The sequence below is a fragment of the Ornithorhynchus anatinus genome, chromosome 18, assembly GCF_004115215.2.
Source record: "Ornithorhynchus anatinus isolate Pmale09 chromosome 18, mOrnAna1.pri.v4, whole genome shotgun sequence".
Lineage (NCBI taxonomy): Eukaryota > Metazoa > Chordata > Mammalia > Monotremata > Ornithorhynchidae > Ornithorhynchus > Ornithorhynchus anatinus.
Genome location: NC_041745.1, coordinates 40,986,064 through 41,056,281, shown reverse-complemented (window position 1 = coordinate 41,056,281; position 70,218 = coordinate 40,986,064). Strand labels below are relative to the sequence as shown.

Sequence of the window (70,218 nt, the reverse complement as noted above, 5' to 3'; positions counted from 1 at the left end):
TCATGCAAGCTTCTTCATGCAAGCTGTTGCAAGCCTGCAGTTGGGAACTCTCCTTGGTTGCATGGCAGGCCTCTTAATGATCACAGGGCACGGTCTGCGGACGGGGCAGGGGCCAATTTTTCATAATAATAATAATAATGGTGGTATTTGTTAAGTGCTTACTATGTGGAGAGCACTGTTCTAAACGCTGGGGAAGATACAGGGTCATCAGGTCGTCCCACGTGAGGGTCGTCCTCATCCCCTATTTTACAGATGAGGCAACTGAGGCACAGAGAAGTGTGAAGTGACTTGCCCACAGTCACACAGCTGACGAGTGGCAGAGCCGGGAGTCGAACCCATGACCTCTGACTCCGAAGCCCGGGCTCTTTCCACTGAGCCACGCTGCTTCCCCTGCTGCCTGTGAGGGTGAAGATGAAAAGACGGGGGGAGAGGGGTCGCAAGCCAGATGAGATAAGCAGCGTGGCTCAGTGGAAAGAGCCGTTGCTTTGGAGTCAGAAAGACCTGGGTTCTAATCCCGGCTCCGTCACTTATCAGATGTGTGACTTTTGGCAAGTCACTTCACTTCTATGGGCCTCTGTCACCTCATCTGTAAAATGGGGATGAAGACCGTGAGCCCCACGTGGGACAACCTGATCACCATGTATCCCTTCCAGTGCTTAGAACAGCGCTTTGCACATAGTAAGCGCTTAACAAATGCCCTCGTCATTATTATTATAAGCAGCTTTGCTTATTGGATAGAGCACGGGCCTGGGAGTGAGCGGTCGTGGGTTCTAATCCCAGATCCACCACTCGTCTGCTGTGGGAACTTGGACAAGTCACTTCTCTTCTCTGTGCCTCAGTTACCTCATCTGTAAAATGGGATTGAAACGGCGAGCCTCCCATGGGACAGGGGACTGTGTCCAACTCTATTAGCTTGTATCCACCCCAGCACTTAGTACAGTGGCTGGCGCATAGTAAGCAGTCAACAAATACCATCTCAAAAAACAAACGGGGACTGTGTCTGATTTGAGTCTCCCGATCTGTCTGTGTGCTAGGCGGAGTGCCTGGCACATAGTGAGTACTTGATAAACACCCGTTGGAAACCTGGAACGAGCTGTGGGAGCGAGGACATCGGCTTCATCCCCATAGCGGGAAGCACTGGCCTGTAGTTGCTCTCTGAAGAAGTGCCCGTGTCCAGCTGGAGATTCAGCAAGCGTTCAATAAATGTAATTGATTGATTGGTTGATTGTAGGCTGACAGTAAAAGCTTAACAAATATTAGAAGTAGTGGATGTATTCACTCGATAAATACCACTGATGATTTAGGATGATGAAAAGTAGGTGTTTTTGACCTCGACGATTTGGGTGAGCCAACTTACCTGGATCCCATTTCCCGAATAATGATTCCACCTGCCCCTTAGCCTCGCCCAAGGTGTAGACATCACCTAGACATTACTTGTCCGTTGCGTGACCTTAGGTAAGTCACTTAACTTCTCTGTGCCTCAGTTCATTCATTCAGTAGTATTTATTGAGCGTTTACTATGTGCAGAGCGTTGTACTAAGCGCTTGGAATGTTCCCTCATCTGTCAAATGGGGATGTGAGCCCTGTGTGGGACAGGGACTGTGTCCGACCCGATTGGCTTGTATTTACTCCAGCGCTTAGAACAGTGCCTGGCATATAGTAGGCGCTTAACAAAATACCATTGTTATTATTATTATTGTTGTTATTATTACCTAGAGGGGCTGCAGAAGAGGATTTCGACCTCCCCCTGGTGACCTGATGGGGGAACTGCAGGAGGCGGTTTAGACGCCTCTGAAGGGAGGATTTTCTGTCTTAGATGCCTCTGAAGGGAGGATTTTCTGTTTTAGATGCCTCTGAAGGGAGGATTTTCTGTCTTAGATGCCCCTGAAGGGAGGATTTGCATTCTTTTCCTCCGGAGGAGTGCTGGCGTTGGAGCAGGAGGCTACTACAGATGACTAGGGCCCGTATCCCTACATTTGCTGGTGCGGCCGAGGGGAACAGAGCAGGACCGCTCCTCCCAAGTCCCCTTTTCAGATTATCCCGTGGCTGTCAGTGGCACGGCCTAGTGGATTATAATAATAATACTAATGGCATTTGATAAGCGCTTCCTATGTGCCAAGCACCGCTCTAAGCGCTGGGGTAGATACAAGGTCATCAGATGAGGCAACTGAGGCTCAGAGAAGTGAAGTGACTTGCCCAAAGTCACCCAGCTGGCAGGTGGCGGAGCCGGGATTAGAACCCACGACCTCTGACTCCCAAGCCCGGGCTCTTGTCACTAAGCCGCGCTGCTTCTCGGGGACAGAGCACGGGCCCGGGATTCAGAGGACCTGGGTTCTAATTCCGATTCCTCCACTTGCCTGCTGGGTATGTCACTCTACTTCTCTATGCCTCGGGAACCTCGTTCATTCATTCTATTATATTTATTGAGCGCTTACTGTGTGCAGATCACTGTACTGAGAGCTCGGGAGAGGACAGTACGACAATATAATGGACACATTCCCTGCCCACAACGAGTTTACAGTCTAGAGGGCTCATCTGTAAAATGGGGATTAAGACTGTGGGCCTCACGTGGTACAGGGACTCTGTCCAAAGCGACTGAGAAGCAGCGAGGCCTAGAGGAAAGAACCCAGGCCTGGGAGTCAGAAGTCGTGCGTTCTATTCCCGGCTCTGCCACCCGTCTGCTGTGTGACCTTGGGCAAGTCACTTAACTTCTCTGTGCCTCAGTTACCTCATCTGTAAAAATGGGGATTAACTGTGAGCCCCACGTGGGACAACCCGATTCCCCCGTGTCTCCCCCAGCGCTTAGAACAGTGCTCTGCATAGAGTAAGCGCTTAACAAATACCAACATTATTATTAACTCAGTTAAAATGGGGATCAAGACTGTGAGCCCCACTTGGGACATGGACTGTGTCCAACCTGATTACCTTATATCTACCTCAGCGCTTAGAACAGTGCTTGACACATAGTAAGCGCTTACCAAATACCATCCTCGTCTTCATAATAATAACGTTGGGATCTGTTAAGCGCTTACTATGTGCCGAGCACTGTTCTAAGTGCTGGGGTAGACACAGGGGAATCAGGTTGCCCCACGTGGGGCTCACGGTCGTCATCCCCATTTTACAGGTGAGGGAACTGAGGCCCAGAGAAGTGAAGTGACTTGCCCACAGTCACACAGCTGACAAGTGGCAGAGCCGGGATTCGAACTCATGACCTCTGACTCCAAAGCCCGGACTCTTTCCACCGTGATGTGTGGCTCCTCCTCGCTGTAGGTTTTCAAAATACCCTCCTGCTCTTCTTAGAGGCTTCTGGGCCAGACAGGCCCGGGCCGGCCTGTCCATCCACTGAAGCGTCCCAACGGCTCTCTGCGAAAAGCCCGTGTCCACCCCTCCCCGTTTGGATGTCTGTAGGCTGTAAACCCGATGTGGGCAGGGAACGTCTCTACCGACTCTTGTGTTGTACTCTTCCAAGCGCTTAGTACAGTGCTCTGCCCCCAGTAAGCGCTCAAGAAATACCACTGGTGATGATGTCTGGTGCTCTCTCTCTGTGCCTCTTTCTTTCATACAAACACACACACACTCACACACACCCCGCCCGATTGATTCCTGGCATTCACTGTGGAAAAAGGACATTGCTGGACAGGGAGGAATGAGACAGGATTCTTGCTGGGAATAACTTGGGAACTGCCAGTTGGATGGTCCTGCTGGGAGTGGAAACAGCAGAGTTGTTTGTTTTTTTCCTCCTCCTCCTCCTTCCCTCCTCGTCAGTCAGTCGATCATATTTATTCAGCGCTTTCTCTGTGCAGAGCACTGTACTAAGGGCTTGGGAGAGTACAATACAATCATAAAACAGACGTAGTCCCTGCCCACAGTGAGCTTGCAGTCTATAGGGAGAGACCGACATTAATAGAACTAAATATATGACAGATCTATTCATAGATGCCGTGGGGCCGGGAGGGTGGGGATGAATAATGGGAGCAAGTCAGGGAGTTGAAGAAGATGAAGAGACGACGTGGGCAGGGAAGGCATCTTGGAGGAAATGTGTCTTCAGTAAGGCTTTAAAAGGGGGGAGAGAGTGATTGTCTGTCAGATATGAAGAGGGAGGACGTTCCAGGCCAGAGGCAGGACGCGGGTGAGAGGTCGGCGGTGAGATAGGCAAGATGGAGGCAGAGTGAGAAGGTTAGCATTAGAGGTGCAAAATGTGAGGGCCGGGTTGTCGTAGGAGAGCGGTGAGGTGAGGTAGGAGGGGGCAAGGCGATCGAGTATTTTAACGCCGATGGTGAGGAGTTTCCGTTCGATGAGGGGGTGGATGGGCAACCACTGGAGGTTCTTGAGGAGTGGGGAAACGTGGCCTGAACGTTTTTTGTAGAAATATGATGCAGGCAGCAGAGAGAAGTACGGACTGGAGTGGGGAGAGATGGGAGGCTGGGAGGTCAGCAAGGAGGGAAAGGGTAAGGGCTTGTAGCTGCCCCTCGTGGATCCAGGGAGCCGCCCCTTGATACCCCGCCACCCCAAGTTGGGCTGGGGATCCTCCCATGCAGCCTGGAGGGGCTCGGGGATGGGGGGTGTCCTGGGGTAGGCCCACTCCTAGGGGCCCGGTGAATGTAGGTCTCTGTGGACCGACCCGCTGCGGGACCCTGGGCAGTCCACTTCGCTGCCCTGTGCCTCAGTTCCCTCATCTGCAAAATGGGGATTCAATTCCCTTTCTCCCTCCTAGACGATGAGCCACGTGGGGGACCTGATGACCTTGTCTCCACCCCGGCGTTTAGTACAGTGCTTGGCCCATAGTAAGCGCTTGACAGATCCCACAGTTATTGCGAAGTGACTGGATCGAGGTCGCTCAGCAGGCAAGCGGCAGAGCTGGGATTAGAATTTAGGACTCTTGATCTCGTCGCCTTTCCACTAGGCCACGCTGCTTGAGGGGTAAGCCTAGCTGTTGGGATCCTAATTGTCTTGCAGGGTGGGATAGTGTCTGCTCTCTCCTTTGTACTCTGTAAAGCTCTGCGTGCTTAATCAATCAATTGTATTTATTTATTCCGCGCTTACTGCGTGCAAAGCATCGTACTGAGCGCTTGGGAAAGTACAATAGAACAATAAGCAGACACAATCGCTGCCCACAGCAAGCTTACCATGTAGAGGGGGAGACAGACATTAAGTGGAAATAAATAAATGACGGATATGGACATAAGGGCTGTGGGGCTGGGAGCGGGATGAGCGAAGCGAGCAAGGCAGAGAGACTCACTGAATCTCACTGATTGACCCACGTGATTCCATCCCGAAATGAGTTCTGAGGACCGTTTCTGATGCACTTTGAATGGTCTCTGCTCCGGTTATTTCCTCTCCATTTTGGGAAATTCAGCCTCAGCCCTAAAACTCTCTGCCCTCTTACTCTTGGAAAACGCCGTGTCTTTGGAAATCGTGTCCTCTGAAGAATTCAATTAACCAATTGAATCAGTCGATTAAATTGAAAGCAACGTGGCCTAGTGGAAAGAGCCTGGCCCTGGGACTCAGAGGACCTGGGTTCTGATCCTGGCTCCGCCACTTGTCTGCTGTGTGACTTTGGGCAGGTCGCTTCACTTCTCTGTGCTTCAGGGACCTCATCTGGTAAATGGGGATTAAAACTGTGAGCTCCATGTGGGACATGGACCGTGTCTAGCTAGATTATCTTGTGCCTACCCCAACGCGTAGTACAGTGTCTGCGACCCATAAGAAGTGCTTAACAAATACCACAAAAAATGGGGAGTGAAGGGTTACGTTATGTTTTCTGCTTTAAGCACGCTTCACTTAGCTATTTCTTCCTTTTTATTTATTTAGGTGACTTCAATGATGTCTTCTTCCAGCCCAAATAGCAACTGTGCCGGATTAATCACCTGAAGAATTTTTATTGATTTAGTTGAATTTCATGGTCAGCGGCATCCTCTTCAAGCACAAAGGATAAATTCATACATACATTCGGCCATCCAGAGAAGTGAAAGGATGCTTTGACTTTTCATTTTTTTCAGCAATGTGAACGGTTGACTCATTGCACCTCAAACTAGCCCCCAAAGGCTAAATATTTCAGTCCTGACTTCCAGTCATCTAAAACTCCTGCCCGGAAGTTCAGGTATGCGCCGAGAATGTCCCTTCGCACCCTCCCTCGCCCTCAATATCCACTAGACCACCACTCTCTCCACCCTCAAATCTTTATTAAGGTCACATCTTCTCCAAGAGGCCTTTCATTCATTCATTCAGTAGTATTTATTGAGCGTTTACGATGTGCAGAGCACTGTACTAAGCGCTAGGAATGTACAATTCGGCAACAGATGGAGACGATTCCTGCCCAATGACGGGCTCTTCCCGCTTAAGCCCTCTTTTCCCTGGCTCACTCTCCTTTCTGCATCGACTAAGCTCACTGTGGGCAGGGAATGTATCCGTTATACTGTTCTGTTGTCCTCTCCCAAGCATTTAGTACAGTGCCGTGCACACAGTAAGCGCTCAACCACTCTGACTAACTAGGCTCTTCGATCTGTGACCTTGGGACATTTGATATTGGCCCCACCCCAGCAACCCCATAGCATTATGTACATATTTTAAAATTATTTATTCATATCGACGTCTGTCTCCCCCTCTAAACTCCAAGCTCGCTGTGGGCAGGGAACGTGTCTGTTAATTCTGAGGTACTCTACCAAGCGTTCAATACAGCGCTCCGCACATGGTATGCTCTCAATTAATACCATCGATTGACTGATCGAGCGATTGAAAATGTCCTTCTCTTCTCACTCAGCGCGCGATGGCTCGCCCCAGAGACCATGTTTATTCGCTCGCACCGCGGGTGAAAAATCCTTCACCTCGCCCAGGGCAGACGGTGAAGTCCAGCCTTCCGCTTCTGGTTCTTCCCACCCTCCCGGGTTCTGGGGAGTTTATGGAAATGAAACGCAGCCTTGGGCTCAGGAGCCGGAATTCCAGACCTATCATGACAGGGCGTGTGTGCTTTTAGCTCGGAAAATTCCACCGCTCTTTCTGCCAGGGCCGCCTGCGGGCCCAAGTTTCCTAGTGAATGTGATTCTGCAGAGGGGAAGTAGGGCTCCCGTTTATCTGTCCCTGTCACTGAGGGGCATCCGTCAAAGCTTCCTGTGGGCAGACCCCCTCCATCTAAAGGTGGCGCGGGGACCGGGATGCCGCAAGACCCTGCTTGGACCCTCCGTCCCCGGCTCTCGGCAGGGCGGCTTAATAGAGAAGCAGGGTGGCTCAGTGGGTAGACCACCGGCCCGGGAGTCGGAGGGACCTGGGTTCTAATCCCGGCTCCGCCACACGTCTGCTGGGTGATCTGGGGCAAGTCACTTCACTTCTCTGGCCTCAGTTACCGCAACTGTAAAAATGGGGATTCAGAATGTGGACCCCGTGTGGGAGACGGGGACTGTGTCCAATCTGATTGACTTGTATCTGCTCCAGAGCTTAGAACGGTGCTTGACACGGAGTAAGGGCTTAACGGGAATCATAACAATAATTATTATTAATATTAATACCGGTCACACAGGCTTTGAGATAGAAGAGGGGAGGGGCGGCTGACTTGTGGTCACTGTTCCTCTGCCCCTATTTGTCCCCTCATTTTAAAATGGCAACTTCAGGGGACCTTTTTAATGGTATTTGTTAAGCGTTTACTGTGTGCCAGGCACTGTACTAAGCTCTGGGGTAGACACAAGGTTAGAAACTTGTACATAAGCTCGTTACGGGCAGGGAATGTGTCTGCTAATTCCGTTGTATCGTACTCTCCCTAACGCCTAGTACGGTGCTCTGCCCGTAGTAAGCGCTCAATAAATACCACTGATTGATTATTTCAAGCGTTGGGGTAGATTCCGGATAACGAGATCCTACAGAGGGCTTACAGGATTAGTAGGAGGGAGTACTTCATGCTTGCAGAGCCGTATGTTTTCTCCTTTTGCCTCTTTGTCTCCCTTTGCATATGAAGCATTTGCTTTACCAAGTATGAAGGGGACCCTGGAATGCTTAGCGCTTAGTACAGGGCTCTGTACACAGTAAGCGCACAATAAATACGATTGAATGAACGAGTGCTTAATTGCCTGGAATCAGACAGGGCTAATGTGGGAAGGCATACTGGAGCAGGCGGGTTTTCAGGAGAATTCCGGACTAAGGGAGAAACTGGACTAGCTAAGAGCAGGGATCGGGAGAGGCGGTCCCAGGCAGCGGCCCGGAGCTGGAAGGGCGGAATGCAGAAGGAGGGGTGGAGCCCCTCTCCAAGGGAAACTTATTTTCTCAGGTTGAGGCGGCGGGGGGCCTAAATGGGCCGGTATGTGACCCCAAAGCCCTGAGGCCTACACCCCGCCTTTGCCAAAATAACCTAGCCGATCCCAGCCAGTGTTCAGAGAGGGAGGAGGAGGAGGAGGAGGAGGAGGAGGAGGAGGCCTGGACCAGACCCAGCGCATTCCACAACATCCTTTGAAGCGGAAGCCAAGGGGACATTACCCATTTTCCCCGTCCGGGCCCACGTGGCTTCACAGCTCCACGGTCTGGTCTCCGAGGCGGTGCCGTTTTGGAGGCCTCAGCCGGGAGGCTGTTAGGGTGGGCGGGGGCCGCCTAAGGAAAGGCTCTGCAGTCCAGTCCTCCAGGAACCTGCAAGAAAAGCCGCCATGGACCCCTGCCCCCTTTGCCCCCTAAGCGTCCAGGAGGAAAGAGGCCAGGCCAGGAGGCGGCTGCCCGGAGGAGAGATGATCAGATTATGTGTCTCCGGGTTCCTTCCTGGATTCCTGAAACCGGTGGGTGTTAATGTACAAGACGGGAAATCCGGGCTCGTGCAGAGTAAATATGCACGACTGAGCTCCCCAAATCCCCTAGGGGAGATGGGGACACAGAGAGAGTGGATGGAGCCCGGGCTTGGGAGTCAGAAGGGCGTGGGTTCTAATCCCCGCTCCGCCACTCATCTGCTGTGTGGCCTTGGGCGAGTCACTCCGCTTCTCTGGGCCTCAGTTCCCTCATCGGGACAATGGGGATTGAGACTGTGAGCTCCACGTGAGACAGGGACTGTGTCCAACTTGATTTGCTCGTATCCACCTCAGTGCTTAGTGCAGGGCCTGGCATACAGTAAGCGCTTAACAGATACCATGATTATTATTAATATTATTAGAGAGAGGATTCGGCCTGGGGAGGTTCTGGGGAACAGATCGAGTCATACCCTTCTGGGGCTTAATCTCAGGGATGAGGGAAAGCGGGCGGGGATGATCCGCACTTTTCCCAACGGTCAGAACGTAATGATTTTTTCAGACAGAGGTGGTAGAATTGGGAACTGGGTTGTGTAGGAATCAATCAATCATATTCACTGAGCGCTTACTATGTACGTAGCACTGTATTAGGAGCTTGAGGGAGTACAGTACGACAGAGTTGCTAGTCATGTTCCCGGCCCCAAACGAGCTTACGGTCCGGAGGGGAGGTAGACTTTGGGCGAACCTCTTTTGAGAGTCGGCGGGGGAAGAAGGGAAGGGGAAAGCTGAGGAACGAGAGTGGAGAGAGAAGAGGATGGAAAAGGGAAGACGTCAAAGCAGTTCTTTGGGCCTGGTTATCTACCCTCCCTGACAATCACCTCCATCACTTCAGGTCACCCCTGCTATGTGATCTTGGGCAAAACCCTAAACTTCTCCGTGCCCCAGTCGAAAAGCAGAAACAGTGTGGCTTAGTGACAGGAGCAAGGGCTTGGGAGTCAGAGAATATGGGTTCTAATCCCCATTCTGCCTCTTGTCTGCCTTGTGACCTCGGGCAAGTCATTTCACTTCTCTGGGCCTCAGTTCCCTCCTCTGTAAAATGGGGATTAAGACTGCGAGCGCCACGTGGGACAACCTCATGACCTGTATCTACCCCAGTGGTTTAAGGGCACGTAGTAAGCCCTTAAACCAATACCGTAATTATTATTATTTATTAAATAATTCATCTCAGTCTTTCCCTACTTTACTGTAAGCTTCTTGAGGGCAGCGAATCTGTGTCTTGCTGCTGTTATGCTCTCCCAGGCGCTTAGTACCTGTCTCCACAGTCAGTAAAAAAGCACAGATGGATTTCTCCTGACCTGCATTTACGGCACGGACTGCTGACTCTTTAGCTTTGACTCAAATAATGGCCTTCAAAGGGCAAGAGGTCACTGTGTTTTCGATACGCAAGTAACATCTCTAGCAGGTTCCCCGCTCTCTAAGGCTGTGGGAGAGACGTGCCACGTAAAGTTACACAGAAGTGGAGTTAGCACTTAGGTGTAGTTTACCTATCTTCCGCACTTGTGTATCCATGTTCAATTATTTACTCAGCTATTTCATCCTGAAGTACTCCTCCGGTGCTCTCTGTTACATCCTTGTTATTCTTCCTGTTCCCGCTCTTTGCAAATCATCTCTATCTGCTTGCATCTTCTGTTAGATTGTGAGGACCTTGAGACTAGGAACTGGGCCTTTTGCTTCCGGGTGTATTCTCTGAAACGCTTAAGTAAAGGGATTGAATGTCCCTATGACTTTTGGTTAAAAACTGGGATTTGGGGGTTATCAGCCCCAGAATATGTTCTTCCCCTTCCCCTAGGGTCAATAGAGCAGGGGGAATGGGTCTGGTGGGAAAAATGGGGGTACAGTAGCCTGCCCTCTGGGGCATTGAGATTACGAATCCCCCCCATTATTTATTTTTTTGGTGGTATTTGCTAAAAGCTTTCTATATACCAGGCACTGTACTAAGCGCTGGAGAAGATACAAGCTAATCAGGTCCATGTCCCGCTCAATAAATACTATTGAATGAATGAATGTCCCACATGGGGCTCTCAGTCTTCATCCCCACTTTCCAGATGAGGTAACTGAGGCCCAGAGAAGTGCCTCATGTCACACAGCAGACAAGAGGCGGAGCTGGGATTAGAACCCGGGTCCTTCGGACTCCCGGACCCGTGCTCTATCCACTAGGCCACGCCGCTTCTTACAGTAGAACCGACACTTGCAGGAACTATACATTTTCCAGTCCAGTTGCGGCAGCCCAAGGATTTAAAGAGGAACGCAGCTGCCGAGAGGTGGAACAAGGCACGGCAGGAAAGCCCCCATTTTGGGACATCTGGATGCCTTTTTTTTCTTTAAAAAAATGTGATTTATTAAGTGTTTCCTGTGTACCAAGCACTCTTCCAAGGACTGGAATAAATGCGGTATTTGTTAAGCGCTTATTATGTGCCAGGCCCTGTACTAAGCGCTGGGGTGGATACAGGCAAGTTGGGTTGGGCTCAGTGCCTGTCCCTTGTGGAGCTCACAATCTCCATCCCCATTTTACAGATGAGGTAGCTGAGGCACAGAGGAGTGAAGTGACTTGCCCAAGGTCACACAGCAGACAAGTGGGGGAGCTGGAACTGTGACCTTCTGCCTTAACAGATACCATTACAGATGGATTACAGATACCGTCTCTTAAGGCGTATCTCCTCCAAGAAGCCTTCCCTGACTAAACCCTCCTCTCCTCTTCATTCATTTATTCAATAGTATTTATTGAGCGCTTACTATGTGCAGAGCACTGTACCAAGCGTTTGGAATGTACAAATCGGCAACAGATAGAGACAGTCCTTGCCCCTTGACGGGCTTACGGTCTATTCGGGGGAGATAGACAAGAAGAATGGCAATAAATAGAGTCAAGGGGAAGAACATCTCATTAAAACAATAGCAAATAAATAGAATCAGGGTGACGTACATCTCATTAAACAAAATAAATAGGGTGATGAAGATATATACAGTTGAGCAGACGAGTATTGAGCGCTACGTGCAGAGCACTGTACTAAGCGCTTGGAATGTACAATTCGGCAACAGATAGAGACAGTCGCTGCCCAGTGACGGGCTCACGGTCTAATCGGGGGAGTAATTAGGGCGTTCGTTAAGCGCTTAGTATGTGTTGAGCACTGTTCTAAGCACTGGGGTAGACACAGGGTAATCAGATTGTCTCACGTGGGGCTCACGTTTTCTCCCACTCCCTTCTGCGCCGCTCTTACTTGCCCCCCCTTATTCATTCTCCCTCTCATCCCCACAGCACATACGAATAGATCTGTAATTCGTTTATTTATTTATTCTATTCACGTCTGTCTCCCCCTCTAGACGGTGAGGTGGTGGGGGGAAGGATTGTGTCTGTTTGTTGTTCTTCTGTACTCTCCCAAGCCCTCAGTACAGTGCTTGGCACCCAGTAAGCGCTCAATAGATCCGATCGAACGGTCAGAGCTCCCGGGATCCCCTTCAGCTCCCGACACCCTTCGAAACGGCCTGGGACGAAGAAGACGGGTCTAGCGCTGACAGCTTGCCTCTTCGGGTTCCAGGCCAAAATGGCCCTCGGTGTTTTCCAGCCGCATTCTTAGCTTTGTTTGTTCTAGTCGGGGCAGTAACTCAGGCAGTTGCTTTGCCTAAATTCTTCCCCGGAGCTGGATGGGAAAGCTGGCTCTTCCCTCCCCGCTGCCCTCCCCAGCCTCCCTCCAGGAGGTTTTCATTCCTGTTGGTCTTGTTTTCTTGGCAGGATTCCCCGGGGACGAACATACCTACCGATTGATACTTTAGAGTAAAAGACAACCGTCCCCTGGGCCTCCGGGGACCCGCTTGGCAGAACGTGCCGATAATAAGGGAGTTTTGTGTAAGCCCTTTCTATGGGCCCAAGGTGCTCTGTTAAGCAGAGCAGTTGCGTGGCGTAGCGGAGAGACCACGGGCCTGGGCGTCAGAAGGTCATGGGTTCTAATCCTGACTCTGCCACATGTCTGCTGTGGGATCTTGGGCAAGTCGCTTCACTTCTCTGCGCCTCAGTTCCCTCATTTGTAAAATGGGGGTGGAGACTGTGAGCCCCAAGCGGGACAGGGACTGTGTACAACCGGATTTTGCTCGTACCCAACCAAGCAATCGTTCGTTCATTCATTCGATAGTATTTATTGAGCGCTTACTATGTGCAGAGCACTGCACTAAGCGCTTGGAATGGACAATTCGGCAACAGTCCCTGCCCATCGACGGGCTTACAGTCTAATCGGGGGAGACAGACGGCAAAGCAAACAAGCACTTAGTACGGTGCTTGGCACATGGTAAGCACTTAATAAATACCATGATTATTACTACTGTTAGGGAAGGCACGAGATAATTGAAGCAGGCACAATCCTGTCTCACAATCTAGGAGGTGGGAGAGGGCAGACATCCCCTCCCCAATTTACAGATGAGAAAACTGAGACCCAATAAAGGTTACATGCCTTGTCCAAATTCACCCAGCAGGCCATGGGCAGAGCCATGATTAGAACCCGAGTCAGGAAGACCTGGGTTCTAATCCCGGCTCCGCCACTTGTCTGCCGTGTGACCTTGGGCAAGTCGCTTCACTTCTCTGGGTCTCAGTTGCCTCATCTGTAAAATGGGGGTGAAGACGGTGAGCCCCATGTGGGACATGGACTCTGTCCAACCTGATTACCTTGACCTATTACCCCAGCGCTTAGGACAGTGCCTGGTACATAGTAAGCGCTTAACAAATACCTTTCTTTGTGTGGCTCAGTGGAAGGAGCCCGGGCTTGAGAGTCAGGGGTCATGGGTTCTAATCCCGGCTCCTCCCCTTGCCAGTTGTGTGACTTTGGGCAAGTCACTTCACCTCTCTGGGCCTCAGTCACCTCATCTGTAAAATGGGGATTAAGACTGTGAGCCCCACGTGGGTCAACCTGATTACCCTGGATCTACCCCAGTGCTTAGAACAGTGTCCTGCACATAGTAAGCCCTTAACAAATACCAACATTATTATTATTATTAATAATAATAAAGTGTTCGATAAAATGCTCTGCTCACAATAGGTTCTCAGTAAGGTGCTCTGAGGACAGTCGGCGTCCGGCACAGAGTTCCGCCCACCGTCGGCACTCTGTGCAATGTGAGGAAATTCAGCACAGTGTTGTGTAAAAAGAAGGCAGCCATTATAGTGCTCTGCATAAAATAGGTAATAATAATAATAATGTTGGTATTTGTTAAGCGCTTAGTATGTGCAGAGCACTTTTCTAAGCGCTGGGGGAGATACAGGGGAATCAGGTTGTCCCCCGTGGGGCTCACAGTTAATCCCCATTTTACAGATGAGGTAACCGAGGCACAGAGAAGTGAAGTGACTTGCCCACAGTCACACAGCTGACAAGCGGCAGAGCAGGTACCCAGTTCCTCTTCACACGGTAGTTGTCCGGGCGATACTGTTTTTACTGATACTGGAGAGGTCTAGACAGTCCCGAGGGTAAACTCAGTTCAAGAAACAAGAGATTTTCACTCTTTGGAAGTTCGGGAAGCAGTGTCGCCGAGTGGATAGAGCACGGGCCCGGGAGTCAGAAAGACCTGGGTTCTAATCTCAGCTCTGTCACTTGTCTGCTGTGTGAGACCCTGGGCAAGTCGCTTCACTTCTCTGTACCTCAGTTGCCTCATCTGTAAAATGGAGATTAAGACTGCGAGCCCCACGTGGGACAGGGATCGGGTCCTACGTGACTAGCTTACGTCTACCCCGGTGCCTTAATAGTGATAATAATAACTGTGGTATCTGTTAAGCGATATGTGCCAGGCACTGTACTAGGCGCCGGGGTGGATACAAAATCGACGTGTTGGACACGACCCCGTCTTACATGAGGATTCGCACTCTTAATCCGCATTTTACAGATGAGGAAACTGAGGCCCAGAGAAGGGAAGCGACTTGCCCAGGGTCCCCCGGTAGACAAGTGGCAGAGCCGGGCTTAGGACCCACGACCTTCTGAGTCCAGTGCTTGTCACATCGTAAGTGGTTAACAGATAGACTTCAGAAAAAAATCTAAACCCACTGTACATCCTGTGATGTCTCCTCAGAGAACGGAACAGAAAAACAAATGTCGCTCAAAAAGGCTGTGCCTGAGCCCCCAAAAAATATTTAAAAAATCCTCTAACGGAGGCCCAAATCATGTTTCATAAGTTTCGATCTCACGTTTCATAAGATCTTGAGCCACAGCTCACGTTGATAAAAGCGATCAGGCAGTCATGGGGCACTGCCCCAGACGGGCAGAGACAACCGACCACCACCCTCTGATCCTCCGCCTGGGCCGGGCGAGGGCTGAGGGCGGCCATCTGGTAGTTGCCCGAGGAGCTTGGACTCTCCTCAGAGCCCACCTCCGCTCCTTCCCCTCATTTCTCAGCTCCGACTTCACCTCACCATCGGCTTCAAAGCCGTCCATCCCCCCGGTCCCCTCCTTCCTCCCTTCTCTCCTTCTCCATCCCGGCCCGCGCGCTCCGCTCCTCCGCCGCCGCTCACCTCCTCACCGGGCCTCCGTCTCGCCCGTCTCGCTGCCGGCCCCCCGGCCCACCTCCTGCCTCTGACCCTGAAGGCCCTCCCTCCTCCAAACCTCCAAACTCTCACTCTTCCCCCCTTCCAAGCCCTGCCGTCTCCTCCGGGAGGCCTTCCCAGATTAAGCCCCGCTTTTCCTCGTCTCCCACTCCCTTTTGCATCGCCCTGACTCGCTCCCTTTGCTCTTCCCCTCCGGCCCAGCCCCACAGCACTTTTGTATATATCTGTCATTTAATTAGAAGCGGCGTGGCTCAGCGGAAAGAGCCCGGGTCTGGGAGTCAGAGGTCATGGGTTCGAACCCCGGATCCGCCACGTGTCAGCTGGGTGACGGTGGGCGAGTCGCTTCACTTCTCTGGGCCTCAGTGACCTCATCTGGAAAATGGGGATGAAGACCGTGAGCCTCCCGTGGGACGACCTGATGACCCTGTACCTACCCCGGCGCATAGAACAGTGCTCGCACAGAATAAGCGCTTAACAAATACCAACATTATTATTATTATTTGTATGGATGTCTGTCTCTCTCCCCCCTCTAGACTGCAAGCTTGTTGTGGGCAGGGATTGTCACTCTATTGTTGTACGGTACTTTCCCAAGCACTTAGTACCATACTCTGCACACACTCGGCTCAGTGGAAAGAGCCCGGGCTTGGGAGTCAGAGGTCATGGGTTCGAATCCCCGCTCTGCCACTTGGCAGCCGTGCGACTGTGGGCGAGTCATTTCACTTCTCTGGGCCTCAGTTCCCTCACCTGGAAAATGGGGATAAAGACTGCGAGCCCCACGTGGGACAACCTCATTACCCTTTATCGACCCCAGCGCTTAGAACAGTGCTCTGCACATAGTAAGCGCTTAACAGATACCGACATAACGTACTAAGTGCTTAAGAAATATGATTGAATGGAATGAAGGAAGGAAGGAATGAGTGAATGAATGAACACTTAGCCACCTGGACCAAGCAGGAAAGGTGGAGGTGGGTAGAGGCAGGAAGCGGGAAGGAGAAGGGCATCTACCTTTGGGTGGGCAATAGAGAAGCCCTAGATGCAGAGGAGCAGCCTGGCCTAGTGGATGAAGCACGTGACAGATAGTCAGAAGGACCTGGGTTCTAATCCTGGCCCTGCCACTTGTCTGCTGTGTGACCTTCATCTCTCTGTGCCTCGGTGACCTCGTCTGTCGAATGGGGATTGAGATTGTGATCCCCACGTGGGACGGGGACCGTGTCCAACTTGATCTGCTTGTATCCATTCATTCATTCATTCAGTTGTATTTATTGAGCGCCTACTGTGTGCAGAGCACTGTACTAAGCACTTGGAACGTGCAATTCGGCAATGGAGACACCCCTTGCCCACCATGGGCTTACAGTCTACGGGGGGGGAGACAGACATCAAAACAAGTAAGCAGGCATCAATATAAATTAACGGAATTATATATATAGGGATTGTTCTGTGATCTATCTCTTGCCGAACTGTACTCTCCAAGCGCTTAGTACAGTGCTCTGCACACAGTAAGAGCTCAATAAATACGCTTGAATGAAATTCACAAGTGCTGTGGGGGAGCAAGTGGAGGTGACACGGAGGGAAGGGGGAGCTGAGGAAAAGAGGGTTTAGTCTGGGAAGGCCTCTTGGGGGAGGAGGGCCTTCGGTAGGTGTTTGAAAGGGGGGAGAGTGAGTGCTTAGTACAGCGCCGGGCATATAGTAAATGCTTAACAAATACCCCAATTATTATTCATTTTTCTTACAATGCTCTGCCCACGTGAAGCGTTCAATAGAGATGATCGATCGATCGATGGATTGTTAGACCCGAGGCCCCCTGGACACCAGATCTGGCCCTTCGGAGGTGGGGGGAGGAGGGGCTACCGGTGGGACTCCTGAAGGCCCTGGACCACCTCCCCCCTCGCCCCCAGCCCTACCTGCCTCTCGTCTGCACTTGCCGAAACGAGGGAGGGAAACTGTAACCTGCAGACTGTCAGCCCGCTGTGGGCGGGGAACGCGTCTGTTTATTGTTGTGCCGTACTCTCCCAAGCGCTTAGTACAGTGATCTGCATACAGGGAGCGCTCAGTAAATACGATCGAACGAAACTGCCGTCTAGGAAGGGCCAAGGGGTGGTATCTAAGGGCACAGGGCGGAGGGCGTCTTCCGCCCACGTTTACATAAGCAGTGGAGAAGCAGCCTGGCTTAGTGGAAGGACCACTGGCTTGGGAGTCAGAGGTCATGGATTCTAATCCCGGCTCGGCCACTTCTTCTTTCAGTCGTATTTACCGAGCGCTGAGTGTGTGCAGAGCATCGTACTAAGCGCTTGGAAAGTACAAGTAGAGAAGCAGCGTGGCTCAGTGGAAAGAGCCCGGGCTTTGGCGTCGGAGCTCATGAGTTCCAATCCCGGCTCTGCCACCGGTCAGCTGGGTGACTGTGGGCGAGTCACTTCACTTCTCTGGGCCTCAGTTCCCTCGTCTGTAAAATGAGGGTGAAGACCGTGAGCCCCCCGTGGGTCGACCTGATTCCCCTGTGTCTACCCCGGCGCTTAGAATGGTGCTCTGCACATAGTAAGCCCTTAACAAATACCAACATTATTATTATTATTATTATTACAAGGGGGCAACAGATAGAGACCGTCCCTCCTCAACAACGGACTCACGGGCTAGAAGGGGGGAGACAGACAACGAGACGGGCATCAGTAGCATCAAACTAGGTATCAGCCTTGTGACTTTGGGCAAGTCACTTCCCTTCTCTGGGCCTCAGTGACCTCATCTGTGAAATGGGCATGAAGACCGTGAGCCCCGCGGGGGGACCACCTGATGACCTTGCATCCACCCCAGCGCTTGGGACATAGTAAGCGCTTAACAAGTACCGTTCTTCTTCTTATTTTTTTGCAAGGGGTTTCCAGGTCTGGAATTTCGGGTCTTCCCTCCTCTGTCCCCTTCCCAACACGGGGAGAATCCTGAAGGGATCAAGGAGTGGGGAGGTCTAAGGTCTTCCTTCCCCTTAGAGAAGAAGGGATGAGTTTCCATTCCCTTCGGTCCCGGGAACCGGGGCGTGCGGCGGCCGGGGAGGAGGAAGAGGAGGAAAGAGGGAGGAGAGAGAGGAGGGGAGGAGGAGGAGAGAGAGAAGGAGGGAGGGGAGGAAGGGAGGAGGAGGAAGAAGAGGGAGGAGGAAGAGGAGGGACGAGAGAAGGGGAGGGGGGGGAAGGGGGAGGAGGAAGAGGAGGGACGAGAGAAGGGGAGGAGGGAGGAAGGGGGAGGAGGAAGATGAGGGCGGAGAAAGAAGAAGGAGGAGAAAGAAGAGGGAGGAAGAAGAAGAAAGAGAGGAGGGGGAAGAGGGAGGGAGGGAGGAAGGAAGAGGGAGGAGGAAGAAGAGGAGGGGGAGGAAGGGGGGGGGGAGAGGAGAACCAGCGCGGCTCAGTGGAAAGAGCCCGGGCTTGGGAGTCGGAGGTCATGGGTTCGACTCCCGCCTCTGCCCCTCGTCAGCTGTGTGACTGTGGGCGAGTCACTTCACTTCTCTGGGCCTCAGTGACCTCCTCTGGAAAATGGGGATTAACTGGGAGCCTCACGTGGGACAATCCGATGACCCCGTTTCTCCCCCCAGCGCTTAGAACAGCGCTCTGCGCAGAGTAAGCGCTTAACGAATACCGGCATTATTGTTATTATTATTAAGGGGGAGGAGGAAGGAGAGGAGGAGGAGGAGGGATGGAAGGAGGAGGGGAAAGAAAGGGAGGAGGAAGGACTTCTCGGTGCCTCAGTTCCCTCATCTGTAAAATGGGGAGGAAGACCGTGAGCCCCACGTGGGACGACCTGATGACCCTGCGTCTCCCCCAGCGCTTAGAACAGTGCTCGGCACCGAGTAAGCGCTTAACAAATACCAACGTTATTATGATTATTAAGAGGGAGGAGAAAGAAGAGGGAGGGGGAGGAAGGGGGAGGAGGAAGGAGAGGAGGAGGGATGGAAGGAGGAGGGGAAAGAAGGGGGAGGAGGAAGAAGAGGAGAGGAGGGAGGAGGAGGAGAAGGGGGAGGAGACAGGAGAGGGAGGAAGCGGGAGGGAGAAGGAGCGAAGAGAGAGGGAGGGGGAGACGGGGAGGAGGAGGAGGGAGGAGGGTGGGGAGGAGGGAGGCGAGAGAGAGTGTGTGTGTGTGTGTGTGCGTGCGTGTTCCCAGGAGTGTGGCGGGCAGAGCGGCGGGGGCGGGATGAGAAAGGCCCGAGGGCCCGGGAGGAGCGCCACGGCTACTTTCCCAAGCGCTTAGTACAGTGCTCTGCACCCGGGAAAGGCTTCATGAAAACCATTGGGTGGATGGATGGATGGATGGATGGAGCATGGCTCAGTGGAAAGAGCCTGGGCTGGGGAGGCAGAGGTCGTGGGTTCTAATCCCGGCTCCACCACTTGCCAGCTGTGTGACTTTGGGCAAGTCACTTAACTTCTCTGGGCCTCAGTTACCTCATCTGTAAAATGGGGATGAAAACTGTGAGCCCCACATGGGACAACGTGATCACCCCGTATCCCCCAGCGCTTAGAACAGTGCTTTGCACATAGTAAGCGCTTAACAAATACCACCGTGGATGGATGGATGGATGGATGGATGGATGGATGGATGACATGGGAGGGGCCGGGGTTGGTCTGGGCGGAGCCTCCTCGGGGGGCGGGGCCTCTGCCGGGTAGGTCAGCGGTCGGATGGGGGCGTGGTCTCGGACCCAACGCTCCGCTCGAGGGCGTGGCCTCGTCTGGGGGCGTGGCCTCCGCTAGGCCGACGTCCTGTCCGGGAGGTGTGGCCTCCGATGGGGGCGGGGCCTGCGCCCAGGGGCGCGGTCTCTATTGGTTCAGTGCTCTGTTGGGGGCGGGGCCTGCGCCCGGGGGCGTGGCCTCGGTTAGGCCAGCGTTCTGATGGGGGCGTGGCCTCTGTCGCCTCAACGTTCTGTCCGGGAGGTGTGGCCTCTGCGGGGGGCGTGGCCTGCGTCCTAGGGGCGAGGCCCCTGTTGGGTCAGTCTTCTGATGGGGGCGTGGCCTAGGATGGGGGCGTGGTCTCTGTTAGGGCAACGTTCGGCCCGGGAGGTGGGGGTCTCTGCGGGGGGCGAGGCCTGCATGCTAGGGGCGAGGCCTCTGATTGGTCCTTCTCCCGATGGGGGCGTGGTTTCGGATGGGGCGTGGCCTCCGATCGGTCCGTCTGCTGCCGGGGGCGTGTCCTCGGTGGGGGGCGTGGCCCGCGTCCCAGGGGGAGGCCTCTGATGGGTCCGTCTTCCGAGGGGGGCGCGGCCTCTACAGGGGGCGTGGTCTGCGTCCTCGCGGCGTGGCCTCCGATCGGTCCGTCTTCTGATGGGGGCGTGGCCTTTGCGGGGGCGTGGCCCGCGTCCTCGCGGCGTGGCCTCTGATGGGTCCTTCTTCCGAGGGAGGCGTGGCCTCCGATCGGCCCGTCCGCTGCCGGGGGCGTGTCCTCGGCGGGGAGGGCGTGTCCGGCGTCCTCGGAGGCGGAGGCCGCTAAAGCGTCCCCCCTCCGCCTTCTCCCCTCCAGTCCGGGCCCTCCGCCCGCCGGCCGCGGCCGAGGGGACTCCGGGGCCCCCGGGGCGATGGGCTCCAAAGTGCTGCGGGCGGTGGTGCTGGGCCCGCCGGGCTCGGGCAAGGGCACGGTGTGCCAGCGGCTGGCCGCCAGCTTCGGCCTGCAGCACCTGGCCAGCGGCCGCTTCCTCCGCCAGCACCTCGGGGCCCGCACCGGTGAGGACCCCCTCCCCACCCCCGACCGCCCCCTCGCCTCTCCGGGACGGGGGGAGGGGACAGGGGGTCGCGGCCGGCCGTCTGTCCGTGTGTGTGTGTGTGTGTGTGTGTGAGATGCACGGACGTGCCGGGCCGCAGGCAGCCCGGCGGGCGGGGGGGGGAAGGGGGAAGCTCTAAGCCCCGCCCCCGCTGGGATGGGCTCCGATGGGATTCCCCCTCCCCCCCCCCCCCCCCAGGACTGGCCTTTGAGTCGGGGGACGGGGGGGACATGGACCGGGGGCGGGGGGGCGCGGATGGTCATCGGCCTCTGTGTGTGTGTATGGGGGAGATTTTGTGTGAGTGTGTGTGTGTCTGGGAGGTTGGGGGGGGGTGTGTATGGGGGAGGTTTGGGGGGGTGTGGGTCTAGGGGAGGTTTGGGGGAGGGGGTGTGAATGGGGGAGGTTTGGTGCTCTGTGTGTGTATGTGTGTGTGTGTGTATGGGGGAGGTCTGGGGGGTGTGTGTGTGTGTATGGGGGAGGTTTGGGGGGGTGTGGGTGTTTGTGTGGATCGGGGAGGTTTAGGGGATGAGGTTCTGGGGGAGGCTTGGAGGGGGTGGGGCTGGGGGAGGTTGGGGGCTCTGTGTGTGTGTGTGTATATGGGGGAGGTTTAGGGGGGTGTGTGTCTATGGGGGAAGTTTGGGAGGTGTGGGTCTGGGGGAAGGTTGGGGGCTCTGTGTGGATGTGTTGGTGTGGATCGGGGAGGTTTAGTGGGTGTGGATCTGGGGGAGGCTTGGAGGGGGTGGGGCTGGGGGAGGTTGGGGGAATCTCTGTGGGTGTGTGTGTGTGTTTGTGGGGGAGGTTTAGCGGGTGTGAGTCCGGGGAAGGTTGGGGGGGGGGTGTATGTGCGTATGGGGGAGGCTTAGTGGGTGCGGGTCTGGGGGAGGCTCGGAGGGTCGTGGGCCTGGGGGAGGTTTGGGGGTGCGGGTCCGGGGGAGGGCGTTGGGGGCGGATCTGGGGAGGGCTGTGGGTGTGGGTCCGGGGAGGCTGGCGGGTGTGGGTGCAGGGGAGGCTTGTGGGCGCGTGTCCCCGGGAGACGTGTGGGTGCAGGTCCGGGAGAGGTCTGCGGGCCTCTGTGGGCCTGGGTCTGGGTGCGGCCAGAAATTGGGGCCCGGGCATCGGGGGCCGCGGCCACCCGATGAGTTTGGGGCGCCTGTGGGGCTGGGAGGGAGGTTGGGGGGGGAGGGTGGGGGGTCTCCCCTCCTCCTCCTCCTGCCGCCGCCTAGGAAGAGGGGGTAGGGGGTCGAGCGCCGGGCGAGGGAGAGGCCGGGCCGCCCTCTCTCGGGCCGGGACAGGGCCCGGGGGAGCCGGAGGAGGAGGGACGGGAGCCCCCGACTCCGAACCGGGGCTCGGGAGTCCGAGTTGGTGGCTTCTAAGCCCGGATCTGCCGCTTGTGATGGTGATGATAAGCACGTTGGTATCCCATTTGACGGACGAGGTCACCGAGGCCCCGCCAAGTGAAGCGACTCGCCCGGAGTCCCACGGCGGACTCTGTAGGCCGTGGGACTTGGGCCGAGTCGCTTCACTTGGCGGGGCCTCGGTGACCTCGTCTGGAAAATGGGGATGGAGACCCCGAGCCCCACGGGGGTTTGACCCGATCACCCTGTAATAATAATAAGAACGCTGGTATCCGTTAAGCGCTTCCTAGGGGCCGAGCACCGGTCTGAGCGCCGGGGTGGACCCCGGGGGAATCGGGTGGTCCCACGGGGGGCTCACGGTCTTCATCCCCATTTGACGGACGAGGTCACCGAGGCCCCGAGAAGTGAAGCGACTCGCCCGCAGTCACACGGCTTGTATCTCCCCCCCGCCCCCAGCGCTTAGAACGGTGCTTGGCACATAGTAAGCGCTTCAAAAATACCATCGTTATTAAACCCTTGACATCCCCCCCGCCCCCGCACGGCCCTTACGCACACGGAGAAGCGGCGTGGCCCAGCGGTTAGAGCCCGGGCCTGGGAGTCCGAGGGTCGGGGGTTCCGATCCCGGGGCCGCCCCTTGTCCGCCGGGTGACCTCGAGCGAGTCGCTTCACTTCTCCGGGCCTCGGTTCCCTCGTCGGTAACAGGGACTGCGTCTGATCTGATCTGCTTGTATCCGCCCCGGCGCCTAGCGCAGAGGTAAGCGCTCAACGGATACCGCGGTTATTGTTCTCTGGGCCTCAGTTGTCTCACCTGTAAAGTGGGGATTCAGGCCGCGAGGGACGGGGACTGTGACCGACCCGACCTGCTTCTGTCCCCCCTCGACGCTTAGTACGGTACCTGGCACGTAGAAAGCGCTTAACAACTACCCTAGTGATGGTAACTATTATTATATTTTTAGTCTCTTCCCTCTAGCTGCGGTTTCGTTGACGGTCCGTCTCCCCGTCTAGTCTTTAAGGGCAGGTCTAGCTCCTTGGGGGCAGGGATTAGGCCTTTCGACTCTGTTATTTTGAACGTTCCCAAGATCTCTGCCAAGTACTCTGCACACAGTAGATGCTCGATACATGTGATCGATCGACTGATTAAAGGTGGGGCCCACTCGGAGGGGCTCCTGTCCCGACTGTTGCGCTGTCTCACGCTCCCCACACCCCGCAGAGAGGGCTACCGATGGCGAGAGAGCTTCACTAGCGTGGCTCGGCGGAAAGAGCACGGGCTTTGGAGTCAGAGGCCGTGGGTTCGAATCCCCGCTCTGCCCCTCGTCAGCTGCGTGACCGTAGGCGGGTCACCTCACTTCTCTGGGCCTCGGTTCCCTCATCTGTAAAATGGGGATGAAGACCGTGAGCCCCACGTGGGACCACCTGATTCCCCTGTGTCTCCCCCAGCGCTTAGAACGGTGCTCTGCACATAGTAAGCGCTTAACAAATACCAACGTTATTATTATTACCCCAACTTGGTCCACCTCTCTCTAGAAGTGTGGGTTAGTGGACAGACCACGGGCCTGGCAGAAGGAACTGGGTTCTAATCCCGGCTCTGCCGCTCGTCCGCCGTGTGACCTCGGGCGGGTCGCTCCCCTGGGGCTCGGTTGCCTCCTCTTCGTTCACTCAGTCGTATTTACTGAGCGCTCACTGGTGTGCAGAGCGCCGTACTAAGCGCTTGGAAAGTACAGTTCGGCAACCGATAGAGACAATCCCGACGGCGGGCTCTCGGTCTATTAAGAGAGCGTGAGCCCCGTGTAGGACGGGGACTGTGCCCAACCTGATTGACTTGTATCCACTCCAGCGCTTAGAATAGTGCTTGGCCATAGTAAGCCCGTAACGAGGACCGTAATTATCGTTATTATTGGTTTGCCTCTGGCAGAACCACCTCCACGGGGGAGGGGACGGTGAATCCTTCGCCACCTTGCCCCGGAGCTAGCGTGATCCCGGCCAGAGCCCTTTTTGAAGGTGGGAAGGTGGGGGGAAGGAGGGGTACGGCGGATTGGGGGCGGAGGGGAGGGAGGCCGGAGCCTCGCCTCTCTTCGCTCGCTGTCGGAACCCCGTCTGGGATTCCCTCCGTTCATAACTCCTGCGCGGAGGGTTGAGCTCTCGGCGTCGTCCCGAAGGGCCTTTTTGTTCTTCCGAGGTAAACGGCTAAAAAAAAAAAAAAAAAAATGAAGAAGAAACCTCTTCTCTGGTGGCTGAGGAGGAGACGGGACGGGACGTGATGAATTACGTCCACGGGGATACATCCCGGCCTCGGTGGAAACGGCCGCCGCGGGGACCGGTCGATATTTGGGCCGGGCCCCGAGGGGGGCGGTGGATCTGGCTTTCGGCCACGCCTGGCCTGACTGTTGCATCTTCCCCTCCCCTGCCCCCAAAATACCATCTGGTGAATTAGGAGGTGGCGAGGCTAGGACACCGGGCTTGCTGCGGATGGCCTCTTCAGCTCTCTGTTAGGAAGTGCTTGGGAAAATTGGTTCTTGCGTGGAAAGCCTAGGCTATCATCAAGACGATTGCAGTTTGGAACCCAGATGGAAGACGATCCACCTAAAGTCGACTACAGGTATTTCCTGAGCCCGTATTGCGTGCGGAACACCCTACGAAGCCTTATTGAAAGCGCGTCTCCTCCAGGAGGCCTGCCCTGACTAAGCCCCCGTTTCCTCCTCACCCACTCCCTTCTGCGTCACCCTTCCACTGGGATTTGCACCCTTTATTCACCCCTCCCTCAGCCCCACAGCGCTCACGCCCAGATCCGTCATCGATTTCTATTCGTGTTCTCTCACCGCGGGCTTCTGTGAGCTCGTCGTGGGCGGGGAACGTGTCTGCCGGCTCTCTGGTACCGTCCTCTCCCGAACGCTTAGTCCAGCGCTCTGCGCACAGTGAGCGCCCGATAAATACGGCTGATTGTACGAAGCACTTGTCCGTGCCCCACCCGCAGCCGTTCGGTAGGTGAACTCGACGGTCCAAGACAGCCAGGGTGACGTTGTAGCGGGACCTCCCGGGCGCCAACGCTACTCGGGCACCTCGAGCTGTGGTACTCCAAGAGCTCGCCCCCCCCCCCCCTCCTACCTCGCCTCGCTTTTCTCCCACTCCAGCCCTGCCCGCACGTTGTGCTCCCCTAGCCCCAGCCTACTGGCCGTGCCACCATCTCTCCTATCTCGCCGTCGACCCCTTTCCCACGTCCTCTCCTTAGCCTAGAGCTCCTTCCCCCTCTATATCCGCCAGACCTCCACTCTCTCCGCCTTCAGAACACCACCTCCAAGAAGCCTTCCCCGATTAAGCCCTCGTTTTCCCGGCTCGCTCCCCCTTCTCTGCCCTTGGCTCTGGGACCCTTGGACGTTGGCTATTCGCCCCATCCCCAACCCCCCTGCACTTATTCGGTCGTATTTATTGAGTACAGACTGTGTGCAGAGCGCTGTACTGAGTGCTTGGGAAAGTACTAGGCAACCCTTATGTACATATCTTTAAATTACATATTATAAATAACTTATTTATAATAATTGTGGTATTGGTAAAGCGCTTACCATGTGCCCCACACTGTATTAAGCACAGTCCCTGGCCCACATGGGGCTCACGGTCCCATTTTACAGGTGAGGTAACTGAGGCCCAGAGAAGTGAAGTGACTAGCCTAAGTTCCCACAGCCAGAAGGGTGGCAGAGCCGGGATTAGAACCCACGGCCTTCAGACTCCCAGGCTCTAGCAACTTGGCCACGCTGCTCCTCAGCTACGCCTCGCTACTCTACTATCAACGCCCGTCTCTCCCTCTAGACTGTGGGCAGAGGAGGTGTCCGCTAATTCCGTCGTCCTCTCCCGAGTGCTCAGTACGGCGCTGTGCACATTGTGAGCGCTCAACCCCAAGGGTGCTCATCCAGGTGCGCGAGCCGGAAGAGCGACCGCTCGTCCCGGATGCGTGTCGTCGGAATAACGTCCCCCCGTTCTGCCGGCGGGCTCCAGCCGGTCGGCATCGGGATAGCAAGGGCCCCGGCCGGGCTGAGGGCATCTTTCTGGTGGGAGGAAGCCTCGTCTGCCGGGTTCCCTCTCGGAGCAGGCGTTTAGGGGGCTGGCAATCGCTGTGCGGCCAGAGACCCAGGATTATTCCAGGCGTTGGACGCCTCGTTTTTTTTAAAATAGGTCCAAACTATCTGTTCATGTGGGACGGAGACTGTACCCGATTTGTTCATCTACAACTACTAATAATAACAGTGGTATCTGCTAAGCTCTGACTCCGTGCCGGGCACCGTACGAAGCGCTGGGGTGGATACAAGTAAATCGGGCGGGACACAGTCCCTGCCCCACCTGAGGCTCACAGCCTCAATCCCCGTTTTACAGATGAGGTCACTGAGGCCCAGAGAAGTGAAGCGACTTGCCCGAGGTCACCCAGCAGATGAGTGGCGGAGCCGGGATCGGAACCCCTGACCTTCTGACTCCCAGGCCCGGGCTCTATCCGCTCTCTGAACCGTGATTTATTCGCTTCGAAGAGCCATATCTGTCATTTATTTATTTCCGTTAATGTCTGTCTCCCCCTCTAGACTGTAAGCTTGTGGTACGTGGGGAATGTGCTTATTCATTCGTTCAGTAGTATTTACTGAGCGCTTACTATGTGCAGAGCACTGTACTAAGCGCTTGGAATGGACGATTCAGCAACAGATAGACAATCCCCGTCCAGTGACAGGCTCATCTGCTTATTGTTCTGTTGTACTCTCCCGAGCACCGAGTAGAGTGCACAGTAAGCGCTCAATAAATACGATGGAGTGAATGCATCACCCCGTGGCTCACACCCCACACAAAGCCCGTGCTCTGCGTCACGCTTCCTTGAGCACGGGGTTCACGTCCGGCCCCTTGTAACGTCGTGTTCTCCGGAGAGGCCGGCACGCGCCGCCTACGCCCCTGGTCCGCGTACGCCCCGGACCGATTTGCGGATGTCAGGCTGACCCTCCAAGCCTCCAGTCCAAAAGTTCTCAGGTTGTTAAAATATAACACCCCCTCGGCAACTGCTTCAGAACTTTCAAGTCGGTCAACGATTGCCTCTAGTTCCCGGCGGCCCTCTGTCCTGCCGGAACACGGGAAATGGGGATGAAATTCCCTCTCCTCTGGACCGTGAGCCTCATCGGGAGACAGGGATCGGGTGGGTTCTGACTGGGTTGTGTCTACCCCGGTGCCTAGAACAGTGCTTGGAATACGGTGTTTATGAATCACCACGGTCATTATCGATTCGGAGTTCTGCGAGGTTGGACGATGTGGCGCACACGTGCGTGACGGTGGTAGAGGCGAGCACTACAGAGCGAGTTTCTGTAAGGCAGGGTCTGAGCGAGCTCCTGTTCATTCAGTAGTATTTATTGAGCGCTTACTATGTGCAGAGCACTGTACTAAGCGCTTGGGATGAACAAGTCGGCAACAGATAGAGACGGTCCCTGCCGTTTGACGGGCTTACGGTCTAATCGACTGTAGAGTCTAATCCTAGGACAATCTACGACAAGCAGTGGGGCCTAGTGGATAGAAGGGAGTTATCCTCTGCCCCGGCGTTCTTTCCGACTCCTCTCTGGGACATAATGATGATGTTGGTATTTGTTAAGCGCTTACTATGTGCAGAGCGCTGTTCTAAGCGCTGGGGGAGATCCAGGGTCATCAGGTTGTCCCACCTGAGGCTCTCAGTTAATCCCCATTTTACAGGTGAGGTAACGGAGGCACAGAGAAGTGAAGTGACTTGCCCACGGTCACCCAGCTGACAAGTGGCAGAGCCGGGATTCGAACCCATTAGTATTTAGTAGTGTTTAGTATTTATTGAGCGCTTACTGTGTGCAGAGCGCTGTACGAAGCGCCCGGAATGAACAAGTCGGCGACAGATAGAGACGGTCCCTGCCGTTTGACGGGCTTACGGTCTGATCGGGGGAGACGGACAGACAAGAACAACCAAGCCCGGGCTCTTTCCACTGAGCCACGTTGCTTCCCCGCTCCCGGGTCTGTGGGCCTGGGTCCCGGTGGGATGGGGGCGTGGGGGGCCGGTTGACCCTTCTCACCACTGGCCCGATTGCCTTTCATTCAGTCGTATTTATTGAGTGCTTATTGTGTGCAGAGCACTTTACTAAGCGCTTGGGAGAGACACATTCCCTGCCCACAACGAGCTGACAGTCTTGTCCACTCTACTCCCCTTCACTGTCCTCCGGTGTCCTCCATCTCTTCCTGGGGCGGGGCGACGGGTTCCGTTTGGCGTCGCCCCGTCAGTGGCCAGGGATTGTCTCTATCTGTTGCCGAATTGTCCATTCCAAGTGCTCAGTACAGTGCCCTGCACGAAGTAAGCGCTCGATAAATACTATTGAGTGAATGCCTCCGTTTGAGGGCTCCGGCTTCCCCCTCCCCGGGCCACCCTCCTCCGTCGTCCTGACTCGCTCCCTTTCTCCTTCCCCCTTCCCAGCCCCACGGCACTTACGTCCTCATCTGTCATCCATTTATCTCCATTAACGTCCGTCTCCCCCTCTGGACTGGAAGCTCGTCGTGGGCAGGGGACGTGTCCCTGCTCTGTCCTATCTCGACAGCATAAGACGAGACCTTCTCAAGCGCTCAGTACGGTGCTCTGCGCACAGTGAGCGCCCAATTGATGTGAATGAATGAGAGGGATCGCCGCAGCTCTGGAGCAGGTGGGGAGGTGGAGGGGAGGGGTCCATCCCTTGGGAGGAACTCCCCCAAGCCTGGCAGACTCCCACCAGACGGCACACGTGTCGTCGTCCCCGTAGGCGGCGAGCCCGGCTGAGCGCGGGGGACGTCACGTATGTCTCCTGGCCGGGGACCACCTTACGTGCGGGACGCGGGGGACGGGATGATCCGGGCCCGCCGAGGCAGGTGCCTTCCGCTTCCGTTCCGTCCGCTCAGCTGCCGGGCTCGGCTCGCTCCTTCCACTCGGTCGACTCGCCTAAAAATACATCTCGATAAGATTAGCTGACGCTGGGGGAACGAAAGCCTCCTCGTTGACAGGTTGGGGAGGGAGTCTCTGCCTAACGGGCAGGCGGAGACGGCTCAGGAGACGCGTTTCCTTCCCTTATTTTAATTCAGTGGGCAGAGAACACCTGGATTCCAATCCAGGCCCCTCCACTCGCCAGCTGGGTGACTGGAGCCAAAAGCATTGGACTTATCTGGGCTTCGGTTTCCTCCTCTGGGAAATGGGAATTCAACATCTGCTTTCACTATCTCCCTAAAGACTGCCGAGCCCCATCTGGGGACGGGGAATGTGTCTGACCTGATCGTCTCATAAGAATTATGCCGTGGTATTTGCTAAGCGCTTACTATGTGCCAGCCGCTGGAGGAAGAGCTGGGGTGGACACCAGCAAACTGAGTTGGACGCGGTCCTTTCCCCGTGTGGGGCTCACGGTCTCGATCCCCGTTTTACAGATGGGGTAATCGAGGCCCAGAGAGGTGAAGCGACTTGCCCCAGGTCTCACAGCAGACAAGTGGCGGAGCCGGGATTAGAATCCGTGGCCCGTGACTCCCAGACCCGTGCTCTGTCCCCTACTCCGTGCTGCTTCTCTCACTATTCCAGTGCGTAGTACAGTGCTTGGCACATAGTAAGCGCTTAACAGGTACCAAAATGATGAGCAAGAATGAGCAAGTGGAGCATCAGCGAGCAGCAGTCGATCAATTAGTATTTATTGAACGTCTACTGAGGGCAGAGAGTAAACAATCCTGGCCCTCAAAGACCATACAGTGTAATAAGGGAGACAGAAGCTAAAATAATTTCCGATCGTCCTTTCGCACGGATCGCTTTGTGTCCGTTATATTGCTCTATTATATTCTCCCAAGCGCTTAGTACAGTGCTCTGCGCATAGTAAGCACTCGATAAATACGATTGACTGACGTGCTCTAGGAGTTGAGCACTTCCTCCTCGGTGCTCAATAAGTACTACTGTTTCAGTGATCGATTAATGACGTGTGATCGGTTTTGCCCACATCTTTCAAAGGGGGACCATTTTGTCAGTAGATTCGGATTTAATGTTTTCTTTCTAGAGCCATTTCTTAAGGTTCCCCGCTAGGAATAATTAATTATTATTCATAGAATCAGTTTCCTTTTAGGTATGAAAGCATGAATTACCTTGAGCCTATTTTTTTTTTTCCTCTCGAGGGGGATGAGGCGGATGAATTTATTATTAGATTGTCACCCCGACCGAAACAAGATCCAGGCGTTTATACTCGATAAAAAGGTTTTGGATACTAGAGCCCCTTGTCTTTAGTGTCTTGAAACGTTCTTCAGTCAGTCATATTTATTGAGCACTTACTATGCGGATCACTATACTAAGCGCTTGGGAGAGTGCCTTAGAACGAAAAACAGACACATTCCCCATCCGCAAAGAGCAGGGCCGTCCCAAAACACCCGTCCTCTTTCGTGGCATAGTGGCTAGAGCACGGGCCTGGGAGTCCGAAGGTCATGGGTTCTAATCCCAGCTCCGCCGCTTGTCCGCTGTGTGACCCCGGGCAAGTGACTTCACTTCTCTGGGCCTCAGTTCCCTTGTATGTAAAATGGGGAAGGAGACCGTGAGCCCCAGGCGGGACGGGGACCGTGTCCAACCCGATTTGCTCGGATCCACCCCGGTGCTTAGTACAGTACGGAGTAGGTGCTTAACAAATACCATCATAATTATTATTATTATTATTATCCCAATCGCCTCACCCCCCACTGCCGGGGGCTTGTCAAGTGGCCTCCTGTGAGCTCCCCTCCCCGGATCCATCTTTGGCCAGCAGCTGTTGAGCCGTGGCAGCTGCCGGCCACCACGTCCCTCGCTTAGCTTCCCTAATTGTGTTTGACAGGCGGAAAGATCTGCCCGCCTGGTTTCAACGCAGGAAACGCAGAAGGCCCGTTGGCCCGGAGTTTGGGGCGGTGGCTGCCGGAAAGGCTAAGGAAACCCAAACGGTAATAATAATAGTAATATGAAGCGCTTACGAGGTACCAAGTACTGTTCTAAGCACTGGGGTAAAGTCAAGCTCATTAAGCTGGACACAGTCCCTGTCCCCCGTGGAGCTCACAGTCTTCATCCCCGCTGATCCACATGAGCAGCAGCGTGGCTCAGTGGAAAGAGCGCGGACTTGGGAGTCAGAGGTCGTGGGTTCTAATCCCGGCTCCGCCGCCTGTCAGCTGTGTGACTCTGGGCAAGTCACTTCACTTCTCTGGGCCTCAGTGACCTCCTCTGTAAAATGGGGATTAAGACTGTGAGCCCCATGTGGACAACCTGATTGCCTTATATCTACCTCGGTGCTTAGAGCGATGCTTGGCACATAGTAAGGGCTTAACAAACAGCATTATCATTATTATTATTAATTATTTTACAGCTGAGCTCACTGAGGCCCGGAGAAGTGAAGTGACTTGCCCGAGGTCACACAGCAGACAATCGCCAGGCCCGTGATCTATCCACTAGGCCATAGAGGATGGAACAGCTTTCTACGAGGACAGCTAAAAACAAAAAGGAAACCGTTAGAATGTGCCCTCCTCGAGGGCAGGGAACCAAGCGCTTTGTACAGTGTCCGGCACTCCGAAGATACCCAGTAAATTATATTTTCATGATCATTAAGCATTCATTCGTTCAGTCGTATTAAATGAGCGCTTACTGTGTGCAAAGCACTGTACTAAGAGCTTGGGAGAGTGCAGTAGAACAACAGACACTTTCCTGCCCACAACGAGCTCACGGTCTAGACTCCCTGTAATTGTTAAGCACTTCCTAAGTGTCAAGCACTATTCTAAGCGCCGGGGGGTGAGTCGAGTGAATCAGGTGGGAGGCAGTCCCTGGACCACATGGGGCTCACAGTGTAAGTAGGAGGGAGAACAGGTATTGAATCCCCAAGTTACAGAGGAGAAAACTGAGGCACAGGGAAGTTTAGTGATTGTCCGAGGTCACACAGCAGGCAAGTGGCAGGGCCGGGATTAGAACCCAGATCCCCTGACTCCCAGGCCCGGGATCTTTCCATTAGGCCGTGGCCGCCCCTTGCCGATATCACCGATCGACGGGCGCTTCGGTCTGGAAAGATGCAGGCGCGGAAGGGACGTAGTCGAAATCTACAACGTCGTGAAGGTGCGGGCAGAGCGGACGTGAAATTTTGTTTTGCGGATCCCGTCGGCCCCTGAAACTTGACGGTGGGATGTTAAAAGAAAATAAATAATTCTTCACCCAGCAGTTCTGTTACTAAGGGAAGTTGTGCGGGCTCAAAATAACAGTAAGTTAAAGAAAGCGTGAATGGGAGAGGGGCCCGTAACGGTGGCTAGAGGGAAAGTTAGGATATAAAAGGAAGAGTTAGTGTTGGGTAGCCCATCCCTAACCTTGAGGATGATGGATGTCTAGGAGGGCGACCGTTTCAAGAGTTCCGTTGCCTTGGAGACTGAATCCTGATGCCCCATTGATCTACCCCAGTGTGGCACTTTGGCTGCTCAGAAGTGGAAATAGAATTTGTCCAGCCGGATCCTGAAAAAGCAGGCCAAGTTCCCTGCCGGCCTCCTCTCCTCTCGGCGTTAGGACAAAGGGGATCTCTCTCCAGGAGCCCTGAGAGAGCCACGAAGAGAGTAGAATAAATTTGCTCGTTGGAGCCATTTGGGCTTGGTGGATTTGTGGGGAAATAAGTAAGTCCACTCTCCTTTTTCTCTTTCTCTCTCGACCTCCAGATCCCTCCAACTGGCTTAGCCCAGGAAAGGGGGGTTTCTGGGGAAGCGTGAGAAGCAGCGTGGCTGAGTTGGTATTTGTTATGCGCTTACTATGTGCCGAGCACTGTTCTAAGCGCTGGGGTAGACACAAGGGAATCAGGTTGTCCCACGTGGGGCTCACAGTCTTCATCCCCATTTTACAGATGAGGTAACTGAGGCACAGAGAAGTTAAGTGACTTGCCCAGAGTCACACAGCTGACAAGTGGCGGAGCTGGGATTTGAACTCATGACCTCTGACTCCAAAGCCCGTGCTCTTCCCACTGAGCCACGCTGCTTCAGAGCCCAGGCCTGAGAGTAAGAAGGACTGGGTTCTAGTCCCGGGTCCCCCATTTGTCTGCTCTGTGGTCTTGATCAAGTCACTTCACCTCTCTAGGCCTCAGTTCCCTCATCTGGAAAATGGGGATTAAGACTGTGCTCCCCATGTGGGACAGAGACTATCCTGACTAGATTGTAGTGGGGAAGCAGCAAGGTTGAGTGGCTAGACCGGGGGCCTGGGAGTCAGAAGGATCTGGGTTCTAATTCCGGCTCCACCACGTGTCTGACCTGTGACCTTGGGCAAGTCACTTCGCTTCTCTGGGCCTCAGTTCCCTCCTCTGCAAAAATGGGGATTAAGACTGTGAGCCCCACGTGGGACCCGGATTGCGTCCGACCTGATTTAGCTTGTATCTGCCTCAGCGGTTTACACACAGTGAGCACTTGAGCTTACGGTCTAAGAGGATTCCAATTCTTTTCTCCTCACGGCATGGCTGAATCCTGAAATACTCGACCGATCTTCCTGAAAGGGCTAGAGCAGGTCAGGTCCAGGGCAGGTGTCAGATCGGGGGAACGATCTTGCTTTTCTGCTCGCCCCAGATGGATCAGATTCTCCTCACCCGCGACGGCTAACCCATCCCCACCAGGTCCCAGCATTTCATTCAATTATTCAATCTTATTTATTGAGCGCTTACCGTGTGCAGAGCATCATGCTAAGCGCTTGGAAAGTACAATTCAGCAATAGAGGCAACCTCTGCCCCCAATGGGCTTACAGTCTAGCTGACAGCTTTCCCCAGCAGACAGCTTCTCCTCAAAATGATGGCCCTCGGTTTTCCTGTTCTTCCGATCCAATCCTATTTACTGAGCGCTTACCGTGTGCAGAACGCTGTACTAAGCGCTTGGGAGAGTACACTACAACAACTAAGAGACACATTCCCCACCCATCCCCAAACTAGAAAAGATGTCTGGCCAACTACAGAGCTGCAAGCTCTTCCACTGCGGTAACAAGTCAGTAATTCATAGCGAATCGCGAAGGAGAGGACGCAGTTTGCTAATCGCAAGTTTTTCTTCTTCGTCATCATCAAAATCATCACTGGTCATTACTGAGTTCTTGAGGGCTTAGGCGCCCAGGGTCTCGCACAGCAGACAAGTGGCGGAGCCGGGTTTAGAACCCAGGTCCTTCTGACTTCCGGGCCCGTGCTCTAACCACTGGGCATCAGAATCCACAGTAAATTTTTTCCTCCGGCTCTCCTCCGAATTCGAGCCGGAGAACCATCGATCACAGATGAATTATTCATCTGAGCAGTGAGTTAGCCGGAATTTCCATTGTTTCAACCCCTCCAGATGCCGCTCCTGCCACAGGCTGAATGATTTACCCGAGCAATAAGCGGCGATGTCGAGGGCGAGGTTTTCAGAGATTTGCTCTTTCCCGGAGGGGTCTGCAATGAGTAGGGATTGACGTCTCTCAAGTAGAGCGCTGAGCGTGCCCCCTCTCCTTTCTAATCGCCCAGCCTCACCCTCAGTGTCCCAGCTGAGCGCCCACTGGGAGGGAGTCCGGGTATTATAATAGTAATAGTATTTGTTAAGCGCTTACTCTGTGCCTGGCACTGTACTGAGGCCTGGGGTGGATATAAGCAAATCGGGTTGGACACGGTCCCTGCCCCACTTGGGGCTCACATTCTTCATCCCCATTTTGCAAGGGAGGGAACAGAGAGGCCCAGAGAAGCGAAGTGACTTGCTCAAGGTCACTCGGCAGACTAATGGCAGAACCCGGGATGAGAACCCAGGTCCTTCTGACTCCCGGGCCCGGGCTCTAGCCGCTAGACCACGTCGCTTCCTAAGGGGGCATTAAAGGGGGCCCAGCGGCAAGCGCTTAGTAGAGTGCTCTGCACCCAGCAAGTGCTCCATAAATATGAATGAATGAGATGCATTGGACACAGTCCCCTCCCTCCCCGAGCCCCCCCCATTCTGGGGGAAGGGTGAGCCCATTTGAGGCGACGCCTATACGACACTGGGCGAGGAACGAGAAAGCAAAGACTGAATGATATTCCCTTGTGCTTTTTTCGACTCATCTCATCTTCCCACGTATTCAATCTGTCACCAAATAACGTCGGTTCCACCTTCACAGCATCGCTAAAATTCACCCTCTCCTCTCCGTCCGAACTGCTACGACGTTGACCGAGCCCTTTTCCTACCCGGCCTCCTCGCTGACCTCCCTGCCTCTTGTCTCTCCCCGCCCAGAGGGAACCGGGATGATGATGGTATTTGTCAAGCTCTTCCTATGTGCCAAGCACTGTTCTAGGCGCTGAGAGAAGCAGTCGCTGAGTTCCCAACTTGTTATGGATCCCTAGTGCCAAACATTTCCGTAGAGAACGCGCGCGTGTGTGTGTGTGCATGCGTAGCAGCTTGGCGGAGTGGCCAGAGCACAGGTCTGGCATTCAGAAGGTCATGGGTTCTAATCCCGGCTCTGTCACTCGTCCGCTCTGTGACCCTGGGCAAGTCACTTGGCTTCTCTGGGCCTCAGTGACCTCATCTGTCAAATGAGGATTGGACTGTGAGCCCCACGTGGGTCAGGAACTGTGTCCAACCCGATTTCACTCTATCCACCCCAGAGCTTAGTACAGTGCCTGGCACACAGTAAGCGTTTAACAACTACGTTCATCATCATCACTATCATTATTACACACAGTGGTCGGGCAGGGCCAATACGAGGACAGAGGATGGGGTGGGGGTTTGGTCGTCGTCCGTTCGGTGCAAGCTCGTTGTGGGCAGGGAGTCCATCCGTTTACTCTCCTAAGCGCTCAGTACAGTGCTTTGCACAGGGTGAGCCCTCAATAAATGCGATTGACTGATTGGGTCTCTCGCCGGGGCGGGCGCCCCCGCCCGTGAGTTTGACGGCGCCCTGAGCCCTCAGCTCGCCGCTGTCCGGTTTCCTGGCTTCCTCCATCCGGACCAGTCTGCGGGCGGCCGGGGTGGTGGAGGCGAGGGGGTTTGAGGGTCCCGAGAGGATGGGTCCGCCCACGTCCCGGATCCCCGGCCGGGCCCCGGGGGCAGATCGGAGTTTGGAGGGTCTCGCTGGCTGAGGTCGCCTCAGTTGCCCACTTCCCTCCTGGTCCTTCCCTCTAGACTGTAAGCTCACTGTGGGCAGGGAATGTGTCTGGTTGTTGTTCTGTTCTCCTCTCCCAAGCACTTAATACAGTGCTCCGCACAGGGTAAGCGCTCAGTAAATACGATTGAATGAATGAATGAATCATAATCGTCACCTTGGGCAGGAGTTTTTACCGACCGCTGAGAGTAGAGCACGGTCCCGGGTATCTACTGACCCTTACAGAGCCTGAGTCCTGGACTGGCCACATAACCCTGATTTATTGATTCTGTCGGGAGGGGAGAGAGTTTAATAATTGCGGTATTTGTTAAGCCACCGGCGTTTGATCGAACTCGCCGACCCTAACGTGCGCAGGGTGGGTCTTACCTAGAAGCCCCACGGTGCTGGTTCAGCTGACAGTGCTCCGGTTCCCGCACGACCTCTCCCGGAGGTTGCAAAGCTTCCTGGCTGTGGTCGTTCCGGATAAGAAGGCTATTCTGGCGTTTGTCCGTTGGCTGGCTCCTCGAAAGCGAGTGGAGTCACGTCTTAACCCGAAGGGACCGGACGAGGCCGAAGAAGGTGGGAATTCTTCTTGTCTGAGGGAGAGGAGGCGCCAGAAGAGGAAGTGGGAGCAATTGGTTCCATTGACTGAGCGCCTGCTGTGTGCTAAGCGCCGGCGGAAGAGACTCGGGTGAGAATTAGACCTGGTCCCGCCGGCTCCAGAGGCTCAGGATCTAAGAATGGTGACTCTGAGCCTCCCTTCGACTAGTCAATCAATTGGTATTTATTGATCATTTACCGTGCGCGGAGCACGGTGCTCTGCGCTCGGGAGAGTGCACTATAACGATGGAGCGGACGCATCCCCTGCCCGCGGCGAGCTTGCGGTCTAGATCGAGAGACCCAGAATGGAGGTGTTCAGGATCGAGACGGATGTAGACAGGGCGGGCGATCAATCGATGTGATGTCTTTTTTTTACGGTATTTGTTAAGCACTTATGTGCCAGGCACTGTACTAAGCGCTGGTGTCGATACAAGCTAATCAGGTTGGACACAGTCCCCGTCCCACGTGGAGTTTACGGTCGCAATCCCCTTCTACAGGTGAGGAAACCGAGGCCCAGAGAAGTGAAATGACTTGCCCAAGGTCACACAGCAGACAAATGGCCGAGCTGGGAGTAGAACCCGTGACCTTCTGACTCCCAGGCCCGTGCTCTACTACTCCATGCCGCTTCTCATCGGCAAAATGGGGATTCAAGACCCGTTCCCTTTCCTATTTAAACCGTGAGCCCCATTTGGGACCTGATGATTTCGAATCTACCCCCGGTGCTTAGTACAGTCCTTGGCACGGAAAGCGCTTAACAAACACCGCAGTTATTATTGTGATGATCGAAATTTCGAGGTTAAGAGAATAACAATCCCCGGTGACTTTCGGGCCGGCTCTAATCTAAATCTTCTAATGCTGAGAAGCAGCACGGTGTGGTGGCTAGAGCATGAGCCTGGAAGTCAGGAGGTCATGGGCTCTAATCCCGGCGCCGCCCCTTGTCTGCTGTGTGACCTTGGGCAGGTCGCTCTACGTCTCTGTGCCTCAGTTACCTCTTACGTAAAATGGGGATTGAGATTGTGAGCCCCGTGTGGGCCAGGGATTGTGTCCAACCTGATTTCCTTGTATCTACCCCAGCGCTTAGTACAGTGCCTGGCATGTAGTAAGCGCTTAACAAATACCCTAATTAATATTATTACTATTGTTATTAATCCTTTCGTTCCTAGAGGGATGGGATTTCTCAGAGGCTCTTTCTCTAGGGTATGTCCAGAGGCCCAAATGCAGGAAGGTTGGGCTTGCCCACAGGAATAGAATGCCCCCAGCCGTCACCAGGATGCCAAGGAATTCTTGGTATTTTTGCGTGTGAAGTAGATTAGGAATGGCATTTCCGAAGCACTTACGTGCCAAACTCTGAGCTAAACAGTGTGGTGGATTCAGGATCGTCAGATGGGACGCAGCCCCTGTCCCCTGTGGGGCTCAAAGTCTCCGAGGGAGAGTTTAACCTCTCTGAGTCTCAGTTTCCCCACCTGTCAAAAGGCCGCGCACCGCCTACACCTTCCCCCTCTGCGAACTCGTTGTGGGCAGGGAATGTGTCTGTTATATTGTACTCTCCCAAGCGCTTAGAACAGTGCTTTGCTCACAGTAATCGCTCAATAAATGCAATTGAATGAATGATAATAATGACGTTGGTATTCGTTAAGCGCTTACTATGTGCAGAGCACCGTTCTAAGCGCTGGGGGTAGACACGGGGGAATCAGGTTGCCCCACGTGGGGCTCGCGGTCTCAATCCCCATTTTACAGATGAGGGAACTGAGGCACGGAGAAGTGAAGTGACTCGCCCACAGTCACACAGCTGCCGAGTGGCAGAGCCGGAATTCGAACCCATGACCTCTGGCTCCAAAGCCCGTGCTCTTTCCACCGAGCCACGCTGCTTCCTGAGTGACCATCTTAGAGCCCCAAGTGGGACGGACGCTAGCTCCCCTCCGATCATCCTGCCGGGGAGAGGACCCGGGCTTGGGAGTCAGAGGTCATGGGTTCGAATGCCGACTCCGCCACTTGCCAGCTGTGTGACTTTGGGCAAGTCACTTAACTTCTCTGTGCCTCAGTTCCCTCATCTGTCAAGCGGGGATTAAAAGCTGTGAGCCCCATGTGGGACGGGGACTGGGTCCGACCTGATTTGCTTGGATCCACCCCGGTGCTCAGTACAGCGCCTGGCACAAAGTGAGCGCTTAACCAGTACAATTTGTATTATTATTATTATTATTATTATCTAGCAGAGGGTTGAGGTGGGGAAGGGATGTAGGGGGAAGAAGGATCTGAGGGGCAACTGAGGCCAGAAAGGTTGGGTCACCCAGAGTCCTGCCGGAAGCCTCCTTTTTGAGTCTTGTTTTCCTCCCCCTCTCTGCCTGTGCGTAGAAGCCGGTGTGTTGGCCAAGCAGTACATTGAACAAGGGCTCTTAGTCCCAGATGACGTGATCACGCGGGTCATGCTGAGCGAGCTGGAACATCGGCGGCACCGACCCTGGCTCCTGGACGGTGAGCCGAGCTGGCCGGGGGCCGCCTTCCGGTCAAGGACCCTCGCCCGGTCCCTCCGCGGCTCCCTCCTGCCCCCCGCCCACCTCCCCCACCCCGACCCCTCCATATCCCCTCCTGGCTTCCCTCCCTCCCCTACTCCCTACCGTGCCCTTTCCCTCCCTCCCTCTTTCCTTCCCTTCCTTTTCCCCTCCTTCCCTCCCTCCCTCTTTCCCTTCTGCATGGCACAGTGGATTGAACACGGGCCCGGGAATCAGAAGGCTACGGGTTCAAACGCCGGCTCTGCCACTTGTCGACTGTGTGACCTCGGGCAAGTCGCTTCACTTCTCTGGGCCTCAGTTACCTCATCTGTAAAAGGGGGGGATTGAGATCACGAGCCCCACGTGAGACAGGGACTGGGTCCATCCCGATCTGCTTGTATCCACCCCAGTGCTTAGTACAGTGCCCGGGACACAGTAAGCCCTTAACAACTATCGTTACTATTATTATTATTATTACCCCACTTCCCTCCTTCCCCGCATCCCTCGGCTTCCCTTCTTGCCCTCCCTTTCTCCTTCCCTTCCTCCCTCTTTCCTTCCCCGTCTCCTTCCCTTTTTCTGGAGGTTGGCCCCGGCACGGAGCAGGAGGGCAGAGAAGCGTCGTGGTCTCGTGGATATAGCGCGGGTCTGGGAGTCAGAAAGACCCGGGTTCCAATCCCCCCTCTGTTGCCTGCTCTGGGACCGTGGGCAAGTCACTTCACTTCTCTGGGCCTCAGTTCCTTCATCCGAAAAATGGGGATTAAGACCGTGAGCCCCATGTGGGACGTGGACTGGGTCCAACCGGATTAGTTTATTTCTACCCCGGCACATAGAACCGTGCCTGGCATATGGTAAGCGCTTGACGAATACGATGAAAAAGCAAAAAAGCAAAAAAAAAAACCAAAACAGAGCCTTGTTGAGTCACTGACATTTCGATTTGGTTGTCCAAAGCCAAGATTTCCACTTCGTTGTCTTCCTTCCTCGGCTCACTCTCCCTTCTCTGTCATCTGTGCATTTCAATCTGTGACCTTTGGCCACTTGATATTTGCCCTACTCCTAACCCGACAGCAGTTATGTACCTATCTTTAAATGGTGTCTTATAAATTACTTATTTATTCATATTAATCTCCGTCTCCCCCTCTAGACTGTAAACTCATTACGTGTAGGGAACGTATCTGCTAATTCTATGGTGGCGTACTTTTCCGAGTGCCTAGTACAGCGCTCCGCACGTGGTAAGCGCTCAGTAAGTACGACCGACGGATTGACTGCTCTTCTTTTCTTTCTATGGTATTTAAGTACTTTCTATGCGCCGGGCACTGTACCAAGCGTTAGGGTAGATGCGGGGTATCCGTACTCTCCCAAGCGCTTAGTACGGTGCTCTGCACACAGCGAACGCTCAATAAATACGTTCGAATGGAGGAGGACAATCAGATTGGACACGGTCCCCGTCCCGCACGAGGCTCGCAGTCTCGATCCCCATTTCACAGACGAGGGAACCGAGGTACGGAGCAGCGGAGTGTCTCTCCCCGCGTCACCCAGCAGACGAGCGGCGGGGCCGGGATTAGAACCCAGGTCCTTCCGCCTCCCGGGCCCGGACTCCATCCGCTAGCCCACGCCGCTTCCCGCTCTCAAGGGCGATGGCTTGTTTTCAAGGAACTCGGGGCTAAAGAGCAGGGGAGGCTGGACGGTGTTTTTTCCGGAAAGTGGTTTACCCAGTAACCGGGGCTCACGAATGAGTAGCTTGGCCCTGGCACCCCGGGTTGGAAGCGTTTAATGTTTCAGGGCTTTTTGGAGAGGCCTACGTGACCTTCAGCCCGGGGATTAGATAGGGCCCCGCTAACTGCGTGGCCCAAACGCTGCCCTCGGCCCAGAGGTCATTCAGCTTCCATCATTCATCCGGAGAAGGAGCGTGGCACAGTGAACTTAAGTGACTTACCCAAGGTCACACAGCAGACGACTGGTGGAACTGGGATCAGAACCCTGGTCCTTCTGCCTCTCAGCCCCGTGCTCTATCCACCAGGCCGTGCTGCTCCACGCTGCTGCTGCTTGTAGAAGACCCCCCCAAGTGCCCAGGACGGTGCTCTGCCCCGAGTAGACACCCCGTCGCAAATGGGACCACCAGATTGTACTAAATGGCTCATTAGGGAGGCAGCATGGCCTAGTAGAAAGAGCCTGGGCCTGAGAGTCAGAGGTCGTGGGTTCTGATCCCCACTCTGCCACGTGCCCGCTGTGCGGCTTTGGACAAGTCACCGTACCTCTCTGGGCCTCGGTTCCCTCATTTGTAAGATGGGGATTAAGACCGTGAGCTCCATGCAGGACAGGGACCTAATCAGCTTGTATCTACCCTGATGCTTGGAACGGCCCTTGGCACTTACTATGTGCTTAACAAATATAATAATTATTAGTAGTATCACGAGCTGCTGGTGGGCAGGAATCAAATCTATCAACCCTGCTGTCCTCTCTCAAGTACTTAATGCGGCGTGCTGCACTCAGTAAGCACTCACTGATTATGATTATTACTACTACTACTAATAATGATGGCTTTCGTTAAGGACTTTCTATGCGCCCGGTACTGCACTAAGCACTTGGCTGGATACGAGCAAATTGGGTCGGACGCGGTCCCTGTCCCACATGAGTCTCCAGCCCCATTTTACAGATGAGGTCACCGAGGCCCAGGGAAGTGAAGACGACCTGCCCAAGGTCACGCATCAGACAAGTGGCGGAGCCGGGATTAGAACTCGTGACTTTCTGACTCCCAGGCCCGGGCTCTAGCCGCTGTGCCATGCAGCGTGTCGGGCTTAATGTTCCCTGAGCCCGTGCTCCAGCTTCTTCCCCTCATCGCCTCTATCTTGGCATCACTGCCCAGTTGGGAATGGCTACTCTTCCATGCTCCTGCCTCCGATCCCCTGACTCCCCCCTTGCCCCCGTGGCCTAGATAAATGGCAGAGATGCCAAAGTCAGGCCCAACCCCATTTCAGCCCAACTGGAGTCAGGAATCCCCATCCCCCAGTTCTCCAGGTGCCGAAGCCTTTGCCCGCGGCGCGGAATTCCGGGTCCGTTTCAGACCCGCCCATCTCCCGCTCAACTTCCCTTCCTGCCGCCTGCGAGGAGGTGTGAGTCTCCGCATGGGCCCGCAGCCTTTCCCGGGGCCCGCGGCCCCGGGGTTGGGGCCGGGGCGACGGGGTCGGTGATCGGTCCGTGGTCCGTCCGGGTCTTCCCGTCTTCAGGATTTCCACGGACGCTGGTCCAGGCCGAAGCCCTCGACTCGGTGTGCGAGCTGGACCTCGTGATCAGCCTGAACATCCCGTTCGAGACGCTGAAGGATCGTCTGAGCAGACGTTGGATCCACCCGTCCAGCGGGCGAGTGTACAATCTGGAATTCAACCCGCCCCTCGTCCACGTAAGAAACAGTTGGCGTACTGGAAAGTGGCTTCGCTATGGTATTTATTAAGTGCTTGCTTAGTAAGTGCCAGACTTTGGGGGTAGAGATGATATCATTATTACTTTGGTTTTCGTTAGCGCTTACTAGGTGCCAGGCACTAAGTGCTGGGGTAGTTATGAGCAAGTTGGGTTGGACATAATCCCTGTCCTACCCAGGGCTCACAGTCTTAATCCCCATTTTACAGATGAGGTAACTGAGGCCTAGAGAAATGACGTGACCTGCCTGAGGTCACGCAGCGGACAAGTGGCGGAGTCAGGACTAGAACCCAGGTCCTTCGGACTCCCAGGCCCGGGCTCTACCCACTAGGCCGTGCCGTTTCGTAAGCAGATCAATCCGGTCCCTGTCCTACACGGGACCCCCAGTCTGACGGCTTGGGAGAACAGATATTTTATTTCCAGTTTTACAGATGAGGAAGCTGAAGCTCAGAATGGTGACGTGACTTACCCAAGGTCGCACAGTCGGCCACGGGCAGGATTAGAACTTGGGTCTGCGGCCTCCCAGTTCCGCGTGCTTTTCATTAGAGCGTGTGGCCTCTTTTCTCCTTGCAAGGGTCCAGGAGGTAGCAAAATCTTTGCCCAGGTTTTGACTCTGTCTTTTGAAGATATTGGTTGATGAGCAAATGAACATGTCGATTTAACAGCCGACACTCGATTACCCAGTTTGTTAGTTTTCCAGCTTCTTCAACAGAGTCGCGAGCACGTATCTAGACAAAGGGGGAGCTTTCAGCCAGAAAGCGAAGAAGCTGAGACAGGATTCGGAGTGGGGAGGTGGGTTTGAAGAGGTCAAAGAGAAGCGTGGCCTGGTGGTTAAAGCACAGGCCTGGCAGTCGGAGGACCTGGGTTCTAATTCCAGCTCCACCACTTGTCTGCTGCGTGGCCTCGGACAAGTCACTTCGCTGGGCCGCAGATGGGGAGTACATCTGCGAACCCCATGTGAGACATGGACTGTGTCCAATGTGACGATCTGGAGTCTACCCCAGCTCTTAGTACAGTACAAATACCATAAACAACCACAAAAAACCCCTTTTTTTAACCTCAGCAGGACATGGCGATCGGGCAGCTCTTCGGGAATAGGGAAAGCTCGGTACCCCTTCTCTGGCAATTCCGAATGTCAGTCAATCAATCAGTAAGCACTGTACTAAGCGCTTGAGAAATTACAGTACGGTATTTTTTATGCCCAGTATTTCGTCGATTCGACGGTACGTCTTAGCGTGGCGTTCTTTGCAAGCGCCTAGTAAATAAACGATGGTATTGGTCAAGCGACTACTATGTGCCAAACACCGTTCTACAATCCTCTGCACACAGTAAGCGCTCAGTAAGCACGACTGATCGATTACGTCTCTCCCCCTGCCATGGCTTTACTGATCTCGGTGCCCATCGGATGCTTCCGGTCGTCGGAGGCGAGGGCAGAGCTAGCGGTCGGTCAGTGAATCGTATTTATTGAGCGCTTACCGTGCGCAAGGCGCTGTAGCGATCGCTTGGGAGAGTACGATCTAACAATCACCGGACACGTTCCCCGCCCATAACGAGCTTACGGTCTGCGAGCGCGGCTTCGGCCGACTGACGTCGGTGCGAGTGTTTTGAGCGTGTCTCCGTTGGATGCGCAGGGAGTGGACGACGTTACCGGTGAGCCCCTGGTCCAGCAGGAAGATGATAAACCTGATGCCGTCGCTGCCCGGCTGAGGCAATACAAGGGAGCGGCCAAGCCGGTTATAGAATTATACAAGTGAGTCTCCCTCCACCCACACACCCCGGGATGAAAGCACCGAGGACCTGCGGACTCCTCGGGGTTTAACTGTTGAGCCGTGAGCCAGGACCTTGGGATTCTCTCCCACCCTTCCTCCTCCTCTCCCTCTCTCCTGTTCTCCTTCTCTCATTTTCTGCCCCTCTTCCTTTCTTTCTTTCTTCCTCCCTCTCTCTCCCTTTCTCCTTCTTGGCAGCGTGACCTAGTGGAGAGAGTACGGGCCTGGGAATCAGCAGGACCTGGGTTCTAATCCCGGCTCTGACGCTGTCCGCTGAGTGACCTCGGACAAGTCACTTTACTTTTCTATACCTCGGTTACCTCTTCCGGAAAATGAGCAATAGGACTGTGAGCCTAGTGTGGGACGGGGACTGCGTCCAACCTGATTTGCTTGTATCCACCCCACTGCTCAGTACAGTGCCTGGCACATAGTAAGTGCTCAGCAAATAACACAATTATTATTATTCTCTCCCTTTCTCTTTCTTTCCCTCTCTGCCTCCCTCCTTTCTTTCTTTTTCTTCCTTTCTCCCTCTCTTCTCCTCTCCCTTTCTCCCTCCCCCTCTCTTCTCTTTCTCCCTCTCTCCCTAATTACCTCTCTCCCTTTATCCTTCTCTCCCTCCCTCCCTCCCTCTTTCTCTCCCTTTCTCCTCCTCTCCTTCTCTCTCTCTCTCCCTCCTTCCCTTTCTCCTTCTTCCTCTCCCCCGTCCCAACCCACTCCAAGTCCAGGAAAGCCAAGAGACTTGTTCAGATAAATTAAATCCACATTTCCCACATCTATGTAGCTGCTCTAAATCTCAGGACAAAGGGATGAGGAATACTGCAATTCAAAACACACATCCTGTCCAGGCGAATCGCATACTAACAAACGCATACTCTCCCCCCCACCCCCCCAAATACTGTGAAAATGAACCAACGAGCTCCTTTAATTTCAAGCTTAATTTGCGATGCCGGATGATGGTAAAGGTAAAAACGAAATGGGTTTTGGTTATTTTGAAGAGTCTTCTTCACAATCGGGAAAAATGGATGAGGATTTGCAGTGTGTTCATTTGGGAAATGTGTGCACGCTCCCACTCTTAATATCATGCTTGACGACAGCGGAGGGCACAGGGCTGTTCTCATCAGTCATCCCACAAATACGTACTGTTCCAGGGCCCTGGGGACTGAGCAGCAGAGTGTGGATGGCTCAGTGCAAACCATCCCCGCTACTGCAGCAACAACTCACGCCCATAACCTGCCGCCTTTTGGACATTCCTTACGAACGGGGGCCGAGCGGCGTTCACCCGAACAGCCGGGGCTCCGACAAGGTGCACGGCCGGGCGGTTTGCTGGAGGTTTTCCAGAGGAAAGCGGATGGGCAAAGGAGTGTGTACCAAACTGCTCCAGATACATAAGAGTATGGTCGGTGCAAATCGTTCGACTGGTTGAAGACCACGTGGGTCAGTCAGTTGTATTTATTGAGTGCTTACTGCTTGCAGATCACTGTGGTAAAAGCTTGGGAGAATACCACGTGAAAATATAAGGCACGTTCCCTGCCCGGAACGAGCTGGCAGTCTAGAGGGCGAGACGAGGCATTAATATAAATAAATAGGATATTACAGATAAATAGGACATTACAGATATGTACGTAAGTGCGGTGGGGCTGGGAGGGGGGATGAATGAAGGGAGCAAGTCAGGGAGAGGGAGAATAGGAAAGGAAAGGAAGGCCTCTTGGAGGAGATGTGCTTTCGGTAAGGTTTTGAAGGGGAGGGAGAGTCATCGTCTGACAGATACGAGGAGGGAGAGCCTTCCAGGCCGGAGGCGGCACGTGGGCGAGGGGTCGGCGGCGAGGTAGACGGGATGGAGGTTGGCCAAGGAGGTTGGCATCAGAGGAGCGAGGCGTGCGGGCTGGGTCGTAGTAGGACCCCGGTGAGGTGGGAGGGGGCAAGGTGAAAGCCAACCCTCTGCCATCTTTGTGTTTGGCTTTCAGGAGCCGCGGAATCCTGCACTCCTTCTCGGGGACGGAGACGAACAAGATCTGGCCGTACGTCTTCACGCTGTTTTCCCACAAGATCCCACCCACTCCGTCCAAAGAAGCCAACTGAGGCGGGCGCGTGGCAGAAGGCCGGGGGAGGGGAGCCGGGGCCCCCCAGCCGGGGGTCCCGGCCAGGGAAAGAGCGAGCGAGCGTCTTGGTCTCGGCGGTCGGCGGACGGGAACGCGGACACGCGAGGAGGGGGCTGTCCCCTTGGGAGGCCCGGGGGCTCGAGTCCGATCTCGGACGTCTCTGCCTGAGCTTCGCCCCTGAGGCGCCGGGGCCTCGGCCTCGTTTCTCACCCCGTTTTTGGCACGGAGCCCGCCCCCGCCCCCGCCGTCGATCTCCTCTAAAAGCCCCGAGAGCCTGGGTCCCTGGAGCGTCCCCCCTGTGGCCGCACCCACGGCCCCCCCGGGGTCCCCTGGTTACACCCCCGGGGGTACTGAGCAAAGGGGTACCTGTGTCACACCCCCCGGGATCCCGAGAAAGGGAGTAATCATAACAGTTTCGGTATTGAAGCGTTTACTACGTGCCAAGCGCCGTTCTGAGCGCTGGGTCAGATACAGGCTAAGCAGTTTGGCCCAAGGGGGGCTCACGGTCTCGAGCCCCACCCTACAGATGAGGTCACCGAGGCACAGAGAAATCAAGTGGCTTGCCCGAGGTCACACAGCCGACACGGGGGCGGAGCCGGGATTAGAACCCACTTCCTCCGACTCCCGAGCCCGGGCTCTTGCCATTAAGCCACGCCGCTTCTCTGTGTCACGCTTCCTGGGGTCCTCAAGCAGGGGGTCCCCGCGTCACGGTGCCCCCTGAGGTCCCGAGGTGGGCGGGGGGGTGTCTCTGTGTCACGGTCCCCCGGGTTCCGAGGCGGGGGTCCCCGCGTCACGCCAGCCGGCCCCGGTTAGGACCCCTGGCCGGCTCCCGGGGATTCCGGTCGCCGCGACTCCCGCTGCCTCGTCTTTCCTCGTCTCCCGGCTCTGGGCGGCCTCTTCCCCCAGTCCTCTTTCCGAGGGGGCCGCTCCGTACTCTGGCCCCCGGGGCCGGGCTGCCGGCCGGGCCCCCCGTTACACACGGAGGTCTAAAGCAGCCGGTCGCGGGAACTCTGGACCTCACCCGGCTTCCGGCCGTGGGCCCAGCCCGCTCCCACCCCGGCGGCTGTCGTGTGCCGTCTTCCCGCCCGAGCCCCAGCTCGCGGCTCGGCGCTCCCTCTGGCCCGCCGGCCCGTTGCCTCGGAGGCACCGGAAAACGGGCTCTGCCAAAATCCTCGTGTGGGAAGGCGGGCCCGCCCACGCCGCCAAGCCAGGAAAGGCCGTGGACGCCGCAAGGGTGGAGGCCGTGACGACCCGTGGGGACGTCCGGTTACCAAACTGCCGCCGTGGGCCGAGGCGGTGATTCGGGGGCCGTGGCCGTGTCCCCCGCGGAGACGTGAGTCGGGGCGACCGTCCCCCACCTGTGAACTCAGCGCTACGATTGGGCGGGAGGCAGAGGACGCCAGGGTTCGGGATGCCTGGTTGGGCAGGCCGGATGGAGGCCGACAGCTTTAGTTGAAGGGATTAGCGCGGATCCACTTCAGGGTCACCCAGATCACCCGACTTCCCCTTCTGACATCATTCCCTGACCGTCCTTGGGAGCCGCACCCTAGATCCTCCGAACCCCCACCCGCCGGCCTCACGGTCCTCCCCGCGCGCTCACCGCAATCCATTAAACGCTTACTGTAGGACACGGGTCGGGGTCAGACGGAGGATCGTGAGATCGGACACAGTCCCCGCCCCACGTGGGCTCCCAGTCCAAGAGGAGCGGCGTCCATCCCCATTTACGGAGAAGGAAACAAGCCCGGAGAGGTGGAGGGACTTGCTCCGGGTCACGCGGCCGGCCGGCAGCGGAGCCGGGACTAGAACCCAGATCTCCCGGCTCTGGAGGAGGTGGAATTTCAGGAGGGCTTAGGACACGGACCCCGGAACGAGATGGGCTTGTTTGGGGAAGCGGTGTGGTCTAGTGGAAAGGGCGGAGCCTAGGGATCGGAAGGGCCGGGGTTCTAATCCCTTCTCCGCCGCTTCCCCGTTGCGTGACCTCGGGTGAGTCACTTGGCTATTCTGCGCTTTGGTTTCCTCACCTGTAAAATTAGGTCTCGATACCCGTTCTCCCTCCTAACTTGACCGTGAACGCCACGAGGGACGGGGACTGTGTCCAACCTGATTATCTTGTATTTACCCCAGTGCTTAGTAAAGTGACCGACACGGAGTGAGCACGCAACATGTACCACAAAAAAAAACAAAAACTAAGAGCCGAGAGCACTCGTCTTCCTCAAGGGAGGGGAGACCGAGGGCGGGTTCCCAAAGGCCCCGGGGTGATGGGACCTTTCGGGCGTCACGGGGAAACGTGTTGGGCGTTAGCGGTCGTGGGCGGGAGCGGTGTCCGGCCGGAGCGACGGACCGACCGCGGAAGACCGGGTCACTCGGTCGGGGCCTTCTCGACTGTTGTCGCTGCCGCCGGCCCGGATCCCTCGACCTACAGGGTCCGGGTCCGGCCGAAACCGTTCGGGGTCCTTGGCTGTGAATCGGGCCCGGATTCCCCCTCCGTCGCCTGGCCGACCCTTGTATCGACTCCATCTTGTAACGTGCCTCCCCTACCCCTCCGTCCCGGTCCCCCAGACGCTCCCGACCACCCCCCCCCGGGGGCGGGAACCGGCCCACCCTCCACACCGGGCCTTCTCCGTCGAGCCCGTGAATCGGATCCTGCCCGAGGACCGGCCGGAGACCCGGTCCTGTCGATAGACATAAAACAGTGTTTTCTGCTTCTGCTTGTGAAGTCACTGGTGAGAACCCCGGAGGTTGAAAATGGGGCAGGGAGAGGAGGTTGGGGGGAAACGGGAAGAGATGCCTTAGGCTCTCATTGTGGGGAGGAAAGGGAGAAGGAAGGTGGGAAGAGAAGCCTTGGGCTCTCACCTGGGGAGGAGGAGGAGGATGCAGAAAGGAAAGAGTTGGACTCTCTCTCGGGGGAAGAGGAGGAAGATGGGGAGAGAAGATTTGTGCTTTCAGCGGGAGGGGGAAAGTGGGAAGAGAAGACGTGGCCTCTCACCATGGGAGGAAGGGGAGGAGGCAAAGAGAAAAGCCTTGGGCTTTCACCTTGGGAAGGAAGGGGAGGAGGAGGATGGGAAGAGAAATCATGGGCTCCCGCCAGGCAGAGGAAGCCCTCTGATAATCCATCCCAGACAACGCATTCATTCAATAGTATTTATTGAGCGCTTACTACGCGCAGAGCGCTGGACTAAAGCGCTCGGAATGGACAGTTCAGCAACAGAGACGATCCTTGCCCATTGACGGGCTTACAGTCTAACGAGACCCTGGGGCAGCCTGGCACATCCCCGGGTCCCGCAGAAGACAGGTTGGCCCCGATTTAAGACATTTCTAGAGAAGCAGCGTGGCTCACTGGAAAGAGCCCGGGCTAGGGAGTCGGAGGTCATGGGTTCGAATCCCGGATCTGCCACTTGTCAGATGTGTGACTGTGGGCAGGTCACTTCTCTGTGCCTCAGTTACCTCACCTGTAAAATAAGGACTAAAAGTGTGAGTCTCACATGGGACAACCTGACTACCCTGCATCTACCCCAGCGCTTAGAACAGTGCTCTGCACATAGTGAGCACTTAAATACGAACATTATTATTATTATTATTTCTAAATTGTTTCCTCTTTCGGTATCTTGACCTCCACAACACCGGCCTCCTTCCCGGGACTAGCTCCAGCCTCCCGGGCAATCCGGGGAAGGCCTCGGAGGAGTAGCGGAGAAACAGGGAAACGATTTCAAAAGGTGCAGGGGTAGGGGAGCAAGGGAGAAAGATTTTAAAGAGGGCAGGGAGGATGCGGAGTTTCAGGGAAGGCTAACGCATCCATTTTTCTTTTTCGTCAATGATATTTATTGAACGCTAAGGGCAGATCACCCTACTAAATGCTTAGGAGAGTACATTATAAAGGAGCTGGCAGATTTCTACTTCATCTGATGCAGTAAACTTCAACTACCTTCTGGTGGCATCTTGTTATTAATACTGTTTATTCATTCAATCGTATTTATTGAGCACTGTGTGCGGAGCACTGCGTTAAGCGCCTGGGAGAGTACGATATATCAATAAACAGACACATTCCCCGTCCACAGCCGACTTACAGTCTAGAGGGGGAGACAGACATTATTGTAAATAAATACATTACAGATATGGATACAAGTCTGTGGGGCTCCGAAGGGGGATGAATAAAGGGAGCGTAACTACTATTACTAATGAAATAATAATAATAATGGTAGTAAGTACTTAGTACGTTGCCAAGCACTCTTCTAAGCACTGGGAAGATACAAGTGAACGGGCTTGGGAGTCAGAGGATGTGGGTGCTAATCCCAGCTCCTGCCCCTTATCAGCTGTGTGACTTTGGGCAAGTCACTTAACTTCTCCGTGCCCTCAGTTCTCTCATCTGTAAAATGGGGATTAAGGCCGTGAGCCCCACCAGGGTTAACCTGCTTACCTTGTATCTACCCCAGCGCTTAGAGCAGTGCTTGGCCCATAATAAGCACTTAACAAAGACCATCATTATCAGTGCTTATTCTTTCATTCACTGAATCGTATTTATTGAGCACTTCCTATGTACAGAGCACTGGACTAAGCACTTGGAATGGACGATTCGGCAACAGATAGAGACAGTCCCTGCCCAACGATGGGCTCATAGTCGAAACGGGGGAGACAGACAACGGAACAAAACATGTCGTCAGGCGTCAATACCATCATTACTGCTTAGAACAGTGCTTGGCGCATAGTAAGCGCTTATCAGATGCCATCATTATTATACGAGCTAGTCAGATTAGACACAGTCCCTGTTCCACATTCACTCATTCATTCAATCGTGTTTACTGAGCCCTTACTGTGTGCAGAGCACCGTACTAAGCGCTAGGAATGTACAATTCGGCAACAGAGACAACCCCTGCCCATATAATAATAAACATGATAATGGTATTTATTAAGCGCTTACTATGTGCCGAGCACTGCCCTAAGCGCTTGGAATGTACAATTCGGCAACAGAGACAACCCCTGCCCATATAATAATAATAATAATAATGGTATTTATTAAGCGCTTACTATGTGCCGAGCACTGCCCTAAGCGCTGGGAAACGATACAAGGTGATCAGGTTGTCACCTGTGGGCCTCATAAGAGAAGCAGCGTGGCTCATCAGAAAGAGCCCGGGCTTGGGAGTCGAGGTCATGGGTTCTAATCCTGAGCCCGGCCACTCGTCAGCTGGGTGTGACTTTGGGGTCGAGTCACTTCACTTCTCTGGGCCTCAGTTCCCTCATCTGTAAAATGGGGATGAAGACGGTGAGCCCCACGTGGGACGACCTGATTCCCCTGTGTCTACCCCAGCGCTTGGAACGGTGCTCGGCACATAGTAAGCGCTGAACAAACACCAACTTCACTTCTCTGGGCCTCGGTGACCTCATCGGGAAAATGGGGATGAAGACGGTGAACCTCACGTGGGACGGCCTGATGACCCTGGATCTCCCCCCAGCGCTTAGAACAGTGCTCTGCACGTAGTAAGCGCTTCACTGATACCAACATGAGAAGCAGCGTGGCTCACTGGAAAGAGCACGGGCTTTGGAGTCAGAGGTCACGGGTTCGAACCCCAGCTCTGCCACTTGCCAGCTGTGTGACTTTGGGCAAGTCACTTCTCTTCTCTGTGCCTCAGTTCCCTCATCTGTAAAATGGGGATGAAGACTGTGAGCCCCACGTGGGACGACCCGATTCCCCTGTGTCTACCCCAGCGCTTAGAACGGTGCTCGGCACATAGTAAGCGCTTAACAAATACCAACATTATTATTATTATTATTATTAGGAGGAAGGGAGGGTTTTTGCAGGAAACAAGAGGGGGAGGCCGGCGCTATTTCCCAGGGTGGCCAGAAGGGGGCGCAGAGCGCACGCCTGACACCAACACCCCCACACCGAGGCCAGACATTCATTCATTCATTCATTCAATAGTATTTATAATAATAATAATGTTGGTATCTGTTAAGCGCTCACTATGTGCCGAGCACCGTTCTAAGCGCTGGGGTAGACCCAGGGGAATCGGGTCGTCCCACGTGGGGCTCACGGTCTTCATCCCCATTTTACAGATGAGGTCACTGAGGCCCAGAGAAGTGAAGTGACTCGCCCAAAGTCACCCAGCTGACGAGTGGCCGAGCCGGGATTCGAACCCACGACCTCCGACTCCAAAGCCCGGGCTCTTTCCACTGAGCCACGCTGCTTCTCTAATTGAGGGCTTACTGTGTGCAGGGCACCGTACTAAGCGCTTGGAACGTCCAACTGGGCCACAGATAGAGACCGTCCCTACCCGACGACGGGCTCAAAGTCTAAACAGGGGAGACAGACAGCAAAACAGAACAAAACGAGCAGTCTGGCGTTGATATCATCGAGATAAACAGAATCCTAGATGTAGACAGATCAGTAACAAAATAAACAGAGTCATAAATAACCTATGAAAATAGGCACAAGCGCTGTGGGGAGGGCAAGGGGGAAGAGCAGAGGGAGGGAGGGAGTGGGGGGAAAGGGAGGACTCAGGCTGGGAAGGCCTCCTGGAGGAAGAGAGCCCTCGGTGGGGCTAATAATAATAATAATGTTGGTATCTGTTAAGCGCTTACTATGTGCAGAGCACCGTTCTAAGCGCTGGGGGAGATACAGGGTCATCAGGTCGTCCCCCGCGAGGCTCACGGTCTTCATCCCCATTTTACAGATGAGGGAACTGAGGCCCAGAGAAGCGAAGTGACTCGCCCACAGTCACCCAGCTGACGAGCGGCCGGGCCGGGATTCGAACCCACGACCTCTGACTCCCAAGCCCGGGCTCTTTCCGCTGAGCCAGGCGACGCAGCAGACCGGTGGTGGAATCGGGATTAGAACCCACGATCTTCCGACTCCCGGGCCTGGCCTCTATTCCATGACGCGATGCTGAGCACCCCCTCTCCAGAGTGAACGCGGACTGTAAGCTCTCTGTGGGCAGGGAAAAAGCTCTCTGTGGGCAGGGAACTCTCCCTAGAGCTTAGTATAATAATAATAATAATTATGGTATCTGTTAAGCGCTTACTATGTGCAGAACACTGTTCTAAGTGCTGGAGTAGATACCGGGTAATCAGATCGTCCCATGTGAGGCTCACGGTTTTTTTTTTTTTAATCCCCATGTTTACAGATGAGGTGATCGAGGCCCAGAGAAGTTAAGTGAGTTGCCCAAGGTCACCCAGCTGGCAAGCGGCGGAGCGGGATTAGAACCCACGACCTCGGACTCCCAAGCCCGGGCTCTTTCCACTAAGCCACGTTGCTTCTCTGGTACTCTGCGCACAGTGAGCGCTCGATAAATTGCACGGACTGACTGAGCTCAGAGGCGTGCGGGATGCCTGGGTCTGGAGAGGGAACAGCGACTGGAAGTTCGGCTCCTTCAACCGCTCCCCGGACCTGCCCCCCCATTCATTCGGTAGTATCTACTGAGCGCTTGCTACGTGCAGGGCACTGTACTGAGCGCTTGGAATGGATAATTGGGCAACGGATAGAGACGACGCCTGCCCGGCGCCGGGCTCACGGTCTAATCGAGCGTCCTGGCCGGTCCCGGGTGAGTGACCTGCCGGCCCTGGGCCCGACGGAGTCCGGGAGAGAGAGGAAGGTAGCCTCGGGGTGTCTTCAGGATCCCATCCCACCTGGAAAAGCGGAGCGGGTGGGAAAGAGGGCCAGACACCAGGCCAGAGATAATTCCCGCTCCCTCCTTCCGGCCTGCTGACTCACCCCGGCCGTGCCAGGACGGGACTCCATCCATCTGGGACCCAGCGTGGGCCGGCTGGATCATTTTTAGATCTTCCTGGGATCCGAGTCTGTCTCTCATCCCCTCACCGGCGCCTCTCGGGGATACCGAGTTTACGGACGGATGTGTTTACGGTCCCCGGAAGGCTGCATGGGGAAGCGGTGTGGCTCGGTGGAAGGAGCCCGGGCTTGGGAGACAGAGGTCGTGGGTTCCAATCCCGGCTCTGCCGCTTGTCAGCTGGGTGACTGAGGGCAAGTCACTTCTCTGGGCCTCAGCTGGGGGGGAAGCAGCGGGGCTCAGTGGAAAGAGCCTGGGCTTCGGAGTCAGAGGTCGTGGGTTCGACTCCCGGCTCTGCCGCTTGTCAGCTGGGTGACTGTGGGCGAGTCCCTTCGCTTCTCTGTGCCTCAGTTCCCTCGTCTGCAAAATGGGGATTAACGTGGGACGACCTGATGACCCTGTATCTCCCCCAGCGCTTAGGACAGTGCTCTGCACATAGTAAGCGCTTAACGAATACCAACATTATTATCATTATCCATGGTAGAGAAGCAGCCCGGCGGACGGGCTTGGGAGTCAGAAGGACCTGGGTTCCAATCCCGGCCCCACCACCTGTCTGCAGGGTGACGTCGGGCAAATTACCTCACTTCTCTGGGCCTCGGTGACCTCATCTGTAAAATGGGGATTAAGCGTGTGAGCCCCAGGTGGGACGGCGACTGGGTCCAACCCGATTAACTTGTGTCTACCTCAGTGCTTAAAACAATGCTCGGCGAGTACCACGATGATCATAATAATAATCATTCTCCGTGCCTCAGTCCCCTCATTTGTAAAAATGGGGAATTCAGACTGTGAGCCCCATGTGGGACATGGACTGGGACCAAACTGAATAGCTTGTATCTTCACTCATTCATTCAGTCGTATTTACTGAGCGCTTACTCTGTGCAGAGCGCCGTACTAAGCGCTTGGAATGTGCAATTCGGCACCAGATGGAGACAGTCCCTGCCCAACGACGGGCTCACAGTCTAAACGGGGGAGACAGACGACAAAACGAAACGAGTAGTCTGGCGTCAGTATCATCAAGATGATAAATGGAATCGTAAATATATACACACATCACTAACAAAATAGAGTAGTAAATAATAAATACAAATATACACAAGTGCTGTGGGGAAGGGAAAGAGGCACTCAATACAGTGCCTGACACATGGAGAGCACTTAACACATACCATAAAAAAAAAAACCAGATGGAGATTGTTCATATGGGTCTCAATTTTCCGTGCACAGGCACGTGGGCGCGTGAGATTTTCAGATTATTTCCAACCTCGTTTCCGCCACGCTGCCAACCTTCTCTCCCACGTTCTCCGACAGGAGAGATGGACATCTGCAAACAGTGGAATCGAAAGAAACGATCGAACGTGGGGTAGGATAGACATAATGCGGAAGAACTGAGGGTGGGTTTCAGTGATGAGGGGAATCACAGAGAAGGGAAGCCGATCCTAAATCGATCGATAGTATTTACTGAGCACTCAACCGTGTGCGCGGCACCGTCCTAACCACGTGAAAGCATCTCCCCGGCCCAGAGCCTTGGCAGCGTCCTTGACCCGTCTCTCCCATTCGACCCACTTAATCTGAGCTCCTCATCTTCCCTCCCAAACCCGGTCCGCTCCCAGACTTCTCCATCACCGTGGATGGCACGACCATCCTTCCCGTCCCGCAGGCCCGCGATCTCGGCGTCATCCTTGACTCGTCCCTCTCGTTCACCCCACGCATCCTATCCGTCACCGAGACCCGCCGGTTTCACCTCTACGATATCGCCAAGATCCGCCCTCTCCTCTCCACCCGGACGGCTACCTTACCGTTACGGACTCTCGTTATATCCCGGCTAGACTACCGTGTCAGCCTTCTCTCTGACCTCCCTTCCTCCTCTCTCGCCCCGCTCCGGTCTATCCTTCACTCCGCCGCCCGGCTCATCTTCCCGCAGAAACGATCTGGGCATGTCACTCCCCTTCTTAAACAACTCCAGGGGTTGCCTATCGACGTCCGCTCCAAACAAAAACTCCTCACTCTAGGCTTCGAGGCTCTCCGTCACCTCGCCCCTTCCTACCTCTCCTCCCTTCTCTCTTTCTACCGCCCACCCCGCACGCTCCGCTCCTCCGCCGCCCACCTCCTCGCCGTCCCTCGGTCTCGCCCGTCCCGCCGTCGACCCCCGGGTCGCCTCCTCCCGCGGTCCCGGAACGCCCTCCCTCCTCACCTCCGCCAAACTGATTCTCTTTCCCTCTTCAAAACCTTACTTAAAAATCACCTCCTCCAAGAGGCCTTCCCAGACTGAGCTCCTCTTCCCCCTCTACTCCCTCTGCCATCCCCCCTTTACCTCTCCGCAGCTAAAGCCTCATTTTCCCCTTTTCCCTCTGCTCCTCCCCCTCTCCCTTCCCATCCCCACAGCACTATATTGAGCATTGAGAAGCAGCGTGGCTCACTGGAAAGAGCACGGGCTTTGGAGTCAGAGGTCATGGGTTCAAACCCCAGCTCTGCCACTTGCCAGCTGTGTGACTTTGGGCAAGTCACTTAACTTCTCGGTGCCTCAGTTCCCTCATCTGTAAAATGGGGATGAAGACTGTGAGCCCCACGTGGGACAACCTGATTCCCCTGTGTCTACCCCAGCGCTTAGAACAGTGCTCGGCACATAGTAAGCGCTTAACAAATACCAACATATATACACTGTACTCGTCCGCTCGACTGTATATATTTTCGTTACCCTATTTATTTTGTTAATGAATTGTACATCGCCTCGATTCTATTTAGTCGCCATCGGTTTTTACGAGACGTTCTTCCCCTTGACGCTGTTTAGTGCCATCGTTCTCGTCCGTCCGTCTCCCCCGATCAGACCGTGAGCCCGTCAAACGGCAGGGACCGTCTCTATCTGTTGCCGACTTGTTCATCCCAAGCGCTTAGTACAGTGCTCTGCACATAGTAAGCGCTCAATAAATACTATTGAATGAATGAATGAATGAATACTTCTCCTTCAGAGTCGGAAGACCACGAGGAGTTTACAGCCTCGCGGGACGTCTAATAAAATACCACGGCGGTTATTCTAGCAGCAGCTTCTGCCCCAGAGGCGGAAATGATACTAATTATTAAGCGCTTACACTGTACTAAGCGCGGGGGTGGATAGTAATCATATCCGTTAAGCATTTACTACGTGCCAAGCGCTGGATGACGAGCAAATCGTGTTGGACACAGTCCCTGTCCCACGTGGGGCTCGAAGTCTCATTGTCAGCTGTGTGACTGTGGGCAAGCCACTTCACTTCTCTGTGCCTCAGTGACCTCATCTGGAAAATGGGGATTAACTGCGAGCCCCACGTGGGACGCCCTGCTGACCCTGTATCTACCCGGCGCTCAGAACGGTGCTCTGCACGTAGTAGGCGCTTAACAGAGACCAACGTTATTATTCCCCTTTTTGCAGCTGAGGGCGCTGAGACTCAGAGAAGTGAAACGGCTTGCCCGAGGCCGCACAGCGGAACGGGGGGCGGAGGCGGGATTAGAACCCGTGACCTTCTGACCGGAAGGCCCGGGCTCCAGCCACTCGGTCGTGGACGGTCAGGTGTGTTGCCGAGTGGAAAAGGGTGTTGAGTCAGGGTGCGGGGTGAGGCGGGGCAGAGCGAAATGGGCGGCGCTCGGTGAAATAATAAAAAGAATAATAATAACATAACGGGATTTGTTAAGCGCTTCCTATGCGCCAAGCACTGTTCTGAGCCCCGGGGTAGATACAAGGTGATCGGGCCGTCCCACGTGGGGCTCACAGTCTTCATCCCCATTTTGTAGATGAGGCCACCGAGGCCCAGAGAATAATCATAATACTACTAATAATGGCATTCGTTACGTGCTCACTACGCGCAAAGCACCGTTCTAAGCGCTGGGGAGGATACGAGGCGATCAAGTTGTCCCACGGGGGGGCTCACGGTCTTCATCTCCATTTTACAGAGGGGGTAACTGAGGCGCAGAGAAGCGAAGTGACTTGCCCACAGTCACAGAGCAGGGCCACTGAGCCACGCTGCTTCTCTAGCGTTGGTATTTGTTAAGCGCTCGCTATGCGCCGAGCACCGTTCTAAGCGCTGGGGTCGATACGGGGTCATCAGGTCGGCCCACGTGGGGCTCACGGTCTTCATCCCCATTTTGTAGATGAGGCCACCGAGGCCCAGAGAATAATAATAATGATAATGTTGGTATCTGTTAAGCGCTTACTACGCGCAGAGCACTGTCCTAAGCGCTGGGGTAGACACAGGGTCACTGAGGCCCAGGGAAGTGAAGCGACTCGCCCAAGGTCACGCAGCAGACCGGTGGCGGAGGCGGGATTAGAACCCACGACCTCCGACTCCCAAGCCGGGGCTCTTTCCACCGGGCCTTTCGGCCCCGCCCACTTCACTGACCCCGTCCCCCTCCTCCGACCCCCGGCCTGCCAGTCACCGGCTCATTTGTGTATATTTTTTATTCATCTATATACTTTTTATTCATTTATATATATTTGATTCGCCTATTTATTTTGTCGGTGAGGGGGTCCATCCCCTTGATCCTATTTCTCGTGATGATGTTTGTCTCGTTTTTGTCCTTCTGTCTCCCCCGATTGGACCGTGAGCCCGTCACTGGACAGGGAGGGTCTCTGTCTGCTGCCCAATCGTCCCTTCCAAGCGCTTCGTGCAGCGCGGCTCGGTGGAAAGAGCCCGGGCTGGGGAGCCAGAGGTCGTGGGTTCGAATCCCGGCTCTGCCCCTCGGCAGCTGGGTGACTGTGGGCGAGTCACTTCGCTTCTCCGGCCCTCAGTTCCCTCATCTGGAAAATGGGGATGAAGACTGGGAGCCCCACGTGGGACGACCTGATCGCCTTGTACCCCCCGGCGCTTAGAACAGTGCTTTGCACATAGTCAGCGCTTAACGGATACCACCATTTATTTTTTATTTATTCTTAAATCTAATGGAGGGGGGGAGGGGCGGGGCCGAGTGGAATGGGCGGGGCCGAAAGGCTCAGTGGCAAGAGCCCCGGCTTGGGAGTCGGAGGTCATGGGTTCTAATCCCGCCTCCGCCACTGGTCTGCTGTGGGACCTGGGGCGAGTCGCTTCACTTCTCTGGGCCTCAGTGACCTCATCTGTCAACTGGGGGTGAAAACTATGAGCCCCACGGGGGACCACCCGCTCACCTTGCACTCCCCCGACGCTTAGGCGAGTGCTTTGCACATAGTCAGCGCTTGACAAATACCACCATTTATTTTTGATGTATTTTTAAGTCTACTGGAGGGGGCGGGGCTTAGGGGGCGGGCGGGGCTTCGACGGTCGGGAGGGGAGCGGAGGGGGGCGGGGCCCAGGAGGGGGAGGGGGACGGAGAAGGGGCGGGGCGTAGAGGGGTGGGAGGGGCGAAGTCGAGTGGGCGGGGCTCGGTTGGGTGGGGGCGGGGAGGGGGGCGGGGCCTCGATCGGGGGCGGAGCCAGAGGATTGGGCGGGGCGGGGAGGGGGCGGGGCTTCGAGCGGAGAGAGGGGCCAGAGGATTGGGCGGGACGGAGAGGGGGCGGGGCTTCCATCGGAGGGCGGGGCCAGAGGATTGGGCGGGGCGGGGAGGGGGCGGGGCTTCGAGCGGAGAGAGGGGCCAGAGGATTGGGCGGGACGGAGAGGGGGCGGGGCTTCCATCGGAGGGCGGGCCCTAGGATTGGTAGGAGCGGGGCGGGGGCGGGGTTTAGACCGCGGGAGGCGGGACTAGAGGATTGGTGGCGGGGGCGGGAGGGGCGGGGCTCCCACCGGAGGGCGGGGCCAGAGGATTGGTCGGAGCGGGGAGGGGGCGGGGCTCGAGGGTCGGCGCGAGGCGTCCTCAGGGCGCGTGCGCGGGGCGCGAGGCGTCGGCGTCGGCGGCCCCTCCCCCCGCGGTCCGGTCCCGTCCGGTTCGGTCCGGCCCCGTCCGGTCCGGTCCGGTCCCGTCCGGTCCGGTGCGGTGTCGTCGGGGCGACGAGCAGGTGAGGCGCGCGTTGGGGGCGGCGGGGCCTTCTACATCCCCATTCGACAGAGGAGGCGACTGAGGCCCGGGGACGGGACTTGCCCAAGGTCGTGCATTCGGTAGTATTTATTGAGCGCTGACGACGTGCGGACCACTGCACTGAGCGCTTGGAATGGACACACGGCGGGCAGGTGGTGGAACCAGGATCAATACTACTAATCATCATCATCGTCATCGGCATAATGTGGGTATTGGTGAAGCGCTTACGAGGTGACGAGGGTGTCCCACGTGAGTCTTCATCCCCATTTGACAGGTGAGGCGACCGAGGCCCAGAGAAGCGAAGGGACTGGCCCAAGGTCACCCAGCGCCCAGGTTGATAATAGAACCGGGGTTAATCGTGACGACGTTGGTATTTGTGAAGCGCTTACTAGGTGCCGAGCGCCGGGCTAAGCGCTGGGGAGGATGCAAGGTGATGAGGTTGTCCCAGTCTTCGTCCCCATTTGACGGAGGAGGGAACCGAGGCCCGGAGAAGCGAGGGGACTTGCCCAGGGTCACACAGCAGACAGGTGGCGGAGCTGGAGCTCGTAAGAATGATAACGGCGGTATCTGGGAAGCGCTCACCCGGTGCCGAGCGCCCTGCTACGCGCTGGGGGAGACACAGGGTCGTCGGGTCGTCCCGCCTGAGGCTCACAGACTTCATCCCCGTTTGACAGATGAGGCGACCGAGGCCCAGAGAAGCGAAGGGACTGGCCCACGGTCACACAGCAGACAGGCGGCGGAGCCGGAGTTCAGAAGGATAATAAGATCGGCCCTGGGTAAGCGCTTACTCTGTGCAAAGCACCGTTCTAAGCCCTGGAGTAGAAGAGCCCGGGCTCTGGAGTCGGAGGTCATGGGTTCGAATCCCCCCGGCCCGGCCGCCTGTCAGCTGGGTGACCGTGGGCGAGTCACCTCACTTCCCTGGGCCTCGGTTCCCTCATCTGTAAAATGAGGGCGAAGACCGTGAGCCCCCCCGTGGGACCACCTGATTCCCCCGTGTCTCCCCCGGCGCTTAGAACGGTGCCCTGCACACAGTAAGCGCTTAACGGATACCGACGTGATTCTACAGGGCCATCAGGTCGTCCCACATGAGGCTCACAGTCTTCATTCCCGTTTGACAGACGAGGCGACTGAGGCACCGAGAAGTGGAATGAGCTGCCCAAGGGCACACAGCAGACAGGTGGCGGAACCCGGGTCAATAATAACGATAACGATAACGTTGGTATCTGTTAAGCGCTTACTCGGCGCAGAGCGCCGTTCTAAGCGCCGGGGGAGACACGGGGTCATCGGGTCGTCCCGCGTGCGGCTCGCGGTCTTCGCCCCCCTTTTGCAGATGAGGGAACTGAGGCCCAGAGAAGTGAAGCGACTGGCCCACGGTCACCCAGCTGACAAGGGGCAGAGCCGGGATTCGAACCCACGACCTCCGACTCCCAAGCCCGGGCTCTTGCTGCGCGCTGAGGTCGACGCGAGACGATCGGTCGGACACGGCCTCTGCCCCCCCCCCGGGGGCTCGGCGTCCGAGGGAGGGAGAGCGGGCGTTTTATCCCCAACCTGGGAGCCGGAGGTCGCGGGTTCGAATCCCGGCCCTGCCACTCGTCAGCCGGGTGACCGTGGGCGAGTCACCTGGCTTCCCCGGGCCTCAGTTCCCTCATCTGGAAAATGGGGATGAAGACCGGGAGCCCCACGCGGGACGACCCGATCGCCTCGTATCCCCCGGCGCTTAGAACGGTGCTCTGCGCACAGTAGGCGCTTGACCGATACCAACGTTATTATCACCAATTGATAATGAATAACATTACGATTCTCCTGACCCCGGAGCCGGGCTCTTCCCCCCCGGGAGAGGCGGCGGGAGAATCTCCCCTTCCCGGAGGAAGCGTCTGGGAGCAGAACCGTCCCGGTTTTCCCTCCTCCCCGAGAGAGATGGGCCGTTTTCCCCCAAAGGCAAAGTCATCCCAAAGGAACCGAGAAACAGGGTGAAAAGAGCGTGGGCCTGGAGGTCAGAGGCGGTCGGTCGTACCTGCTGAGCGCTTACCGTGTGCAGGGCACCGTACTGAGCGCTTGGGAGAGGACAGTATAGCGATAGGGCAGACACGCTCCCCGCCCGCCGCGAGCTGACGGTCCTAGAGGCGTCCGTCAGGAGAGGCGGCTGTCCGCGGGTCCCCGCCTGCTTAGGCTCTGGAGGGACGAGAAGCGGCTTGACCTGGGGACTCGAACCCGGGCCCGGGAGGCGGAGGGACCCGGGTGCTAATCCCGGCCCCGCCACCCGTCCGCTGGGTGACCTCGAGCCGGTCACCTCGGTTCCCTCCTCTGGAAAATGGGGATTCGATCCGGAGGACGGGGACTCGGTCGAACCCGACCGGGTTGCGTGCGTCCCAGCGCTTCGCGCCGTGCCGGGCACGTACTGAGGCCTTAAACCAATACCCCAGTTATCGTGATAAGAGGACACAACGGGGCGAGATGGGAGATTCTTTAGGGACGGCCTTTCCTGGAAGGGATGGGATTTCCGAAGTAGAAGCAACGTGGCCTAGCGGAAGGGGCGCGGGCCTGGGTTCGCCGCGTATATCCGCTGGGCGACCTTGGACAAGTCGCTTTGCTTCTCTGGGCCTCGGTGACCTCGTCTAGAAAATGGGGATTAAGGCCGTGAGCCCCAGGTGGGACGGGGACCTGGTCCAACCCGATTAGCTCGTATCTCCCCCGGCGCTTAGAACGGTGCTTGACACGTAGAAAGCGCTTTACAGATGCCGTCGTCATTATTATTATTATTATCTGGAAGATGGGGATTAAGACCGTGTCGAGCCCGGTTCATCTGTATCTGCCCTAGCGCCCGGCACGGCGTCCGGCGTCCGGTGAGCGCTTGACGGATACCGTCGTTATCATCTGGAAAACGGGGAATTAAGAGACCGTGTCGAGCCCGGTTAATCTGTGTCAACCCTAGCGCTCGGCACGGCGTCCGGCGTCCGGCGGGCGCTCGACGGATACCGTCATTATTATCTGGAAGGAGGAGAAGTGAGACCGCGTCGAGCCTGGTTAACCTGTATCTAACCTAGCGCTCGGCACGGTGTCCGACGTACGGTAAGCGCTTGACGGATACCGTTATTATTATCTGGAAGAAAGGGGATCGAGACTGTGTCGGGCCTGGTTAGTCTGTATCGACCCCAGCGCTCAGCGAGGCGTCCGGCATATGGTAAGCGCTTAACGGATACCATTATTCTTATTATTATCCGGAAACAGGGGAATCAGGACTGTGTCGAGCCCGGTTAATTTATATCTAACCTAGCGTTTAGCACGGCGTCCGACGTATGGTAAGCGCTTAACGGATACCGTTATTATTATTATTATTATTATCTGGAAAAAGGGGAATCGAGACCGTGTCGAGCCCGGTTAACTTGTATCTAACCTAGCACGGCGTCCGACGTATGGTAAGCGCTTAACGGATACCGTTATTATTATTATTATTATTATTATTATTATTATCTGGAAAAAGGAGAATCGAGACCGTGTCGAGCCCGGTTAGCTTGTGTCAACCCTAGCGCTCAGCGAGGCGTCCGGCATACGGTAAACGCTTAACGGATACCGTGATTATCATTATCTGGAAAAAGGGGAATCGAGACCGCGTCGAGCCCGGTTAATTTGTATCTAACCTGGCGCTCGGCACGGTGTCCGGCATATGGTAAGCGCTGAACGGATACCGTTACGATTATTATTATTATCTGGAAAAAGGGGAATCGAGACCGCGTCGAGCCTGGTTAATCTGCATCTGACGTAGCGTTCGGCACGGTGTCCGGCATACGGTAAGCCCTTAATAGATTCCGTTATTATTATTATCTGGAAAAAGGGGAATCGAGACCGCGTCGAGCCCGGTTATTTTGTATCTAACCTAGCGCGTAGCACGGTGTCCGACATGGTAAGCGCTGAACGGATACCGTTACGATTATTATTATTATCTGGAAAAAAGGGGAATCGAGACCGTGTCGAGCCCGGTTACTCTGCGTCTAACCTAGCGCTCGGCGCGGTGCACGGCGGACGGTAAGCGCTTAACGGATACCGTTATTATTATTATCTGGAAAAAGGGGAATGGAGACTGCGTCGAGCCCGGTTATTCTGTATCGACCCTAGCGCTCAGCGAGGCGTCCGGCATACGGTAAACGCTTAACGGATACCGTGATTATCATTATCTGGAAAAAGGGGAATCGAGACCGCGTCGAGCCCGGTTAATTTGCATCTAACCTGGCGCGTAGCACGGCGTCCGGCATACGGCAGGCGCTTAACGGATACCGTTGTTATTACTATCTGGAAAAAGGGGAATCAGGACCGGGTCGAGCCCGGTTAATTTGCACCTAACCTAGCGCTCAGCACGGCGTCCGGCATACGGCAGGCGCTTATCGGATACCGTTATCATCATCATCATCATCATCTGGAAAACGGGGAAGTAAGACTGTGTCGAGCCTGGTTAGTTTGTATCTAACCCAGCGCTCAGCACGGGGTCCGGCGTATGGTAAGCGCCGAATAGCTACCGTTATTATCATTTGGAAAACGGGGAGGTCAGACTGGGTCGAGCCTGGTTAGTTTGTATCTGACCCAGCGCTCAGCACGGGGTCCGGCGTGTCCTGAGCGCCGAACGGATACCATGAAAAGAGAGGGGGGCCCTCGAAGGCGGGGAGGGCGGCAGTCCGACAGACGCCAAGGGCGGGACGTGCCAGGCGGAGGCCTGGGAAATAGCCCCTCCCTCCCTCCCTCCCTCCCTCCCGAAGTATTCCCGGGGATGCGAGGAGCAGCCGGAGATGGCTTGGATGCGGCGAAAGGGGAGAAGGCGATCCCAGCCGACGGTCACCGAGGTGCCCTCTGTCTCTTCTCGACTGGGGTCCGGGGCCCTCCTCCTCCTCCTCCTCCTCCGCTGGCGGCCGCCCCTCTTCCCTCCCGTTGGCATCCCGCCCGTCTCCCCTGCTATTCTGAGGACGCCGGTGGGTAAGTGGGACCGGTTCACACCCGGGAGGCCGCTCCCGGCCGGAGATCGGGGGACGGGACCCGCCCGGGAGGGCGAGGAGGAGGAGGAGGGAGGCTGGAAGGGAGGGAGGGGGCAGTCGGGCCCGAGGGCCTGAAGCGGGGAAGGGGAGGATCCGGGCCGGTGATCCGCTCCTTCGGCCGTAGCCGGCGAGCGCCTACCGCGGGCGGGGCGCCGGACCGGGCGGGGGGCGTCCGCGAGGGTCCCGGGTGACGGGTCCGCCTCCCGCGGGAGGAGGCGAGGGCCCGGCGTGTCCTGAGCGGCGCGTGCGGGAGCGGAGGCCGTCGGCGTTCCTTGAGCGCCGAGGGAGAGCGGGCGGCCGCCGTAATAATAACGACGACGACGACGATGATGTCGGTGTTTAAGGGCTTACTGTGTGTTCCAAGTGCTGGGGTAATAATAATAACGGTGGTATCTGTGAAGCCCTCACTGTGTGCGGAGCACCGTTCTAAGCGCTGGGGTCTTCGTCCCCCTTCGACAGATGAGGGGACCGAGGCACGGAGAGGCGAAGGGTCTCGCCCGCGGTCAGGCGGCCGACGAGCGGCAGAGCCTGGATTCGAACCCGTGACGTCCGACTCCCAAACCCGGGCCCTTTCCGCCGAGCCGCGCACGCCCCGGGGTCCAACTCTATTACCCGGAAGCGGGAGCTTGGGAGCGGCGTGGCTCGGTGGCGAGGGCCCGGGCTTGGGAGTCAGAGGACCCTGGGTTCCGATCCCGGCTCCGCCGCCCGCCCGCCGTGTGACCCCGGGCAAGCCGCTTCACTCCTCCGGGCCTCCGTCACCTCGTCTGGAAAATGGGGGTGAAGACCGGGAGCCCCGCGCGGGACAGCCCGCTTTCCCCGCTTCTACCCCAGCGACCAGAACAGCGCTCGGCACGTAGTAAGCGCCCAACGAATGTCACGCGGCGGCGTCACGATCACCGCCGTGGGCGTAAAGAAACGGGTTCGGCCGGGGCGAACGTGGGGTTCCGCGGGGCGACCGGATTAGAACCCGTGACCTCGGACCCCCGAGCCCGCGGGCCCGTCGTCGGGCGGGGATCGTCTCTGTCCGTCGCCGAGCCGTCCCTTCCCGGTGAGGGCGGGAGGGTCCGGCGCGACGGGTCGGGAAGCGGCGTCGGCCGGCGGGAAGGGCCCGGGCCCGGGAGTCGGGGGCCCCGGGTTCCGATCCCGGCTCCGCCCCGTGTCCGTCGCGTGACCCCCCCCCCCCCCGGGCGGGTCCTCGGGGCCTCCGTCGGCAGAATTCACACCCGGCCTCCCTCCTCCTTAAAAGGCGAGTCCCGACGGGGGGGCCTCTTCATCCGGTATTTCCTCCCGCGCTGAGTACGGCGCTTGGCACTCGGTGAGTAACCGTCATCGTCCTTAGCGTCCTTCCCCTGCGGTCTGGAGGCAGATGGGTGGCCTCCCGTCCTTCCGGGCCCGGGTCTGCCTGGTCCGGCCCCTCTGCGGACGCCGAAGCGCTTTAAAGACGACGGAAGCCGGTGGGAGAGTTCCTCTCCGACGAGCTGCAAGATGCCGCCCCGACCTCATCGGCCGAACCGATCGAGACGGAGCACGCGGAGCTCCGACTGCGGGATCGGCCGAGGTCGGGTCCCCTCGCCCGATTTGCTCCGGTCGGCCCCGCGCCTTTTGGGGTTCATTCCGGACCGGCTTCGGTTCCGGAGAAGAGGCGGCCGGCTCTCTTCTGAAAATCAGTCAGCGGTACTTCCTGAGCGCTGACTGTCTGATGATGACAACGAGAACGTCGGCGTTCAAGCGCTCACTAGGCGCCGAGCGCCGTTCCTCCCGCGTGAGGCTCCCGGTCTCGATCCCCGTTTTACGGAGGAGGTCGCTGAGGCCCAGAGAGGCGAAGCGACCCGCCCACGGTCACCCAGCCGCCGAGCGGCGGGGCCGGGGTTCGGACCCACGACCTCGGACCCCCGCGCCCGGGCCCTCTCCGCCGCGCCGCGCCGCCTCCCGAATCCCGGATGCGCTCCGGAGGCCTCCGTCCCCCGGATCACGATCTAGTAAACGGAACGGGCGGACGCGGGGTCGGTTTCGGCCGGCGGAAATGGGACTCCGCCCGTCCGATCCGTCTTCCGTCGGCCGGTGGTTCCAGGAGGGAAGCGGCGGCGGCGGCGGCGGGGCCCGGACGAGTCGGGCGTTATTATTTTTTAGGGTATTTAGGAGCGCGTCGTCCGGGCCGGCCACCGTTCTGAGCTCTGGGGAAGATACGGATTAATCAGATCGAGCCTAGTCCCTGTCCTTCGTGGGGCTCACGGTCCCATTCGCTCGTTCCCTCGTACTTATGGAGCGCCGGCCGGGGGCGGAGCCCCGGCCTGAGCGCTCGGGAGAGCCCGACGGAATAATAAACCCACGCGGTCCCGGCCCGTAGGCCGTGAACCCGTCCCCGGGCCCGGAGGGTCTCCGTCCCGGCTCCGCCACGGGCCGGCTGCGCGACCGTGGGCGAGTCGCTTCGCTGGGCCTCAGTCCCCTCGTCTGGAAGACGGGGATTAGCCGCGAGCCTCCCGCGGGACGACCCGATGACCCCCCGCACCCCCCTCGGCGCTTAGAACGGCGCTCTGCACGGAGTGAGCGCTCAACGGATCCCGGCGTTATCGTCTGTTGCCGGATCGGCCATTCCGAGCGCCCAGTACGGGGCCGCGCAGGCGCTAAGCGCTCGGTGAACGCGGCCGCTTTCTTTTTCCCCCTCTCGTTTAAGCGGCCTCCGTTGAGAGGTCGCCGCGTCTCGGGCGCCAGGCGCCGGGGGAGGCGCAGGGCGGTCGTCGAACGCGGTCCCCGTCCCGCTCGGGAGGACGGGCGTCGAATCCCCGTCCTGCCGTCGAGGAGGCGGAGGCCCCGAGAGGCGAAGTGACGGACCCGGGGGTCACCCGGCGAGCGATCGGGAGGCGGCACGGCGCAGGCGGCGGAACCCGGGTCCGGGAGTCGGAAGGTCGCGGGGCCGACCGCCGGCCCCGCCGCCCGTCCGGGCAAGTCGCCCGACCCGGCCGCGCCTCGGTCGCCCCGTCCGTAAAATGGGGATCAAGAGCGGGAGCCCCACGGGGGACAGGGACCGCGTCGGACCCGATTTGCTCGCCTCCCCCCCGCCCCGGCGCTCGGTCCGGCGCGCGCCCGGCACGTGGCGCCCGGCGGGTGCCGTGACGGTAGGAATAATCCAGCCACTGTTGTTGTCGTTGATCGGGACAGCCGGGATTAGAACCCGGCTCCCTCCGACCCCCGGGCCCGTGCTCTGTCCCGGAGGCCCCGCCGCGTCCGCGCTTGGCGCCTCGCCTCCGGCGCCCGGGAGCTCCCTTCCCGAGGCGGCCGCGCCGGGCTTCCGCGGCTCCGACGCCCGGTCGGCGGGTCGCCTCGCCTCGCCTCTCCGGGCCTCGGTCCCCTCATCCGGGAAACGGGGCCGGAGACCGGGAGCCTCCCGGGGGGGGGGACCGCCCGACGGCCCCGCGTCCCCCCCGGCGCTCAGAGCGGCGCTCGGCACCCGGCGGGCGCTCGGCGGATACCGACGTCGTCGTCGTCATCACCCGTCTCGGGAGGAGAGCCCCGGGACGCGAGAGACAGCCGAGGCGACCGGGGTGTCCCTCAGCCGCTTACCACGTGCCAGACGCCGCGCGGTCGGCCGGGCGGCCGGACCTACGGGGCGCTCGCCCCGTGCAGAGCGCGGTACCGAGCTCTTGGGAGAATACGCTCTAACGACAGAACGGACATCCATTCGGCGGTATTTAGCGGGCGCTTACTACGCGCGGGGCACCGTGCGGCATCTATCGGGCGCTTACCGCGCGCAGAGCACCGTACCGAGCGCCTGGAACGGGTAATCGGGCAACAGGTAGAGACGGCCCCTGCCCAGCGACGGGCTCCCGGACACGTCCCCCGCCCGCAGCGAGCGAAGGGGGAGACCGACAGCAGTGGGGATAAATAGAACGTCGGACACGGACGTGACGGCGACGTCGGCACCCGTTAAGCGGCCACTACGCGCCGAGGAGCACCGTCCCGAGCGCCGGGGCGGACACGGGGTCGTCGGGCGGTCCCACGTGAGGCTCCCCGTTCTCCAGATGAGGGAACCGGGGCGCGGCGAAGCGGACCCGCCCACGGTCACGCAGCTGCCGGGCGGCAGGGCCGGGATCCGAACCCGTGGCCCGCGACGGGCCCTCGACGGGGTCGGGGAGCGGGGGAGGGCGATCGTCTGTCGGATACCAGGAGGGGGAGGGCTCCGGGCCGGAGGGGGGACGTGGGCGAGACGGACGAGGCGGAGGCGCAGCGAGCGGACCGCGAGGTCCCCGTCCGCCGCCGGGGCGTCCGTGACGGCGCTCCGCGCTCGGCAAATAACTATCGAACGAACGAAGGCGAGGAGCAAAGCGCGCGGGCCGGGCCGCGATGCCCGTCTCCTCTCCGGCAGCGGCGCGGCTCGGCGGAAGGAGCCCGGGCTCGGGAGTCCGAGGTCGCGGGTCCGAATGCCGGCCCCGCCGCCCGTCGGCCGGGTGGCCGCGCTTCCCTGGGCCTCGGTGACCTCATCTGGAGAACGGGGATGAGGACCGCGAGCCCCACGGGGGACCGCCCGACGACCCCGGGCCCCCCCCCCGGCGCTTAGGACGGCGCTCGGCACGCAGTGGGCGCCTGACCCACGTCGTCGCCGCCATCGCTGTTATTTCCCTGGATGGGACGCGGGCCCGGCCGTTGGGCGGACCCGAGATCGAATGCCGGCCCCGCCGCTCGTCTGCCGCGTGAGCCCGGGCGGGTCACTTCACTTCCCCGGGCC

General features: G+C 56.7%; 1 protein-coding gene and 1 long non-coding RNA gene across 2 annotated transcripts; both read left to right on the top strand.

Annotated features, from left to right (window-relative positions):
* The first annotated feature begins 20,739 nt into the window (after positions 1-20,739).
* Positions 20,740-47,183, top strand: AK4 (adenylate kinase 4). Its single transcript, XM_029046647.2, has 5 exons — positions 20,740-20,948; positions 39,335-39,454; positions 42,696-42,868; positions 44,517-44,635; positions 46,616-47,183. Exons 1-5 carry the CDS (start codon positions 20,804-20,806, stop codon positions 46,728-46,730), a joined length of 672 nt encoding a protein of 223 aa, XP_028902480.1. The 5' UTR covers positions 20,740-20,803; the 3' UTR covers positions 46,731-47,183.
* On the top strand, positions 24,421-32,936 carry LOC120638983. Its single transcript, XR_005661058.1, has 3 exons — positions 24,421-24,937; positions 31,167-31,269; positions 32,322-32,936. It is a non-coding gene; the product is annotated as an uncharacterized LOC120638983 (long non-coding RNA).
* Positions 47,184-70,218: the final 23,035 nt, after the last annotated feature.

Excerpts from the sequence above, each read along its gene's own strand:
- AK4 (XM_029046647.2), top strand. The coding sequence starts at position 20,804 with ATGGGCTCCAAAGTGCTGCGGGCGGTGGTGCTGGGCCCGCCGGGCTCG. Across the intron at positions 39,455-42,695 it reads CCGACCCTGGCTCCTGGACG|GATTTCCACGGACGCTGGTC; the intron begins GTGAGCCGAGCT and ends TCCCGTCTTCAG. Across the intron at positions 44,636-46,615 it reads CCGGTTATAGAATTATACAA|GAGCCGCGGAATCCTGCACT; the intron begins GTGAGTCTCCCT and ends TTTGGCTTTCAG.